The sequence below is a fragment of the Suricata suricatta genome, chromosome 3 (assembly GCF_006229205.1).
Source record: "Suricata suricatta isolate VVHF042 chromosome 3, meerkat_22Aug2017_6uvM2_HiC, whole genome shotgun sequence".
Lineage (NCBI taxonomy): Eukaryota > Metazoa > Chordata > Mammalia > Carnivora > Herpestidae > Suricata > Suricata suricatta.
Window position 1 is genome coordinate 5584196 of NC_043702.1, and position 72089 is coordinate 5656284.

At 46.5% G+C, this 72089-nt stretch overlaps 3 long non-coding RNA genes across 8 annotated transcripts; all 3 read left to right on the plus strand.

Moving 5' to 3' along the window:
• The first annotated feature begins 6796 nt into the window (after positions 1–6796).
• On the plus strand, positions 6797–14266 carry LOC115287300. 6 transcript variants are annotated; one of them, XR_003906391.1, is made up of 5 exons: positions 7362–8689; positions 9098–9246; positions 10556–10912; positions 13271–13389; positions 13564–14266. It is a non-coding gene; the product is annotated as an uncharacterized LOC115287300 (long non-coding RNA). The 6 variants fall into 6 exon arrangements; XR_003906389.1 differs by lacking the exons at positions 13271–13389; positions 13564–14266 and adding an exon at positions 6797–6835 and having other exon boundaries at positions 7446–8689; positions 10556–11417; XR_003906390.1 differs by having other exon boundaries at positions 13271–14266.
• Positions 14267–14508: 242 nt separating this feature from the next.
• LOC115287301 lies at positions 14509–18894 on the plus strand. Its single transcript, XR_003906393.1, has 3 exons — positions 14509–15432; positions 16344–16556; positions 17143–18894. It is a non-coding gene; the product is annotated as an uncharacterized LOC115287301 (long non-coding RNA).
• A 17221-nt stretch (positions 18895–36115) lies between these two features.
• On the plus strand, positions 36116–43649 carry LOC115287239. Its single transcript, XR_003906360.1, has 3 exons — positions 36116–36200; positions 38759–38903; positions 43527–43649. It is a non-coding gene; the product is annotated as an uncharacterized LOC115287239 (long non-coding RNA).
• Positions 43650–72089: the final 28440 nt, after the last annotated feature.

Genomic DNA, 72089 nt, shown 5'->3' on the forward strand with positions numbered 1-72089 from the left:
TGTCTCAAAATTCTTGACATGAACTGTTTTTATTCTCATTCAGTTTTAAATTGCACCTTAATTTACTTTATACCTTCCTTCTTAACTTTACAAAGGTAAGGGATTAGAACAATTTTTTTTCTTTATTTGTTTTTGAGAAAGAAAGTGACAGAGTGCAAGTGGGGGAGGGCAGAGAGAGGGGAACACAGAGAATCCAAAGCAGGCTCCAGGCTCTGAGCTGTCAGCACAGAGCCAGACGTGGGGCTTGAACTCAGGAACTAAGAGATCATGACCTGAACCAAAGTCAGATGCTTAACTAGCTGAGCCACCCAGGCACCCTTATAAATATAAGCAATTTTAAAACTGGCCTTTTGCTCTTAATTTCTAATTGTGTTGCCTGGTGGCTGGAGAACACAGTATATAAATATTCGTTTCTTAGAATTCCCTGTATGATCAAATGTGTCATGTTTTTCTAAAGGTTTAAATGTGGTTGAAAAGGACATGGATTCTTTGTGTACATGGCACTGTAATAGTATGTAATGATGTATGTAATCATACATGTAATATTTGTTCATTATTATTACCACATATGTAATTATCACCATATATGTAATAATTCAAGCTCATTCATGGTATTGGGAAAGTCTTTAATATTTCTATTTATCATTATTATTTCTTTTATAAATGTTTTATTTATTTTTGAGAGAGCAAGAGAGACAGCATGAGCAGGGAGGGGCAGAGAAAGAGGGAGACAGAATCCAAAGACAGGCTCCAGGCTCTGAGCTAGCTGTCAGCACAGAGCCTGACGCGGGGCTCGAACCCACAAACCGCGAGATCATGACCTGGGTCGAGGTCTGATGCTTAACCGACTGAGCCACCCAGGTGCCCTTCATTATTATTTTAAAAATTTTGCCTGCCAAGCATCTCCCTTTAGGGGAAGGTGTGTTGGCCTCTCTTGTCCTCCCCTTTGCCTGTTCTCGGCCATTCCATCCACTGTCGTGCCTTGGAGGGAGACGACTTGACGCACGTGTCTCTGAGAGATAGATCTCTTTATTCTATTGTGCCTTTTCCAAATACACAAATACAAACCACCCAGCTTTGGTCATTATGATATACTTTTTGCTTTACATTTTATTTTATCAGATAACTGATGTTTCTACCTTTTGCTTTCTCCTAGTTTTGTGTAAGTGACCCATCTCTTTCCACCCTTTCCTTCTCAAGCTGTACGTGTCCTTTCCTTCCAGGAATCTCTTGCTGACAACATCCCGTTACAAATGCCAAGGGCCAGGCCCACGTGGGTGTGGACCTGATTAATTCACGGAGGGCCAGGGGCTGACTCCGGAAGGGAGGGCCCCAAGCACAGGCCATGGGACTCATGCCGACAGCCACCAGCACCTCCGTGGGCCCTCCGTTCAGGGGCAGGCAGCACCGGAAAAGGCAGCTCCTTGGGTTGAAACCCATCAGCCCTAGTGGCTTGGAGGCAGGGATGGAGACAGGATACCCCAGAGAGGAGTGTGCAGGTTCTCTGCACACCTGCTCTCATCAGCAACCCCCACCCCAAGGGCTTCCCCTCACCCATGATGCCCGATTGTACATGAGCCCGAGATGACCTCTGGGTGGTAGCCCCAAATGTGTTCATTTCTTCACTGCAGGTGGAGACACTGTGCTTCAAAAGCTCACTGCTGCCAGACTCAAAATTTTACACCCCAATTATTTACACAGTAGCCCAAAGAAGCCAATTCAGAACCTGCCTCCTTTGCATGTGAATCCTCACCGGACAGCTGAGATAGAGCCCCGTCATTAGACCTTCAGTGTTCTCTGACCTAGACCCTGTGAGCCCGCTCCCTCGACTCCCCAGCCCTCCCTCCCTTCTGAGAAGCCACCCCAAGGGGACTTTCCTCCCCTGCACGCCTTTTTCCTGGCACAGCCCCCAAAGCCCTCCACCCCTACCTAGGCCCCCAACACCAGCACACACTGGAACTGGTGGTCAAGGCAGGGCCTGCCGATTTCTGCAGCAAAGGGGCAGGCAGTGACCGTGAAGGCAGAACGCAAGGCGCTGTCCTCCGTCTGTGCCTCTGACCACCTTCTGCCCCAGCCTGACACTTAGGCGTAGTCCCCAGAACGAGCTCAAGGCGACATCTGTCCCCCAGCCGCTCCTCTGACTTTCCGTGGTGGCGGTGCAAACAGGGTTCACTTCTTTGCTTATTCTCCTGCTTTTGCCAATGAAATAATTTTTTTTCTATCATCAGAGTAATGCTCAAGGGTCTTTTTTTTTCAGGCCCACCGTTACGCGTGTGAAAGATGTAGAAGTTGAGTTTTCGGCCCTGAAGATGGTCATTAGGCTGTTCTTTTCTTCTCTGCTCAGTGTGGAGAGAGGAGGAAAAGGCTTATGTTCTGCTGTTGTCACCCCGCGACCACACAGAGCCTAGCTGTTATTTGCAAGCGCCACAGCAGAATGGCAAAGGATTCCCTCTGAGCGTTTCCACCAGTCAGGAAGAACGAGGGTCCGGCCAGGAACCATTAAAATTATAAAACACCCCCTCGTCTGCAGGGAGAGTCATGCCCGCTACGAATGTACAAGCTGCCTGGAATTTTGTGAGACCCTGGGGTGCCCGCGCCTCTCCTGAGATGGGGTCGGAGGTGGTGTACAGGTTTATGGGACCCGATGGTGCAGAACTCTTACCAGCTCCGTATTCAGCGAATTCACGTCGGTAGCTTGAAATTGGCTACCGCGGTAGTATTTATTTCCTTTGCCCAAAATCTGACACATGCTACAAATCAGAGATTCCTCCCCCCTCCCCACCTCTCCAAAAAGCTGACTGTGAATCATTTATAAGCACAGCACCCTCTTTGAGATTCTGAAACAACAGAACAAATCATGTGCGTAGGACCAATAGTCCCATGTCTCAAACGTACGGGCTCTAACTTTTGAGGTGCATCTGCCATGAAGGCCCCGCCCCACTTCCTGCTCTGTGGTTTTCTGGTGTGGGGTGGCGAGAGAGAGATCGGGGAGGAAGGAGCAGGCTGACTTCCTCAGCCACTGGCTCCATGCAGTAAAATGTTGCCAAATTACCTTCTTGGTAGAGGAAGTCATTTCTCTCTTCTTTGCTGTATCTCTTACATATTTTCATCAATTTGTGTAGCTTTGGCACCTGCCATGGACCAATCCCTGTTCTCTGTACCTGGGATGGGGCGGTAGACCAGACGGACAAGGTCCCCGCCTTCCCACAGCTCGTGTCCTGCAGAGAGGAGCCGTCAGGAGACACACACGTAAGTAAGCAGGAAAATGGAAGTCAGCACAACTGCTCTGCTCAAAATAAAACCAAGTGAGATATCAGAGAGAGAGAGAGAGAGAGAAAGAGAGAGAGCAGCTCAGCTCAGGAGGACCACCATGGTGTGGAAAGATGCAAGAGGTTCAGGGTAAGAACCAATAACACCTGTCACTATTCTGTTCAGGAAAATATAATAGGAAAAGCAAAAGCAAAGTTTTTTAATGATAGAAGAATCTCTTACTGAAAACAGGAAACATAAGTACAGAACACTTCGAAGAGCTACTGACAAATCATGGCGATTTTCTGAGCCTGCTAGAAATATCCCTGGGACCACGGAGGGCAAGGATGTGTTTCTAGAAAGGCCACACTGGGACCATGAGCGTGTGTGGCTGAAGTGATTTAACCACTTCCCTGCCAGTGTACCCTCGTTCAGGAACCAGCAAGGCACAGTCCTCTGCTGTTAGTTAGTTTCAGGGGTGAATGAATGACTCAAGTCAGTCCCTTAAAAGGGAAGGCGGGTCTTGTATTCCATGGCTGAGGAAAGAGAAAACTTTGCCTGTCCCTGATTGTTCTTCATTTTGGTTTGGGTTGGTTTTTCAGTAACATTTTTAATTTTTTTAAATACACATTCATGGGGCGCTTGGATGGCTTAGTTCCTTAAGTATCTGACTCTTGATTTCAGCTCCAGTCATGATCTCACAGTTTTTGAGTTCGAGCCCCACATTGGGCTCTGCACTGACAGTGAGGCACCTGCTTGGGATTCTGTGTGTGTCTCTCTCTCCCCCTCGTCTTCTACCTCCCAAAATAAATAAACATTAACAAAATAAAATGAATAAAATACACATTTGTTGTAGAAAATATAGGAAAGTACCAGAAATTAGAAATTACTCGTGGAAGCAACCAACACTCTTTCTTTCATGACATCTACACATGATGCGTTTTTTCAGCTTTATTGATATATAAGTGATGTATAATATTGTGTAAGTTTAAGGTGTACGTGGTATAGTATTTTTTCAAATATTTGAATAAAGTACAAATGTATGTGGGCTCATATAAAATGTTCTGAAACAGTACACATTTACTAATCTCTGGAGAAAGGAGCTGAAGTTTGCATGTTATGATAATGTAACAATATACTACTGGGTTGGTTTTTTAAAAATAATTTCAGAAAAGCAAGAAAGATAGAAGCAAAATTGAACAGGTAAATTATAAGGTAAATGTAATATTTGGAGCGTATTCACAAGGTCATTCCTCAATGTCTATCTTCTAAATGCCTCATCTGCTTGACTTTTTTTTGACTTATTGGACAAATCTATTCTTTTTTAAAATTTATTTATTTATTTTGAGGAAGAGAGAGAGACAGCATGAGCAAGAGAGGAGCTGGGAGAGAGGAGAGAAACAGTACAACTGCTGGAGGGGCAGAGAGAGAGAGGGAGAGAGAATCCCAAGCAGGCTCTGCACTGTCAGCACAGAGCCTGATGGGGGCTTGATCCCACAAACCGTGAGATCATGACCTGAGCCAAGGTCAAGAGTCAGACGCTTAACCAACGGAGCCACCCAGATGCCCGGGACCAAATCTCTCCTTGTTCTCCTTCAAAGCCCACAGTGCAGCTCTTTCCCCCAGGCTCTTGCCCCGTTCTGCCTTAGTTACACTCTCGCTGGTATCTCCTTCGCCAGAATGCCAGTGTCTCAATGAAAGCCTGTTTCATGCCCGACTTATTCGGGGCATCACAGAGCTCACACCCAAGCACAACACCTGCACACAGAGGAAGCGACTTCATTATTTATTGCATTGGGTTTTGAAGTAGTCCTGCATGGAATCCACTAATCATTATTGATTTTCTCCTTTTCATAAATACCCCTTTCGTACCAGGACTATAAGCAATACCATTTTCCAGGGCAAAATGGTATGTGTCTGACTGATGCACTCAGCAGTTTAGAACTCCATGTTGACAAGGCCACGATGCTGGTTACGCACACCCTCCCTCCGTTCCCCGGCCTCACACGGCACCCTGAATTCCAGCCAAAATGCCATTGTGTGCGAAAAGCAAGTATCCGGTGGGAAAGCTGGGGAGATGCGCCTACACGTGTCACCATTGCTCCGAGTAAAGTAAAGCGTTATCTTTACAGACGTGCTCCGCTGGGACTATTTCTGCTCTCGCCTGCTTTTCTCATTTGACTGCAACCCTCACTCATCCTGTGTCTGCCTCAGTGCCCAGTGCTACCTAGTGCATGTGTTCGATAAGTGATCATTGAACTGAATTTACCAAGAAGGTGTAACTACATAATTTACCTTTTGCACTAAATAGAGGCCATGGGGAAAAGCATCCAGGGAACGCATGTTTGGCTGAATTACAGGGGCTTTTAGGAGGCTTTTGAATCTTTACTCTCTTTAGCCTGACGATGGCCTGGCAAATGGTTCCATCACTGAGTCATAAAAAGGAAGGATGAGGCAAACAAAGGGTAAGTTCAAGGACACCTACATAACAAAAGGTTGAAGTGATATTTAAGCTAACTTGGAATCTAAGCCTATAAAAGCTATAGTTATGATCTAAAAACAACATAGATTTCAAAATCCAGCCAATCTTAGCTTATAGTAACGTATTTCCACAGTCAGTGGCCCAAAATACCATAGTGGAGTCAATGCCCCATGTGCAAGTCTTAAACACCATAAACTGCCTATGAGGCTGTTGGATCTGAATTGTGTTGTAATTCACTGTGGGTCTGCTTAACTATTGCCTGAAATTACAAGACTATAAAATTGAGAGGGTCTGTATCAGTAAGATAGAACAGGCAGGCCCAAGGAGGAACAGGGCTATCTTCAAGACCATCTTAATTAAGTAGTATTGAAACATGGATTGCTTCCTTCATGAAACTTCACAAAACCAAATACAAAAGGATGAGTTATGTTTGACTTTACATTGGTTTCAATATAGGACTGTGATAGGATCCTGTAGAGGGAAGATGTTGAAAACTAAACTGACCTCCAGATCCAGATATCCAACAACTCACTTAGTATTCCTTCCAGTCCCCTCCAATTGCCACAGACATCTTAGATCGATATGTACCACCTTTCCTCACAAATCTGGCCTCGTAGGCAGAATAAAGCATTCCCAAAAGATGTCCACAGCTTAATGCAAACCTGTGAATTTTAGCCTACACAGCGACAGGAGCTCTGCAGATGTAATTCTGTTGAGGATCATGAGATGGAGAGATTGTCCTGGGTTATTGGGGTGGGTCAGGCATAGTCACAAGGGTCCTTTTAAGAGGGGAGCAGGGGGGTCAGAGCCAGAGAGGAAGACGGGACAGCAGAAGCAGAAGATAGACTGAGGCAGAGTCACCGGCTAGGGTGTGGCGGTCCTAGAGGCTGCAAGGGGCTGAGACACGTTCTCCTCTCCCACCCCTCAGAACCGCTAACATCCGCAGCTCAGACAACAGCAGATTTGGCGAGCATTTGGAGAAAGAGGATCTCTTGCACTGCTGGTAGGAATTCAAACTGCTGCAGCCGCTCTGGAAAACAGTATGGAGGGTCCTCAAAAAATTAAAAACAGAACTACCCTACAACCCAGCAATTGCACTACTAGGTATTTATCCAAGGGATACAGCTGTGCTGTTTTGAAGGGACACCTGCAACCCAATGTTCATAGCAGCGCTATTGATAATAGCAGAGGTATGGAAAGAGCCCAAATGTCCATATATATATGTGTCCATATATATATATATTTTATATATGTATAAAATGGAATACAACACAATGGAGTATTACTCGGCGATCAAAAAGAATGAAATCTTGCGATTTGCAACTATGTGGATGGAACTGGAGGGTATTAGGCAGAAAAAGACAAATATCATATGACTTCACTCACATGAGGACTTTAAGATACAAAACAGATGAACATAAGGGAAGGGAAGCAAAAATAATATTAAAAACAGGGAGGGGGACAAAACCTAACAGACACTTAAATATGGAGAACAAACAGAGGGTTACTGGACGGGTTGTGGGAGGGGGGTGGGCTAAATAGGTGAGGGGCATTAAGGAATGTATTCCTGAAATCACTGCTGCACTATATGCTAACTAACTTGAGTGGTAAATTAAAAATTAATTAATTAATTAATTAATTAATTAAAAAAGGAACAAGTGCATTCTCCTCTAGAGCCTCCAGAAGGCACCACAGCCCTAGCTTCCTATTTTAGACTTCTGACCTTCAGGACTCCAGGAGAATACATTTGTGCTGCTTTCCGTCACTCAGTGTGTGGTACTTCATTTCGGCGGCCACAGGAAACTAACACATCTGTCATCTCTTTAAATGAATCCGAAGACCTGCAGGTAACAGGTGACATATTCAAGACGGGTAAATGAGGGCAGTTTAATAAAGGAACCGATTTGAAGGTGTGGGCACAGTTGAAGAAAAACAAGGAAGGAAGGCGATGTGTCTGTGCATGGGTGACGTGAGGCAGCCAACACTCCGCGGGACAAGAGGGGCGCCCAGAGAGGGTGGCGCGGAGGGCTTGCAGGCTGGGACAGGGGGTGCCGGTGAATAAACGTCCTTACCGCTCCCTCCTCCAGGCTCCCCCGATCTCTGCTGAGGCTGCCCAAAGACCAAGCCCAGCTGCAAGCCACAGGGTGAGGGAACCCAACTGGTTCATCCTTAGAGATGGGTCTCACTGGGCACAGAATGGAAAGGGTAGTCACCCAGCCTTCTCCTACATCCTGGATCTTGGGGGCTGGGGGGTGGAGCCATTCTCCAGCAAACTGCAGTCACCTTGGCCTCTCCCTCATGCCCCCCCATCTCCGCCCAGATTCAACTCTGGGGCGGCAGAAACGCTCCCGACTTCTCCTGAGTCCCCACTGCACCCCCGTGCAGCCAGCCACCAGCGTGAGTGCCCAGTCGTCATTCTGCTCCTGTGCTTCTGTATATCACTCCTGCATTATCCCTTTAACCTTTATAAAGGTTTTTTTTATTTTTAAAAAGTGATAAAATAATAAAAATAGTATCTTACGGTGAATTCAGTAATTGGCTTATTTTGCCTCAGTTTCTGTTTTATATCCTGCATGAGTTGTATTTAGGAAGCTTATCATAAATGTATGAATGTACGTGCACAGATTCATAGGAACATACCCATACGCGGCAGATCTAGTTACTTTATTTTCACTCTGTACAGAATCTCGCTGTGAATTGTGAGGAGTGGTGTGCACCGAGATGTCCTTGGAGGAGAGCGGTCTGACATCTCAAAGCATTAAAAAAAGAAAAAGAAAAAGAAAAGCCGAGCGTCTCTGTAGTCTATTGCAGCCAGACGCAGGAGGAAGAAGAAAACCGCTAGCCAGCAGGAGACGGAGCCCTCTGGCCACCGCACATCTTCACTTTGCTCTGCGCCCGATGCCTGGGCTTCTAAGATTTTACTTTGTCACTGAAGACGCGTCATCATTCTTCACTTGAGTAAATACACATTTATCCCCACTGTTTGGGAGCTTTATGGGGTGATGAATTTGAGATATGGAAGCATGATACAGCAGTAAATGAACTAGTTATGTTGCCGGAATTCAGAGAACTTTGAACACAGCAAAGGCAAGGAAGCTAATTCTATGAGGAAACTAAGCAGAATTTATCGGCTTCTTGCCTCACTTTCTCAAGAGCACCATAGTTTAAAATGATGTACGCTTCTTTTTCCTGATTATAAAACAATATAGTGCATGGTAGGGATTTGAGAAAATATATAAACACATTAAAGTAAAAAATGCCCTCAAAAAAACCAGTATTATAGAATCCCTTCCAAATTTTTTTTGATAAACACATCTAGTGGGGGAAGGGGGCTCATTCTATCTGTTACACTTTTGTTTCATTCAGGTCTTTCCATACAGCATCATGATGAGTATGTTCCCCTGTCAACAAAAGCATGCATAATTTAAAGTCAATGGGGATATGAGAAACGGCTTCTTAAATTGGGACAGTTTAGTAACCAGTTGGAAAAGAAAGAAGATCCGAACAATTCCTGAGTGAGTTTGACTTTAATTACTCCAAAATAAATTCCAGGCCATTAAAATGTTCAGTATTAAAATTTTAAGTGTAAAAACACCAGGATACAGCTTTGGGGAAGATACGTAATTTTGAAGTGGGGAAGCATTTTCCAAGCAGAAGACCAAGACCCTCATCTTTTAAAAACATTTATTTATTTTGAGAGAGAACATGAGCAGGGGAGGGGAGAGAGAGGGAGAGGGAATCCCAAGCAGACTCAGCACTGTCAGTGTAGAGCCCAACATGAGGCTCGATCTCACACCATGAGATCCTGATCTGAGCTGAAATCAAGAGTTGGACACTTACCCTACTGGGCCACCCAGGCGCCCCAAGACCAAAACCTTTCAATGAAGGATGAAATGTGACCGTAGAAACATTACCTTCTTTGTTAGAAGAAAACATGAACAAAGTTGGAAAAACAGGTCAAAAGAGGATAAAATGTTTGCAACCTATCTGGCAGATAATGGGTAATATGCAAAGATTATTTACAATAAAAATCAGTCGCAAAAGGATGACTCCAAATGTTCAATATTTTCACATCCGTACCTGTAGCACTTTATTTTTATGATTAGCACATATCTTTTAAAAGCTCGGGGCGTCTGAGTGGCTCAGTTGGTTGAGCAACTGCCTTGGGCTCAGGTCATGATCTCGTGGTCCGTGAGTTCAAGTCCCACGTCAGGCTCTGTGCTGATGGCTCAGAGCCTGGAGCCTGAGTCAGATTCTGTGTCTCCCTCTCTCTCTGCCCCTTCCCTGTTCATACTCTGTCTCTCTCTCTCAAAATTAAATAAACAAAATTTAAAAACTTTTTCTTAACAGCTCATAAAATACTCTCAAAATACATAAATAAACTTAAAAAATTTAAAGGGGTGCCTGGTGGCTCAGTCAGTTAAGCATCTGACTCTTGATTTCAGCTCAGGTCATGATCTCACAGTTTGTGGGTTCCAGCCCCGTGTCAGGCTCCTATGCTGATGGTGTGGAGCGTGCTAGGGATTCTCTCTGTCTGTCTGTCTATCTGTGTCTCTCTCCCTCTGTCCCTCATCCTCTGTCTCTGCCCCTCCCTGCTCATGCACTCTGTTTCCCCCCAAAATAAATAAACTTAAAAAAGTTAAAAATAAATCATAAACGCTATTAAAATGGCAAAATAATCATACTTTAAAGTATTCTTTATAATAATCTATTGTGAGGCTGAGACATGTTTAGTAAGCCATTACCTTATCTGGAACATTTGTGTTTTTCCAAAGATTTGGCTGTTATACGTAATGCTACCATAAATATTTTACTGCAAAATAGGTCTACTCGAGCTTCATTAGGCTGGATTCCGTCAGCAGAACCAGTGGACCAGACAGCATGAACGTTTTCTGAGTCTCCTGTTTCCTCTTGCGTACAAAATGTGAACTTCGTGAAACACAACAGAAGAGAACAGAACAGCAAGAAGACTGAAATCTGGAAAACGTCCTTCCTCTCATTGGCGATTTGTTGGTTGATAGTCTTACTTTGCAAAGCCACATAGTTTACGAAATCTGTGGGCGCTTCTTTGGGAGACGAGATTAGGTTAACTGGCCTCCATCTTCAGGAGGAGATCCAAGCACCCACGTGGGAATCAGGCCACCCTGAGCCCCCATTTCCAGCTCACCACTTCTGGAGAAAGTACGTAACCTCAGGCCATTTATTTAACCTCCCAAGCCTCAGTTTATTGACTGCAAAGAGAGGTTAAAATGCCCCCCAAAGAGTGATGTGAAGTAAATATTTTGGAGTGGGCTGTTAACATGTATGAAGGGCCTGCTGGCCATCTGGCAGATGCTGCTCCTTTGCTGTTATTGGTAATTGAATAACATTGGCCCAGGAAACTGTGGCCAAAGAGGGAGAGTGAAGGGGTTGGGAGCTCTGCAGGACAGAAAAAGGATCAATAAATAGATTATACAACATTACTGTGTGCTTTTCAGAGCAAGCTCCATCCGCTGGTCCCCTCTCTAAAGGCCACGGGAGAGAGCCCCTGCTGGAGAAAGGCTATTGGAGGGGATAAAGAAGGTGGCTTTGAGGCCTGCAGGTGGTCAGCCTCATGCTTGAGCAAGGCCGGAAGTCCCAGTCTTGGGGCGCCTGGGTGGCTCCGTCGGTTAAGTGACCGGCTTCGGCTCAGGTCATGATCTCACGGTTCATGGGTTCAAGCCCTGCATCGGGCTTTGTGCTGACAGCTAGCTCAGACCTGGAGCCTGCTTCAGATTCTGTATCTCCCTCTCTCTCTCTGACCCTCCCTTGCTCACACTGTCACTGTCTCTCAAAAAAAATAAGTAAAAAACATTAAAAAAAAAAAGTTAAAAAAAAAAAAAAGAAGAAGTCCCAGTCTCTAACTCAGCGGTTTTCAGCTGTGGCGATTTTACCCCCCAGATGGCAATGTTGGTGGCCACCAATGCCTGGTGGTGAGGATACTGATCCTGGCGTCTGGAGGGGAGGCCAGGGTACCGTCATTCACCCCACCCCCGCACAGGGCAGCCCTCAACCAACTTGCCCAATTGCCAGTAGCATCAAGGCTGAGAAGCTTTGCTCTAAACTGGTGTATCCTAACATTTAATTCTATCTCTATCTACCAGCATCTCTTTAACCTCCAGATTTAGACACCCGTACTAACAACTTTACCATTTTGATTACATGTCAAGATTGACCGCATTTTTCCCAGTTGGTTAGGACACTTCAGGTCTTCACTGAAGCTGATTTTTTTTTTATTTATAGGTTAAAGAAAAACCAAGTGAAAAAAAATTTTACATGTTGCTTTGGTTAAAAAAAGGAATCTGCTTGCAGATACAATCAGTACATAAATACTGCTAATCAAAAAACCACAGAATTTGGACAAAGTCATCCCTAGATGAAAAGGCTATGTCTTGAAAGTTTCTGTTACTTAACAGAAAGGAAAAAACTGTCAATAAACCGAAAATTTATCCTAAGAATCTACAAAAGGAGTAGGGGAAGCAAAACCCCAAGGGGATAAAAATGAAGACAGAACCAAAAATTCATGGATTATAAAACGACAACAACAATGAAAGCGTTAAATTAATCCAAAAATGAATTATTTGAAAAGGCCATGGTACATACCAGTTTCTCACACTGGGGTGATCCCAAAAGCCTCCAGTGCTTGATAAAATGAAATTTCCAGGTTCTTCTATCTCCCCAAATTTAAAACCAGGATTTTGGAGGAGAGACCCTGAAATCTGTGTTTCAAACACACTTTCCAGGAGATTCTTATAAACAGGCAACTTCAGGAAACCCTGACGGTAGCCAGTAGCTAATCAAAGTGCAGGGGCAGTCATTAGATAGAGAAACTTATGAATGTGAGCCTGACCCACATTTATGGAAAAGATTTAAAAAGTATGAACGAAGGTAATGTCCCTGCTAGTGGAGAATCCTTCCATCCTGGCTCTGTCCTTCATGGGCATTTCCATTCTGCTGACAGATATCCTAAACTCCTGAGTTTGTCCTCTGTGTCACTCACTTATCTCTACGAGTTCTCTCGAGAACTCTGCTCCTCTCGTTTCTCTCTGCAAACGTTTCCTCTGAGAATCTCAGAGCATCTGCTCAGGACTTCTCTGCCTCCACCGACTTCTTTCCTGTTGCTTCAAGAGTTGTGCTTTTTCAGGTGCAAGCCTTCTTCCCTGCCCACACATCATGCTCTGGTCAGACGTGCTCCCCACTGAGAACACAGATGGGAGAATCTCCAAGGCCTATCTTTCTGATCAGCAGCCTGTTCCATCCCCAGGAATTTGGGGTCCCAGTGAGGATGAGGTGGTGCTTCCCTCTGTCCCTAGATGGATCCCCTTTGGAGCCATCACCTCTTTCCAAGGATCCACTTGCTTTTCCCCCACTTGCTCATCATGCAGAGGGGTTCTGACTATACCTGGGGCATCGGGCAGCAGAGAAGTTTCTAGAAGCAATGAGGAAGCCATGCAGTACCCTGGTGGTCTAAGCCCGGATGAGGGATAGCGGAAAACCATGACATGGCTTTTACTTTCATAGGTCAGAGGTCACGTCGTCTATAGGAGCTTCCTGGTTGGCGGAAGACTTTCTTTGCTGAAGATGGCTGGGTTCCTGGTCACGTCTCCAGCGGCGGTGGTGTCTCTTGTTAGCAGCCAGCGGTAACAGTGCCCGTGGTGTCAGGGGGTCTCTCCCTGTGTATGGGGACATTGTTGTGATGCTGTTGTAATGATGGCCGCCAGCGGTTGTCTCTCTGTCAGCTCCAGGACACCCCCCAGGAGGGAGGGTGGCTCCCCATCCCTGCCCAAGTGCCTGTCTGCCTCTCATCTCTGCAGCACGGCCATCAGGTGTAGAAGGGGTCCTGAGGCGGCTCTTCCCAGGACGGGTGGGACACACAGGTGCTTCATCTGATTTCCTGCTGCATGACATTCTGCAGAGAGCTCATGAAGTTTCCGGCATGCTTCCGAAACACGCCATTCCTGGTTTCCAGCGCAAATGTATTTTCTTCGCTTTTGGATTACTTTCTTGATTGAAAATTGGGAATGTGGTTGGGGAGGATGCACATTTTCCTTTCACCGTTTTAACTGAAAATCTCGTAGTGTTCACCTAAAAGGGAGACTTCTTCTTTCTTGATAAACATAGAACAAAACAACAAAAGGGAGGCAGGGTCCCAACGGCTTCCTAAGGTGAGGGGCAGCAGATATCAAGGAAGCCTGTTCTGAAAGGCCCTGAGCCTCCACCCAGGGAAGCAGTGTCTAGAGCTGTTGGGAGCCCAGGACCAACACAGCGCTGACCCCAGGGACATCAGGCCCCTTGTCACCCTCTCCCAGCCACCTTCCCACCTTTTTCACAGCAATAGGAAGACCATCTTTTCACAGTTAGCTTCTAGAATCCAGATGACAGCTTCGGACCACTGTTTCATTTCAGAAGGTTGAGATCCGATTTTCACAGGAAACTCATTCCAGAGTCTCTCCCTTTCAATTCAGATCCAATTATTGGAAACAAAGATGCACATGGCACCTCCTAAAAAAAAAAGCCTGAAAATAGTTCAAACTAAGGAGCAGGAGAAAATGAAGCCTCAGCCATTTGTCAAAAGCCCCATTAAGCCCATTGTTTTCTGAAAGGAAATCTTTCGGCAGCGTTTTGTCAGTTCCAAATTTAGAGGTGCTCATTCGGGATGTGGAAGTGGGAATGAGGAGGCTAATAGAGGCTCCACTCATGCTATTTTTAGGCCGGTCCATGTGTCCTCATCCGCGGGGGGGGGGGGGGGATGCAAAATTCATTAGGAGAGGAAGTCTCGTCGGCGGACAGCTCCCCTTCTGTTGCCATTAGCGTCGGGACCTCTCAGGACCACTCAGTGACCCAGCAGCCCCAGATCGCCTCCTAGCTCCACAGCTGGGTCTTGAGCACATGATGGGGCCATCCCTGGCCTTCCCAGCTGGGGCTCCAAGGAATCCCTGACCAGTGCACGTCTCTTCCCTCACCAACCCTAGGCTCTCTTTTCATTTCCTGAAAGGGAGAGATAAGGAGTGAGGCCTTTGGAAATCCACAGCCTTGGTATTCATCATCCTCCTGACTTGGACAAGCCCTTCCCTTCCGATCCTTTTAACCCCCTTGGCCTCTGATACAAATAGCCCCTCCAGCAATGTTGCTGGAGTTTGCAAGCAAGGAGCCTTGAAGTCAGAGCATCTGGCTTTGAGGACCTGCTCCAATGACTCTGTCATTGTATGACCCTAGAAAAGATCCTTGACTTCTCCAAACCTCAGAATGATCAACACTCTTACCCAACAGAGGGATTGTGAGGACCAGAAAGTATGATATTCATGGAACATTGTACGGGTTGAATAGTTTCCTCCGAAACTCTACGTCTACCTTGAGTCTATGACTGTCACCTTATCTGGAGATAGGGTCTTCACAGGTGTAATTAAGTAAAGATGAGGTCACACTGCTTTCAGGTGCCCCCTAAGCAGATGAATGGTGTCCTTATAAGATGAGGAACATTGGGACATAAACACACAGAGGGAAGAAGACCATGTGATGACCCAGACAGACTGGTGTGATGCAGCTATGAGTCATTGTCACTTAGGATCAAGCCAAAGGATGCCACAAATTGCCAGGAACCATCAGAAGCTGGAAGAGGCAAAGGAGGATTCTTCCCTAGATATTTCAGAGGGAGCCTGGCCCTGGCAACACTGTGATTTCAGGTCTGTAGCCTCCTGCAAGAGAATCAGTTTCTGATGTTTAATTTGATTTATGGTAATTTATAGTAGCTCTAGCAAATGAATACAGGTGCCTTAGCATAATATCTAGCAATTATTAAGCACATGATCAATATAGAGGTGTATTTTATTAGCCAAGTATACGTCTGAAATATAGTAGGTGCTTAATAAATGTTTGTGGAATAAAATGAGTACACATTAAACATCACTTTGAAGTGTATCTTAACAACATATTTCTAAACAAAGAAAGCCTTTATGCATAAAAATATTTATATGGGTGGCAGAATTATATTTGGCCATTAAAACATTTGCAAAGGCATTAATAGTTTTATTGGATACCATTATAACATAAAATACTTTGATCTCATAATTCTTTAGTGTCTTTGAAAATAAGTTATGCAACTTATTCATTATGAAACTAAGTGAGTTAATGTGACAACAGTATGTTAATTTATATTAAAATACATTAAAATTTATTTAATGTTTTATTTATTTTTGATACAGAGATTGACAGAGCATGAGAGGGGGAGGGGCAGAGAGAGAAGGAGATACAGAACCGAAAGCAGGCTCCAGGCTCTGAGCTGTCAGCACAGAGCCTGACGCGGGGCTGGAACCCACCAATGTGAGATCTGACCTGAGTCGAAGCCGGAGGCTTAACTGACTGAGCCACCCAGGCGCCCCTATTAAAATACATTTTAAATGCTAGAGTAGTTGTCTATGGGTCATGGTGATTGTTTTTCTTTTTTGTGTGGTTCTTTTCCATAGCATGTGCCACAGTGGGTGCATATTACATTTAAAACAAACAGAAAGTTTACCTTTAAAAAACGACTCAGGTAGCAAAATCAACATACACGTCAGTTGCAGTATGTACCTCCCCACTGTTTCTTCTATTATAGCGACGAGTTTGGAAACCAGAGTCATGGGAACAACTGTCTGGTAACGGCATGTACAAAATGAATTAGGAGTTACTGGGGGCCACGTTGCTCTCTGCAGCGTGAGGAGTAATCATTCATTGGCCTGAGAAGGTATTGTGTCTGGCGGAGAGCGATGTTCCTGTGAAATGACTGACCGAGGCTGGAAGGAAGAAGACGTGTGAAGTCAGTCAGTCAGTAAGTCCCATTTTAATGCTCGTGGCGTGTTCGTTGTTGTACTAGGGAAAGGGAGGCTGAAAAGAAATTGAACCAGAACACTCCAGAGTTCAAAGAGGAATCGCTGGTCATCCAATGTAACAGCGACGCAGAGAATAAATCTTCTTAATAAAATAAAGCTAGGGGCGCCTGGGTGGCTCAATCGGTTGAGTCCCTGGCTTCGGCTCAGGTCAGATCTCACGTTCATGGGTTCGAGCCCCACGTCAGGCTCTGTGCAGACAGCGAGCTCAGAGCCTGGAGCCTGCTTCTGGTTCTGTGTCTCATTCTCTCTCTGCCCCTCCCCCTCTCATGCTCTCTCTCTCTGTATCAAAAATAAATAAAAACATTAAAAAAATTTAAAAAAAATAAAGCTAGGTGGGCTCTAGGATAGAACACGGCTATGGTGGCCTCCAAGAAACTTGGTGTATTCATGTCCTCATGCAGTCCCCTCTCCTTGAATTTGCTCAGGCCCAGGGACCTGACTCAAGGGCTAGAAGGTGGAGGAAGTGATCTCTTGCTGGTTCTAGGCCTAAACCTCAGTGGGATCTAGTGACTTCTCCTGGTCTAGGTGGAAGAAGCCGGACTGCCCATGACCGCCATGCGGTGCGAAGCCAGCCCAGCCGGGTGTGGAGGCCACTCGGAGGAGGACAAGGCTTCCAGCCTGCACCCTCAGGGGAACTCCCAGGTGACCACCAGCACCGGCCTATGAGCCCTGAGTGAGGCCATCTCCAGTTGGATCCTCCCAACCAGCCACACGACGGGCCTCGTGAACTGTCCTTACTGAGCCCTGCCCAGACTGCAGAACCTCGAGCGAATCAATGATAGGGTGGTTGTTAACGCCACTGAGATGTGGATGGGTCGTGGTGCCCCAAGAAGTAACCAAACGGACATCTGGTCTCAGCCCAAACCTTCTAGAAACAGGGGACTCTGTGCTTCATAAAGTAATCCATTCCATTTTTAATAGCAGCAATTGCTAGAATATTCTTTTCTATATTTAACAAAATCTGCCTTTCTGTCTCTCACAACCTCACAGCCTGTCTCTGGGTAAAATAAGTCTATGGCAGCTCTTCTAGAATCTTCAGACAATCGTGAGCTTCATTTCCTACCCCTCCCACCCTCACCTCCACCCGAGAGGCGCACACACGTCACCTTTTCTTGGAGGTAAACAATTCCAGCTCCTTCAAGTCCTGATTCTTTCCTTCAAAAGCTCAAACTCCTGTTGGTAAACCACCGGGAGGCACAGGGGAGCCATGCACTGGAGGGGAAACCACTGCCCCCTGAAGGGAGGCCAGCGCCGAGCCAAACACATTTCCTCTACCCCTCCGGCCAGTCGTGTCGGGGCACGTATATGTGCACAGACACAGAAATTGTTTTTGCCCTGGCCCTGAAATCTTTCTGATAGCACAGGAAATGCAATGGCTGGATAGCACCGTAAGCCGGATAACCAGACGGGAAAGAGCTATGGGACAGCACGCATGTGGCGGAGGAAGGCTGGAGGGCTTAGTGGGGTCTCCCCCGGGCTACCGGTTTCACGTCCCTTCTTCACCTTTAAAGGAGCACCAGTATTTCCGAGCATGGTGGCCAGAAATACTTTTCTGAGAAAAATCACTGGTTAGAAAAAAGATGTATGAATGAACCTCTGCGTCTCAGCCGCACGTGCAACCACAGAGGAGCGAGGCCGTTGGCCCTTCCAAGCAGAGAACGGTCTTCCAGTCACGCGTGTGGCTCCTCAAAAGCTTCGCGACCAGACTGTTCAGACGCAGACGAGAATTTCCCGACGACGGCGCAGTCTGTTCCTAAGCTACTGCCGGAGCAGCCCGTGGCGCTGGGAATTCAAGCACTGATCCAACTTCAGGATGGATGCTGGCCACCGCGCCACGACAGACAGGTGCGGGGAGACGGCCAGGGGATAGGACGGGGCTGTGTCCTCCAGCCTCCGAGACTGTGCCTGATAACAGGACGCCACCTCAGCCGTTTGTACGTTATTTTGGGATGGCGTTTGGGGCCGAAGTGAATGCATATCATTGCTCCAGACATTTTCTTCTCCCCAAACATTGCGGAATTGTGGTTGCGTGCAGAAGGGTCGACACGCGGAGGAACGCATGCGTCACAAGGCTGGCTCGGTCTCTCTGACTCTCCTCCCCCGCCCCCCGGCCCTGGCTTTCTTATAATGAACTGAGTTACTAGATCTCTCTGTGAATGAATCTCATCATTTATGAAATTGAAATAAATACTTTACGCAATGGGTGGATGCACCAGCAAGTTCCCTGTGAGACATTCTAGGGGGGCCCGGGGGGCTCAGTTGGTTAAGCATCTGACTGTTGGTTTCAGAATGATCTCACGGACCTTGAGTTCGAACCCCACATCAGGCTTTGGGCTGGCTCTCTCCCTCCCTCTCTGACCCTCTCTTGCTCCTCGAACCCTCTAAATAAATAAATAAATAAATAAATAAGCATTTTAACAAAATTAAATATTCTGTAAATAATACAGTGTCATCCGGATCGATGGGCCACAGGGTCACGTGAGCACACTTTAATACATTAGACTCTGCACATTCCAAGGACCTTCACCTATGCTCCACTTTCTCACTATTAAGAATAGCCCTAGGGCTCCTGGGTGGCTCAGTCGGTTAAATATCCGACTCTTGGTTTCAGCTCAGGTCCTGATCTCACGGTTGGTGAGTTTGAGCCCCACGTCGGGCTCTGTGCTGCCAGCCAGAGCTTGCTTGGGCTTCTCTGTCTCCCTCTCCTCTGCCCCTCCCCTGCTGGTGCTCTGTCTCTTTCTCTCAGAATAAATAAACATGAAAATATAAAATAAAATATAAAAGAACCGCCCTAAGAAAGCTGTAATCCTCGCACAGTCAGAATTTTCTGGACTGGCTTGTCCATAGGGAGCATTCACATTCGCCTCCAGCACTGGGTTTTCCATCATGCACCACACGCATCGACACCAGGGGCCTCATTTACGCTCTCTGCTCTGATGAACTCCACACTGTTTAACCTTTCCTGGCTGAGCTCCAGCCCCGCACGTCTGACTGGCCACACGTCATCTCTACCGGGATGGCTGGGCCCACAGGCATCTCAGACTCAGCATGGACTCGAACTCAAGACACCTGGTCTTCTCCTCCAGTCAGTATCGCCAAGAAAACTCAAGGATGCTCGGTTACATTGAACTTCATACAAGCCACAGTGAATATGTTTTTAGTATATGTAAGTCCCATGTGATACGTGCGGCATTCTGACACTAAAAAATTATTTGTTGTGTATTTGATTGCACTAATGCAGCAGATACTGTTGTTAGTATGAGAATGTCCCAAATACCATAGAAAATATACTTTTAAAAAGCGCTTACTGGGGCGCTTGGGTGGCTCAGTCGGTTAGGCGTCCGACTTCGGCTCAGGTCATGATCTCACGGTTCGTGGGTTCAAGCCCCGCATCAGGCTCCGTGTTGACAGCTCGCTTAGAGCCTGGAGCCTGCTTCGGATTCTGTGTCTCCCTCTTTCTCTGACCCTCCCCTGCTCTCACTGTTTCTATCTCTCAAACAATAAATTAAAAATTTTTTAAATAATAAATCAATAGATAAATAAAAATCATGTACTGGGGCGCCTGGGTGGCTCAGTCGGTTAAGCGTCTGACTTCAGCTCAGGTCATGATCTCACGGTTCGTGGGTTCGAGCCCCGCATCAGGCTCTGTGCTGACAGCTCAGAACCTGAAGCCTGCTTTAGATTCTGTGTCTCCCTCTCTTTCTGACCCACCCCCACTCACACTCTGTGTCTTTCTCTCTCAAAAATAAATAAATGCTAAAAAAATTTTTTAAAAAAGAATTGGAAATTTAAACAAAAAATCATATACTGTTTGTATAAAATTCACATCTCACTGGGTGTCCTGTAGTTTTATTCGCTAAATCCAACAAGCCTCCGTCAGCATTGTAAGTCACATGGACGCCACTCTCTGTACTCTAAGTATTGCACTGGCTCCCCCTGGCCCTCAGGACAAACTTTCAGGCTGAGCTAAGGTCCCCATGATCTGTTTCCTTCTGTCACTTCTCGATGCTCCCTCCACACCCTGTCCCAATGCACGCATCCCCCAACCCCACCGGACCCTGTCTCCCAGGCACTGAATCCTTCACAGGCTTTCTGCAGAGTGCACGATGTCACCTCCAGATCTGCACTGGGAAAGTGTTTACCCATCCCAGATCTTCCCTTAACGATCCTAGACAGTGAGAGGTCTCGGGGCCCCAGGGCAGGGACCTCAGCAGGGCTTCCTGTGTGACTTTGTCCCAAGTCTGCTCTCTGTGATCTCTCCTGTGATTCTGAGTGTCTATGTCTTTATCGGGGTTTAGGGAGGCATGAGGCCCTCGTGGGAGTGTGTGGCTGTGCAGCCGGGTCTCTGGCTGATAATGGCCTGTGACCATTCCTTCCTGACGCATGGATTGTGGCCATGCGACATCGCCCAGGACGGGATGACCGTGCGGTGGTGACATGCAGCAAGAGGCAGCTAACGGGCAGGATTCTCGAGTCCTGACTGTGTCTCATACTTGCTGTGTGATGGCGGGCAAGTCCCTTGACATCTTTGTGCCTTGGTGCTCTCTTCTCTAAAGTTGGAAATGTTCATAGCCTCCATCTCTCTGTTGGAAAGATTTCAGGAGCTTATGTCTGTGGAGCCGCGGTGGTGACTCTTGTGATTATATCACCTGTTTTCCTCCCTGATCACACTGTATTTTACTTGGCTATTCGCTTGCTGTGTCTCCCCTCATTGGAAAGATTCTGGTGGACAGAGACTTTCTTATCCACCTTTGTATCCTGGGGTCTGGGGAATAGAGCACATAGAAGGTGCTGGTAAATATTTACCCGAGCCCCCAAGGTGGCTAGGCTGAGAATGAACTCTGGCTTTTCAGAGATGGTGACATTTCAGCTGCATCTTGAGGGATGAAAGGAGCTTTCTCGCAGATGGGGGTGACCAGACATCTAGGCAGAGGAAATTTCAGAGAGCAGGGTCATCGGGAAAGCCCAGCAGGCATTGCTGTGCTTTGGGATCTCTGGAAAGTTGGCGCAGAAAGCACTGAGGTGGTCATCTGGGAGCTCGGGTGTCACCTGCCAGGAGCAACCAGGGCTGTGCTGCCACCAGCATCAGCCTGTCCCTGGGGGATTTGAGGCAAGTGTGTCAGGGAGGTCATCTTGGAGGGTGAAGACGTGGGACTGAGGGAAGCAGGTGTGGAAATGCAGAGGCGGCTGCAGAAGAGGTGTCAGGAATGGGTCACCTGGCAAAGGGCAGGGACAGCCTGACGGTGCTACGTGCACAGGGGCTGCTGGGGCGGTGCCACAGACCCAGGGGCTGGAGGGCCAGCGATGGGGTGTGATGGATCTCCAGAGGGATCCCGGGAAGGGCGCACAGCCTCTGGCCCGTGACCTCCGTGGGTCTCAGAGCCCCGTGCATTTACCCGTCAATGCAGAGCCGACCGTCAGGTGTATATAGCCTTCCTCCCAGATTCTTCTTAGCTCCTGGCTTATGGGTTCTGGTTCAAGGGACCACGAGAATTGTCACAAGAGCAAAATGGGTGACGTTTGAAGAGCAAGAAGGAGGTGAGATAAATCTCAAGGGAGACGTCACATTTCCTCCTTCTCTTATATCCAAACTGTGCAAGATAGCCATCCCTTGGAAACTGCCAGGGGCCTCGAAGAAAGAAGGGATCCCCATCCTGTTGGGTGTGGAGACTGTTGTGTCAATATTTTGGATGCTCCCGCAACTCAGTGTCTCCTTTATCCCAGTATCAGCCTCTGCGCTGACTGGCATCAGCCCAGTTGACAGATGGGAAGGCAAAGGCTTGGAAGGGCCATGAGGCTTGCCTAAGGCCCCGGTGTTCGTAAGCAGCAGAGCCAGGATTCACGATCAGGGCAATGGCTGTACTATCCCACAAGGCAGACACCTACCTTGGCGACCCTCTGCTCAGGGATTCAGAAGCTAGAAGTTTCGCTCAAGGCCCTCCTTGGACAGTCTTTCCCTCAATTAATAAAAGCCCCAAGAAGCCTTCAAGGACTGTAGGTTCTTTTGCCATTTAAAGTCACCTTCATGGAGAAACTTTCACAGACATGGCCGAGGACATAGCCAAGGTCATAAGAAGGTCACCTTGTGCGGTGTTCATGCATTCCTCACTGGTGACCAAGATCTGGTCCATAGCTGATCTCGTTCCGGGGTAGAGGTGGGTGCGTACCCCTGTGGTGGGCAGCCTTGGCCCCCTAAGCTTTTATTCTGGACTCTGCCTGCACTGTCCTGTCTTCTTTAGTTCTCTCCCCTTCCCTCCTGAGACTCCAGGGCTTCCGGGGTGACTTCCACTTGCGGAGCACTGTGAGCAGAAGGTAGGGGTTGTAAATGAAAGAAGAAGAGAAACGGGCCTCACACAGCAGCCTTTAGCCCTCGGCACCTGCATTATTTATGTGAAACCCATGAACGTTTCTTCCTCCCTCCTAACGAAACCCAGTTTTAGTAAGAACCTTGGGATTCACAAATACAGCTGCCGAACAGAATTCATAATAGAGCCAAACGAGAGTGCAAGGTCAGGCGTTCCTTCCGGGTGTGTGGCTGTCCTCTGAGAGACAGAGAGCTCGAGACATCAAGGAAAAAGAGGAAGAAGCTAGAGAGAATCAGAAGCAAACGTAGTTACCGAAGACTAATGCAGATGCCAGACCAGAAGGCATAGTGGGCTTCGTGGGGGAAATCATTGCTCAGATCTGAATTAGATAAGTTATATGCTGGGCACATGACTGTTTTCTATCCGAATCCCCCCCCCCCCCCCCCCCCCCCCCCCCCCCCCCCGACAGAGGCAGGGAAGGCTGGACTTCCTGTCTCCTTCCCTGGTCTTTGGTTTTCTTTCAGCCAACCTGTTTTGAGTTATTCTATGTTGATCTCGAAATAACTGTCCACTTTTCAGTCCTGCCAGGAGTCTAGCTGTAGTGGCCCTCACCTGCACAGGTGTGGCCCGTCCTCTGGAACTCAGCTGTTCACCTCAAGCTTCCTCCTGGGCCCCCACAGGGCCGCTTAGCCAGACATGCATCACCCCACCCCCACCCCCACCGCTCTGGACCACCTGTCTTCCTGACTTTGAGTTTGGTTTGCTAGAGCTGCTTCCACTCTCTCCTGACACTAGACAGAAGTGTCTGCATGCACACCCACCCTCAACATACACAACACATGCACACAAGTAACACATATGGGACACACATAAACACATTACCCATAAACATGCAAAACATACACAATGCACATGCACAACACATACATAGAGTGACCATAATACACACTGTCACAACACATACACTGCACACACGCACACACACACACACACACCATCTTCTTTGTGCACTCTCAGATGGTAAGCTGATCTGACATCTCATTTCTCCCTTTGCCCAGTTATGACCCTGGAGCCTCGGTGACTCACCCAGACTTGTAGAGCAGCGGAAATTCCTCACACCGCGGGGTTGGCTCGTCACACAGCCGTAAACTTGGTCCTGTCTACCACTGCTGGTGTGGAAGGCTTGTGTTCAGGCTCAGTGTGCCGAATGGTCGAGTCGTTCGTCCATAGTGATTAGATCGTGTGGACAGAGACCTCCCTCCTCCCTGACTACGACTCACCCAGAGCTTGTCACCGTGTCTGGATTTGTGCCACCAACAAGCCACCACACCGACAGAGCAGCTCCACATGCACATGAGATAAAGTATGTAAAGGAAACTTCAACATTTATGTCTTGGACTTACCGCAACATGCTCTAGATGGTTCCTTAGGATCCATTCTTTCCATAATGTGGCCGGCTATCCACACCTGTTTGTTTGGGTGGGTGCTGGTGGCGTGTCCGTGGGGACAGACAGAGGAGGACACCAACGTGAGTGCAGTTTACTGAACACAGAAGGCAGTGCACTTTCCTGGCTTCAAAGAGTTTTAAGTTTCTAGAAACTTCAGTCTCTCAAGGCAACAACTGAATACATATGTAGAAACAAGCAACGTCAAAAGGTCTTTTTCATGATACGTGCCTACTTGTTTGCAAGAGACATTCCTGGGGTTCCAGAGAGCACCGGGTGATCCTCAGACATGTCACCAGGGCTGGGGAAAGATGTGGGTCCCCACACCATCAGAATAGGAGAGGGCACAGAACACAGGATTGGGGGCCAGAGGAAACGGGGTTTGAATTCCTTCAGCCTCTCAGGGCTGTGCAATCTTGAACAAGTGACTTCACCTCTGAACAGATTCGGTTTTCTTGCCTGGAGATAGAATGGAGATAATGGAGATGATAACAGGCCACGTCACTGAGTCATCCTGCTAACTGACTGCATGGGACCTGGTGTCGGCAGTGTGCAGGAATTGGGCCTTTCTGTCACCTGCAGAGGCGGTTGGCCACCATTTCTACTTCAGTCAGTAAGTTTTTGGAATTATTTTAATTACAAACTCTCCCTGGCCGGATCATCTTAAGGAACAGATGTCTTTCTGTGGGTGGTTGGGTGAGCTGGCAGGTCCCAGAGATGCCACAGCAGGTCTCCTGTCAGGCCGGTGTCTGCCAGGCTCCCCTACGCGGTGGCCTCAAAGCCCGTCTGCATGGTCTCTCTGGGATGATTCTTGGGTCTTCTGACCTGGTGACTTGGACTCCAAGAACAAGTAGCTCCAAGACAGGAGCTGAAGCTGCCCTTAACCAGGAAAGCGGGACCAAGTCCCTTCCTTTGTGTTCTATCAGTCAAAGCACTCACAAAACACACACAGGCCCCCAGGGCTAGAGAATTGGAGGCCATCTTTCATCCATCACCCTTCCACACCTCCCTCAGGCATCTTGGCTAAATATCGCCTCTTCCCTGAGCTCTCCTCCCCACTTCAACCCCCTTTTCCATGCTCCATACTCCATAATAAACCCTTCCGGGGTCCATGAGGTGGTAACCCGCTAATATAGTGGACCTCACGCATTTATGTGTTTATTGTCCATCTTTCCGCACTGAAATATAGGCTGCTTATGGTCATCTATTTTTGCCCATGTTGTTCCATACCGTAGCCCACGTCATGCCTGGCTCACAGACGACATTCAGTGAACAGCTGTGGGAAAGATCACGGCCCTGTGGTAACCAGCTGCTTTCAGTCCGTCATCCGATGCCCTCTGTCTCTATGTAGACATCTGCTAGAAAGATCTCAGACCCTGGGGAAGTTTTCCAATGCAGCCACAAGCTCTTTGGCGTCCCTTTCATCAAGAGGTAGGGTTACAGCCCTTGGCTCTGGGCATGCTGTGACAACAGAGTGTGGTAGGAGTGACACTGTGTAGCTTTTGAGGCTGGATGGGAAAGCTGAGGCAGCCTTCACTTGTTCTCCAGGGACTTTTGCTCTCAGAAAGTTCTGCCATCAAACCGCCACTGTGCTGAGAAGCCAAAGCCACCTGGAGGCATTTTGGTCAAGAGACCCAGCCGAACCCAGGCCCTGGTGGTCACAGCCCAGGGCCATGAGTGATGGAGCCTCTCAAGACCACAGCCATTCTGCCCTTAACACCTTCCCGGTGTGTGTTGGGGGGTTAGATCCCATGGAGCAGAGATGAGCCCTCCCTAACCAAACAAGGAAGTCACAGGGCTTTTGAGTGTGTCAAGAAGGTGGCTGCTGTAGTGACACTAAGTTTGGGGGTGATCTTTGACATGGCAACAGGCAACCGGAACTCTTATCTTTATTTTTTTTTTATGTTTTTATTTATTTTTGAGAGAAAGAGAAAGAATGTGAACAGGGGAGGATCAGAGAGAGAGGGAGACACAGAATCCGAAGCAGGCTCCAGGCTCTGAGCTGTCAGCACAGAGCCCGATGCGGGGCTAGAACCCATGAACTGTGAGATCATGACCTGAGCCAAAGTCAGACGCTTAACCAACTGAGCCACCCAGGTGCCCCTCTTATCTTGATTTTCTTAAATCAAATACATTTGGTCAGATCCCCACCCACTGAGGTTTTCAGGATGTCCCGTGTCAGTCGGCATTTGGGAGGTCTTTTCCTCACCGTCTCCTTGGGTGCGGACCAAGAATATGAAGGAATTTTCTGTCCTGATTATGTTTCAAATCATCTGTCCCCAGCAGGAAGCCCATCTTTTCAGGCTAGATGGAGGGGGTGGGGGGTGGGGAGTATTATGCACAGCTGTTTACTGAACTAGGCTCTGACCCGGGCTCAGGGACCAAACAGCACAAGCCCCAGAGTTACATGTCAGTGCACAGGCCAACGGCAAACAAGGCAGCCCCTGATGGAGGTCTCAACCTTTGCACGCAGTGGGATGGTTTTGTTGATGCAATCACTTCACTGCAGGCTGATTGTGCAGCCACGGGCATCCCTCCATGTGCACATCACCTCCCAAAGCAGGCCTGGAAGGAAAATGCGTGAGATCATCAAATTCTCATAAACGGGGGCACATGAGCACCTGGACTTATGTTTTCTGTTCAGTGAAGCCTTGCACTCACGCTCACTCTGGGACTGGTCGTTTACTTCCCTGATGCGTGCATTCGAAGTTTGTCCGACCCGCCGCCTCTCTGTGGATTGGTTAATGATCTGGACACAATCAGGACTGGAAATGCAGACAGCCCTGGTATAATTTAGAGACCCATCACTAATGGGCTCTTAAAAAAAATTTCAGGCTTTCGTTGCCCATATAATTATTTTTTAATGTACTGGCAATGAGAGATGCAGACAATAAAATTTGAGTCAATCTTAAACGAGTAGATGTGGACGAAATGAAAATTCTTAAATTTGGTCTTTCTCTCCCCTTTCATCTCCAGCCCAAATATCCAAAGTTTCCTCCATTGTATATTCTAGAAGCCAGGCTTCTCCAGTGTTCATCCTGCCCATTCTCCTGAGCCCTTCCCTCTCACATTTACCATCCAAGCACCACTTAGAAGATTTTCCATTTTAACAAGGAAAATCGCCATTAGAATATGAGGTGTGGAGAGGCCATTAGCAAAACTTGCCTCAGCCCCTCATTTTGCAGCTGGGGAGCCAGGGGACAAGAGTGGGGTGACTTGTCCAAGGTCAGCAGAATCTTGGAACCTGGACAGAATGCCCTAGGGAGGGGGTTGAGGAAGGTGGGGAGAAACTCACACACCTCTCACAGCCCGGAAGATTTATGTTTTAGCAAAAGGGCCTCAAATCATACTCTGGAGACAGTTCTAATCAAAAGGCAGACTCCAAATATAATTCATGTGACGTGTGTTTTGGAAATCCTTTTTGCTTGATATGCCTTCAATTATTAAGAATCTTTTGTTGAGACGTATGTTCTTCCTAAATCAAGAATGGCCATTTCTCAAAAGCAGAAATGTGGGTGACCATTCTCTTTAACTTCCCTCTTTGAACTCTTTTCACTCTGCTTGAATTCTTTCAATAAGTATATGTGATTTTTACAAAAACAAAATAGTCTTTTTTTTTTAAAAAAGGAGTATTTTAAGGATATATTTTATCTTAATTACACAGGTAATTATAGTTTTGCAGGTCTGACCTTACAGAATTGGGTTAAAAGCTAAATATGCAAATGATAAAAGAGAGTTTTTTTTAAAAATTCTTAATAAGCTCATGATTAATGTGAATGCCCTTTACAACAATTATAAATGTCCACAGGTACATTTTCACCTGAACATATGCTGGAGTGCTCAGTCCTCAAATCACTCCAGAATGGAAAGAGTTCTTTCAGAAAACAAAAGCACAGATCTGCCATAGATTGATATATCATTGAACTGTAATTTTCAAGGACTTCTAGATTTATCCAGAAAGATACATAGAAATTGTTTGGAATTTGGGGAGTGAAGAAGAACGGGTCCAGATAACTCACAAGAGTATAGCAATAAAAATTAAAAGGAGTTACTGCTGAAAAGTGGAGATTTGATAGAATTTTCCTGAGTAATTTATGCTAAGTACTGAATTCAATGCCTGATGCACTCCATTGATATTGGCAATCATTGTTACTATTGTACATTCCTGGGGACTACAACTCCCAAAATGCACTACTCCTTTTGCTTCCAGCCTACCTCTCCCCAAATGCACCACTCTTCTTTCTGTTCAGCCTCCTTTCCTATTCTCATCACCCTTCTGGGAAGAGTAGACAGGAAAGTGGGTGTGAGAGGAAAATGCAGCCCAAGGAGGAGAAGCAGCTGACCACGCAATTCCCTTGATGGTGCAGGCCCCAGCTCCCTAAATTCACAGATAAACTGACTTTCCTCCAAGATTATGGCCTTAACATGCCTGCCAGTTATCAGCACTTCCTGAGTTTAAGTATTTTGTTCCTTTTATGGCCACGTTGGTGAGAACTTAGAAGAGGTCCTGCATGACTTTAGATTGGAATTTTGATAAAATTTCTGGGTGATTCTTTGAGTTATTTTGGATGTTAGAACAAGAAAGACATCAAGCATTGCATCAAAAGATATTACACAGTTTATTAAAATATATATTCGGACACTCTTTCTCATACCTTAGCATTATACAAAGCATAGAGTATTTAGAAAAAGAATGAAATAGTTGTGACTCCATAGAGACCACGTCCAAAATTGTTAGGGGAACATATTTTATCATAGGAAATGTTTTGAAAGCTGATAAGAATAATATATATTATACCTTTGATGAGATGGAAATCACTGCCTCTATAAATTAAGTTGGGCCCTATGAAACCGTCATTTTTGTAGGTTAAAAAAATAGTTGCATATTAGCAATTTCATATGGTTCATCCTAGAAGTTGGGTTTCTCACCAAGCATTTCTTGAATACCTACTATGTGGAGGACTCTACACTTCCACCTACTGTGTGGGGCTCATATGATTGACTAAGACCTAGCCCTTGCTCTCCAAGGAGGGGTGGGCATGGTCTTTAAGGAAGGTAAAGAGCAAGGTGGCCTCTCTCAGAGGAAGCTCATCAGAGATCTCCTCCAGGCTGCTCAAGAGAGGCGAGCCTGACAGATCAACAGGTGACATGTGGAGACAGGGGAAGCTTTTGTGCTGGTTGTTGAAGTAGAGATGCACTACTGAAGTTCAAGGACCCTACAAAAGGTGTGGAGGTGACAGCTAGCATAGACCACTGGGAACCAGCCATGATTGCTAGAGGGATTGCTTTGCTAGCACTTGTTTACTCTCATATGTCAAAGCCACTGGATAGGGGCTGCTGGCCAAGCAGCTGTTAACGAAGTGCCAGGAGGATTCGCCATTGATTGACAGCAGGTTGGCTTTGAAATCCGCACCATGAGCGGATGACATCAAGGAGTACTGGGAAAAGCAACCATCATTGGCCATCAGCCATCATCAACCAAAGGAAACCAGCACCAGGAGAAGGGAGAGAATCCAGCTGGGGAGACAGGGCCCCCCGCCCTCCTAGTGAAACCCATCCATGGCATGCAGAGGAACCAAGAAAATATTGTTGTTCCATTAAAATTCTCACTCTGGGGGGAGGGGGGATGATGGACCATTTGCCAAGGAAATCTATTGAGGTCGAAGACCTAAGATTTCAGGGGAAAAGCTCAGATCAGCTACCAATTTTTATCAAAATTCCAGTCTAAAGTCATGCAGGACCTCTTCTAAGTTCTCACCAACATGGCCATGAACTTCAGCCAATCATAGGATTTCCAGTGAAGACTTTTTAATGCTCAGAGCACATAAAGCAAAGGGTCATTCATTTATGGGAAGCTTGCATCTGATATCAATCCACTTAAAGAAAAGACGGGCATTTGGAATTGCTTCCATTTTCTCAGTAAGTGTATTCATTTTAATTTACCCTTAACTGTGTTAAATGTGCGGCCAAGGGAAGTCCTCAGGAGAGTCAACAAACATCAGAAACTTTAAAAATGTTGAAATATCAAAGTGAGGATGAGTAACCAATTGTGGTACAATTAGGCATAAAACAGAATAACTAAACACAATTATAGAAAATATATGGTAATTTAAGCTAACTAAAAGGGAAGAGAAGATTCTCTTTATTCAACCATAAAATTATCAAGACAGGAAGTTTCATGGGCACCATCTGTTGAGATATTTAATATTAAACTAGATAAATAAATTTAAAATACTCCCACACTTAGAGGAAGATCCCAGGCAGAGTCACAGAAGATCCTGAGATAACACCATTATTACTTTTTTTCACTAGGGAACATGAGATCTTGTAGGAATTGTAATCAGTTCAGGAATAGCCACTATTAGGCCCTCTTCATAATTTGAGGGCAAGGTAAGAGAATTGTTGTCTCAGTGATACTGATATTTCTCAAATATAACCAAAGAAACTAGTGTGCTTCCAAAATCTCTCAAAAAAAAATTCTAAGAAACCTCATTGAAATTGAGCATGGAATTGATCATGAAAAGGTAGCTATAATATAGATATATACATATACATATACATCCAGATACCTACACACACAAACTATAGCTGTATCTATCTATCATCTATCATCTGTCACCTATATATCTATCATCTACCCATCTATCTATCTCTTGTCTATTATCTCTCATCTATCTATCATCTATTTATCTATCATCTATCAATCATCTATCTATAATCTATTATCTCTTATCTATCTATCTATCTCTATCTATCGATCTATCTATCTATCTATCTATCTATCTATCTATCTATCTATCTATCCAGATATGAAATACAGAGACAAAGGAATAAGTGAACTGACTACAAAATGTTTGCCACATAGTAACATGCTTCCAGTAAGGTGCACAAAGTGAATAGATACAGAAAACCCTCTTTCTCATGGCCACAAATAATCTAACCTTCAAACTGAATTAATAGAAGAGCAAAGAAGTCCCATCAGACTCATCATAACAGTCAACATTGCATGTCCTGGGATGTGACGTAGGAGGTAGGCATTGTTTATTGTACAAACAATGGCATGTCCAGTTCCTCTTGTGCAGTGTATGCCCGCTGGCTTCTACCTGGTGCCTTCATCTCGTAGGGGCTCTGCTCTCTGGAGGGAGCACAGACATGGGGGCTCCAGCTGTTAGAAAGGTGCACCCCTCTGCAGACATCAATGTGCCTCTCCAATATTTCCAGTTCTTTTTCTTCTGAACACTCCGGGAATTGTTCTCTTCTCCTTGGAGATCAGATGTGATTGCATAACTTGCCTTGGCGGAGTTGTGAGTGGAGGCGGCACATGGGGCGGAGGTATTTAAGTAGCAGCTGGGAGACCTACCAGCTTGTCTTTGCCTGCCTCACCAGTCCTAGCCATACGGTCACTGTTGAGGTGCAGCCCAAGCCACCACAAGGAAGACCCCTGTCCTGGAGACTTCTGGGACCTGCAGTGACCTTTGCACCATCAAGAGCAGCAGCCTTGTTGCCTGACGGCCCTGCATGTGGGAGCCATCATGGCGGCAGTGTCATGCTTATTCTTATGGATACGAACTCCAACACTAAATGAACCAAATTACAAACAGATTTGCCAATCAATCTCTTCTGAGTGTACTCAGTTCAAATCAGGTTTCTGAGGCCTCATTGATCTCGGGGTAGTTGAAAACATGAAATGTCTAAATCCCTGAAGTTAAAGAACTTGGGTAGACTCACTGACTACAAATCCAGGAAGAGTCAGCCCTGTCTTGTCACCATCCTTCAAAAAGGAGGATCAGGAAGGGGGCTGCAGACCTCAGCACAGGGAAGGCTCCTGACCACGATTGGAGGGGAGTCCACGTTCCCTGTGTCAGCACATAACACAAACTGATATCACCCCAACCCCAGGCAGAGGTCCTCCAGGCAGAGTGTAACTCCCTGCTTAGGAAACAGGTCAATGTCTAGGGTGCCCTTGGCACCCCTTCAATAGTCCAGAAAGTACAGGAGACCCAGCTTTCCGAATACAGCCCTGTATACTAATTGTCATGCACTTGAAAGTATGAAACGCTGAGCCAGACCATAGGGGGAAAAATGGGAACACTTGTGTGCAAATGTCTGGCTAGTAAATCATTTGCCTTCAAAAGGCTGTCAACTATCTATCTGGGGGAGGGGACAGGGGTCATGAGCATCTGCCAGTAGCTGTGTTTGTTTTTGTGAGTGCGAGGGTGGGTGACACCCAACGTGCTCAACCCAAGGCCTGACAAGGCTACAACATGGATGCCCTTGAAAATGTTATGCTAAGTGAGGAAGCCAGGCTTAAAAGGCCACCCGGGGTATGGCTCCATTCACATGAAACACCCAGCATAAAAAAATGCATAGAGGAGAAAGCAGGTGCATGGCTTACAGGGACAACCAGAGCTTGCTGGACTGGAGTCTCGGCCTGACCCACACACCTGGACCTTCCGTCCCTCCAAGGTGGCATTTTCTGTTGTGGTCCCAGGGGTCACCTCTCCCTCCCAGGCCTCTGGCCACTGCGCCCACAAATGTGGCAGCTGGAGAGTCACGTGACATGAAGGTGAGCATCTGAGTCCAGGCAGAAGCAAACAACCATGGAGCGAGTGTGCAGTTTTCCATCTCCCCACTCTGGGGATTCGGGCTCCGAATGAGAGGAGGGAACATTTGGCCTCATTCTTGGCCTGAATTTTCTTCTTTCATGGAGCCGATCCTGCCAGCCCCATGAATCTGTTCTTCTGCCATGCGTTGGCCCACAGACAATGCTCATCTATCCTCACCCATGACACACAGCTCCTTCCTTTATTAGAATTAATATACTAATTGCAACAGGACTCTGGCTGGAAGCTCTTCCAATAGCCCAGAGGCTCTGCTTGCATTCTTAACGAGCAGGAACTTTGACCACAAACTTTCTTGGTGCTTCAGGGAAGCTGAGCCAGTCTAACTGAGCCAGCAGAAAGGGATCCTGTTCTAAATAAGCCACGGGAAAGCCCCCCATGCAGACGTGATTCTGGCCCCTCCCCAGCTTTGAGGGAGGCTGTTTGCCCAATGCAAGTGAAGTCTGTGGCCAGTATATTCGGCTAGAGCAAGGCTGGCTGAGATTCGTTGCCTGCAAGCTCTGAAAATCAGCTTCAGGCTGTGAGTGGATGCCACCTGTCCTGGGCCAGCCAGGTCTTGCTCAATTCTTATCCACGTCTGCAGAATAGCATGGCCACCCGCTGAGGGCAGGCAGAGGAGCAGAGGAAGGCCTGCCTCACTTGTGCCCAGCCTGCTGGGGCTTGGGATGGGCAGGGAGCAGGTTGCCCCTTATTGTCTTGTAGCTATGTGTCTTCATCCCCCAGCAAGTTACCCTGGACCCCTAGCGACAGCAGGGAGGGGACAATTGCAGGCTGTGAAGACTACATGAGCCCTACCTATGTCGAGAGTCTGGGGACAGGGTCACATGGATACTACTGCTTATCTGAAGGCAAGAAAATACTCCGATGCTGAAAGAAAGTCATGAGCAAACAAATGTCCTTGAGTTAGGGTAGCTTTGCATCTCCGCCCATGTCCCATACAGGAAGCCCAGAAGTGTTCTAAGCAGGCTTTGGTAAGACTAGATCTGGCAGGAATCACAGGAAGAAACACATTCTCCTCTCTTTCTTCCCATCAGCTCACCCTTGTGGGGGGTCCGGTGGGCAATAGGCTCCCGTGGGGTAGAATCTTTGTGCCTGGGACCCTGAAGAGACCACTCTAAATCTACACAGAGAGAAAGAGGGGATTTGGGGAATCCACTGCTATCAAATAATTCAAGGAAGTTGGGCTTAAGTGGAGGATTGGAAATTCATCTGAAATGGCTTGGCTTAATGATTAATCTGGAATCAGAGTTGTGCCTCAGTTCACAGAGAGAGAATAACCAGTCTTGATCTAAACAAATATTCATCATACATAATTTTCCAAGCTTGGTGATGGAGGGCAGGCTCTACCCTCATGCCGGCCTTCTATAATTAATCGTTCTCTCCCTGTCAGGGCAGAACGAGAACAGAAAGCATTTCTGAAGAGTAACACTCTATTCTACCTTGACTTGTTTGAAAAGCAGTACTGGGAGTTGTGACTTCCTGTCCCTTTGATCTCATTATCAGAGTCTATAATCTACAGGCGCTGATTAACATTTACTGTTAGTGATCGGATGCCCTGGAAATGCTTCACCGAGCATCTCCGTGAGCCCATGTTAATCATTTACTAGTCTTAATAGGCTCTTCTTTAACAGTTTTCTTGATAGAAGTTCTTGCCAACTGGGAGCCCCTGGGTCTGGGTTAAGTCCCTTGTTCCCACAGAGCTAAGTGGGAAGAAGGAATCACGAATGCTCTGCCAACCAGTCCGGAAAGCCTCTGGCCTCGTGGAGTCTGTTTGGTCACTGAGCCCCGGCTGCAGGCTCCCTCACACCTCCCCCAGCCAGTGGTGAAAGTTGACCCCCAAGTCTTCACAACGACATCAGCCCCCTCTGCTGGTGGGACCCTGCAACAGCCAATCAGACTCCACCCATCTTCTGTGGTGGCCAGCAGGCCTGAGGACGAGCCCCCACAGGAAATCAGAGAAAACATGCTAGAACATGAAAACACAACATTATTAGTAACAAGCACGCTACATGATATTTCATAAGAGCATTGTCTCCCAAGATGCCTCCTTCCTCCCAGCAGTTCAAAATCCAGCACAGCCCCCGGAGGCTGAGTGAGGACACCCACCACACATTGGCTCTGGGAAAGACAAAGGTCCATGATTCCATCTGTGTCCAGGCTGACACTGAGGCCAGCTTGTGACTCCACGCTCTAGGCAGCCTGGTTGTCTCTTCCTTTAACATTGATGTTCTGGGCGACCTTCACTGACCTTGGAGGTGGCATATACTCTTCAATGTAAGAAAGTCTCCCTCGATGTCTGTGGGTGTGATTAATGTCCGCAGAACTCTTTGAACACACACAGTCTCCCGTTAATGAGAAGCAGAAACAGGAGGCAGGATGTGGTCTTCCCTCTCCTGAGTTAGTCAAGTTCCGGGCCTGGTGCCTCACCCTGAGTCACCGGCTGCTTCCCACTGCTCTCCGATCAGCTTTGGGACGTGGAAAATACATCGACAGCTCTTTCCATAGTTCAGCAAAGGGCCTAGCATCCATCTTTACAGTTTAGAGGTAAAGAGTTTGATGTTTGTTGAAGGAGTTTTGTGGATAAAACTTCTCTTTAAAATAGACTTGGCAAACAGTAAGATCTCTTAAGGAGCAAGTCAAGCAAGAATTGTGGTGACATGCTTTGTGGATTCTGTGTCTTCTTTGGAGCCTCGGGCGACGGGGGAGTTAACAGGAGAAGATAGAGATGCCGCCAGCAGATGCATGAGCGCCCTTGCTGGAGTCAGCTGAGTCATTCCGGAATTTCTGCAGACAGCCCAGATACGATCCTTTTTATGCTCCTCCTTGCAGAAAATCCATTTACTCTGCCATCTTGAGGGCTGCGTGATGGCTTGTATGGACCCTTTTACCTTTGTGGGTCCCTCCCATCGTAATAGACTTTTGTGGGGTCTGTGATGGCCCAGTAGTATCCCCTTGGAAATTAATATCTTGAAGCCCTAACACCCAGGACCTCAGAATGTGACCGTATTTGGAGATGGGAACTTCAAAGAGGTAATGAAGTTAGAACGAGGCCATGAGGATGAGCCCTGCTCCAGGAGGACTGGTGTTCTTGTAAGAGATTAGGGTGCACCAGGCCCCCAGGGACGGGCGTGCACACACAAGGAAAGACCACATGGAGAGGCAGCAAGGAGAAGGTCCCGGAGGAACTCAACCCCGACGGCGCCTTGACCTTGGTGAGAAATAAATTTCCACCGTTTAAGCCCTTCCCCCTCCCAGTCTACAGCATCTTGTTCTGCTCTCCCTAGTAAACAAAGGCCCGAAAAATTTTTTCATTTCTTTCTGATGTAAGAAGGTTTACTTTCTTCTTCTGATTTTAAAAGAAATGGATACAGTTTTGGGGGCCCCTCACCGTATGTGGGCTTTGAGCACCATCCTCCCTGTGCTGATGGAGAAATCAGCCCCGGTGGCCCTTGAGAGCCCTTGGATGGTGCTCCACTGAGGCAGGTCCTCCCCCACTCCCCACCCCCGTTCCTCTGGGGGTCTTCATGCAGCGGCTCACAGTTTATTAAGGCCTAACACTAGACCACTGCAATAAACCAGCTTTGCCGTTTCACCACCCAGCCTCCTCTGAGAACCTTTGAGGGACGAGGCAATTTAGAAATGCCTTGATAAACGCCAACTTAATCATCAGCAACGTTGGTATCAGATAACCACTCATGGGCAGAACAGGGTCGCCTGCAGGTGTCAGTGGCCCAGCAGCAAGCGGGCAAGCCCCCCAGCCCCTTTATTAAACTCGTTTATGTATCTGAAATTGAAATAGGAGGTGAGGAGTAGAAATGGCTAGTAAGAGGTCACAGATAGTGTATTATTTAGCATGAAACAATTATACAAATTTTATGTGGGACTTTGATGAGACAGAGGGATTATTAATTAGATCCAGAAGCCCCTGGGACTCTCCTTTTTGCGATGACATTGGCTTCCCACTTGGCAGGGTCTGGGTAGAGCTGGGGTCCAAAGCCAGAAGGTTCTGCAGTGGAGTGTGTGTCCACCAGTGGAGAGGGATGTGGGGGTGTCCGACAGGAGGAAGGGCATCTACAAGGGCACAGAGGCATGGAACAGGCTGGTGCTACCAAGGCAGGCAGGTGGGCTGGGGCTGAGTCAGGGCACGAGAGGAGAGAAGACTCAAAGGTACAGGGGCTGGACTGGTGGCGGGGGGGGGGGTGCCGTATATGTCCCTCTTCACTGAGCTTCATGGAGCCACACTCCCAGGAGATCCTGATGCTTCCCAGAACACAAGACGTGCACCACTGGGCTGAGCGATGCCCCCTTCCAAAAAATTTGCACATGTGTCCTGTGCGAATCTCCAAACCCTGTGAATACACTCCCTTAAATGGCAAAAGAGGACTCTGTAGATGTGATTAAGTCAAGGATCCTGAGCCTAACCTGGATTGTTAGAGTGAGAGCATGATAATCATGAGGACGTGATTGTGAGACGAAGGCAGGAGCGCCAGAGTCTGAGAAGAAGACAGGGAGGGAGGAACATGCAATCACGGAGAAAGGGTTCATGAGCCAAGCAATGCAAATGGCCTCTAGAAGCTGAAGCTAGGCGCCAGATTCTCTTCCAGAGCCTTCAAAAGGAACATAGCTCTGTGAACCTATTGTAGACTTCTGTCCTCCAGAACCATGCTAGAATACATTTGTGTTGTTTTAAGCCACTCAGTCTGTAGTCATGTGCTCTAAAAGCCACAGGTAACTCATAACACTATGTAAGAAGGCATTTCGTCCATTCCCAGGAAGACACAGTGGTCGGTCTCTCCTGGTGGTACGACGAATCTGCCCAGGCGTTCCCATATCCAGCCGGCTCACGGTCCAAGAACTGTATGCATCATTTCTTCATCTTGAACAGGAATTTCAGTAGTAAGTTGGGAGAGGTTGCCTCCGGGGCTGCTAGTCCAAGGCAGTTTTAAACCAGAAGTCCACCAGTTTGGAAGATCTTTAATGATACTCAAAACAAGAGTAGTTGCCATGGTGACACCGTAAATTTCACGTAAGCAACTCTCAGAGATGTTATTGCTTGAATAATTCAGGCAGTCTTGTTGTTTCAGCTGCCCTGTAGGTAAACACTGGCAGCGTATGAGCTTTCATAAAATGGTTAAATCTACATAAATAGATCCTAGTCATGTGTACTTCCAATTCTTTACATACAATATATTGGAAGGAACCAAGGAAATGCTTTTGGTCTGGAGTGAATTCTGAGTCTTTGACTTAATCAAACAACTCATGTTGCCCCAGAGTCACTAGTGAGAAATTAAAAGATGGCCGTCTTCAGTTCTACTCATGGAAGGACTTTCTGTGAAGTAGATCAGGAAAATGGGATCAGGAGAGGCAACCCCTCTATGAATTAAGCAGGATGGCATGAAATGCTGGCGAGATCTTTCCTTGCCCTCAGAAGGCAGATTCGTCAAGAACACTGCCTTTGCCGTCAAGAGAGTGCCCACCGTGAATGGTTACAACCCTCCAGGGCTGCACTCAGAGAAACCTTGATGCTTAGCATGACTCTCCCTATGCCCCACGGGATAGAGAGGCCAAACCACCCCTGGAAGAGGTCCTACCCACCGAAGCAGGACTGGAAGAGCCAAGGTCGAGTGTCTTTTGGGCAGAAAACCCTGAGTTTGAGGAGCCAAACACATGTTTTCCCTCATCGCTCCATGGGGCCTCCTTACTGGTGTGGATATGTTTTCCTTCTTTAATTGAATGTCTCATTTGCTTTTATTCTTTTTTTTTTTTTCAGTGACTCAAGTGCTTGGTGATTTGAGGTTCAACAGCATTCCCTGGCGGCTCTGGTCATCAAAACCGAGCCTGGGTTGAGTCGGGAGCATCCACAGAGGAATAGTCACACACGTCGGTGCACGATGACAAACTGAGATGCAGTTAAAGTAAGGGACCACGGTGCTGGGAGGGGCTCACAGAAGAGCTCGCCCGAGTGACGGAGGGGCTGGCTGGTGGGGTCAGAGGTTACTTCCCTAAGAATGTGACATTTTAGCTTAAGCCTCTCAGATCACTGGCCTTGCATCATCTTGCCACGAGTTTAAAGTTTGATGCTCACAAAACTTAGTTTGAAAGAAAATATTTTGAATCACAGCGGCAACAGCAAAAGCAACATGATTTTCAATTCTGCTTTCCAGTCCAAGGGTCCTGGTGGAGGCTGGTCATGGGAGGGTGTCCTCATGCTGCCCTGTCCCCTGTCTGCCCTCCCCAGAGAGGACCATGGGGGCAGAATTCTATCCAGGCCAGCCAAGGGCTTTTGGGGTGAGGAACACGACTGAGCCCAACAAGTCCCAGGTGGTGGCCCAGTGCCTCTGGGTGGTGTGTGGCCGTCATGGAGCTGGTCCCCAGAAGCTGGCTGTTCACAGTCATCATGTCACCTGGTGAAGGTTTCCCCGGGCTAAAGGGCTTTGTAAAGCTTGACCTAATTGCACTGGGCTGTGGAATTCTTTGTGGCTCCTGTTCAGTGTTCTCACCAAGATCCTAGTGTCCAAAACTTGACATCATTATAGAAAAAAGAACTCATTTCAGTGAAATGAATCACAAGTTGCAAACATAACCCCAGGCATTTGGGGCTGAGGTAGTTCTACTCCTCAAAGAACAAAGGCATGGCAATTTGACAGCTTTTGTCGAATGTCATAGAAATTTTCCGTGCGAGGGAGTCTGTTGCTTCATGGCTTGGAGGTCCCAGGAAGCTTTATCCTGGCCTGAGAAAGGATGTAGCAAACAAAAAGTCCTTCTTGACGGCAATTCTGCTCTCGCCTCCACGCTCACCACAAAAGATACATCTTGCTGATCGTAAGGCAGCTCAGAAAAGGCACCTGGTACTGTCATTGAGCAGACTCACACAAGAATCTTCTGGAAAGCGCTCTGCCGAGCTGATGTCAGAGCCTGGAGAAGGAGCTGAGTGAGTCCCACTGGGTGAGCAAGTCAGCAGCTCACCTCCAGGTCGGGGTCCCCTCCCTCCCAGGTAGGACCATTCTGACGCTGTGCCTTCAATCATGGTAAGAGCCCTCGGGTCCGTAAAGGAACTGAGCTGAATAAATCTGTCCATACCAGTCATTTCAAAAGCAACACAAAGCAATATAAAGACTCTGGGTCAGGAGCCCTGGGCTTGAATCCCAGCTCTGTCATCCACCAGCAGCATGATTTGCTGCTGGGGCAAACTCCTGAATCTCTCTGCCTCCACTGTTGCACCTGCAAAATGACAATACGGAGAGTGCCTGCCCCAAGTGTTAGTGTGAGGGTTAAATACGTTGATATATGGAAAGTGCTCAACACAGCGCTTGGCCAATACCAAGAGATGAATAGCTATGGCTACTAAGAACCGTCTGGGTCGGGGGGCGCCCGGGTGGTTCAGTCGGTCAAGCGTCCAATTTTGGCTCAGGCTGACCTCACGGTGTGAGTTCAAGTTCCAAATCAGGCTCCGAGTTGACCGTGCGGAACCTGCTTGGGATTCTCTCTCTCCCTCTCAGCCCTTCCCCACTAATAAATAAACAAACTTAAAATAAATAAAGAAAGAGCCATTTGGGAGGTTGTAGGGCAGCCCCGTGCAGCAGGCTTGGGGCATAGCACCGAATGAGGCTTCGAACACCCTCTGCAGCTACAGAAGCCTGCTGCTCCGTTCCTGGCTACATGGCACCTGGACCAGTCTGCCCCCTGGCCTGGCTCGCTGGCTGTGCCCCACAGCCTCAGCGGCGGCCAGAAGAGCACAGGGAGCTGGCTTCGTCGGGCTACTCAGCTACTCAGTTTAAGAACCAACAGAGTGATCCCCAGACAACATCCTTGGCCTCGCTGAGCCTCTCTGGTCTCCTGCCCACGGGCAGGATGACAACGACCTCTCGGGGCCACCAGCCCAAACCAGGTCCTCAACTCCCAGGTCCAGCAGGTGTCTGGCTACCGTGTAGTGCCCAGGGGAGAGTAAGTGAGCCTCTCCGTGGACAAAGGGCCACAGGAGCAATGTGTGAAGAGAGCCCAGACACTGTACCATGCTGAGGACCCACCTACTTTAGGAATCCCTTCTGAAAAATCCCAAAACTGGGCTTTTGCTGAACGTCCCCCCATCTGGGGACTCCCTATTGCATTTTCAGGCAACTCTAAATGCAATAGCCCCAGTCCTCAGCTGGAGTTCCGATTCTTAAATTTCTAACATGCATCTTGACGCCAGAGTTCCATGCGTGAATCGCAGGAGGAAGTAGGGAGGGGTGGCAGGGGAAGGGCGTGTAGATCGCTGGCACAGAATTGCTGTTCGCAAGCTTCGACTTCAGTGTCTTCTGTTTCCCTGCTTGTGGAGCACCCACCTTGGTCCCTCCACCAAGATGTGGGACTAGAGAACTGTAGCAAAACACAGAGCCTTCCCCTCGAGGGTGGGGGCAAAGGGAGAGCTGCTGTCACCTGGACGGGAAGGAGGGGGACTAGCCCCAGGTTCTCATCCCTGCAGCATATCATGGCCACCGGGAGCCCTTGGAAGCCACGGCCAGCTGCCTCACAGAAGATCACACCTGACTCTCCTGGCCCACCAGGGAGCTTTACAGCTCCCACTCTGTGGTTGCCTCCCAGAGAGTGGGATTGACCCCACCCCAAAATGGTTAGGACACTGATATAGGGCCCCGGGGGGACATGTAAAGGGATGTCACTCATGCAGTGGACTGCTGGGGAGACCAGCTAGCCCAAGAAATTGAGAGAAGGTGACACTGGCAGTAGTGGCTTTGGTTTTCCTCGTGGTTAGGAGTGCACCAGGTTGGGGACTCCATGAATGGGCCAGGGTTGGAGCCTCCCACGTGCCAAAGAAGCGGCCATGGGCATCCCTGTCAGAGTTCCCAGATGTGGGGCAGCTGGGGAGCCTAATGAGTGGGGCCTGAAAGCTGTCAATGGTCAAACATCATAAATGGGGTCTTTCTCTTGACCACCCCCAGATAGTCTCAGCTCAGAACCACTGGATGAGACCACTGTTTCCCCCCAAACCCCTGAAAGAGAAGGGTTATCAGAGGGAACTTGCTAAAATGCAGATTCCTAGGCCCCCGCCCACACCACCACCCCCTGCGCGGGGGTGAGAATTTCCAGGGAAGAGGCTGGTTATCTGCGCATCTGTTCGGGGGTGCTCATCCTCTGGGAGGGCTGAGTGAGATGCAGATGAGGTGGATGCAGAGAGAGGCATGGCTGTGGCCACTTCCCCCATGAGCCCCTTTACAGTTCATGCGGGGCTTTCACAGTCCTATCACTTGACCTCCACATCAGCTATGGGGCAGGGAGGGGGATGTCCATGTTCGCATAGACTGAGAGAAGACAACACAGAAGGCACAACACTGTCGAAGGCCTGGGGACATGGCTTCTAAGTCATACTCCTCCACGGACCTCAGCAGCCCTATCCAGAAGGAGGTCCTAGAACCAAGTCCCTTTAGCCTTCTGAGCCCATGCCTCATGGGGGGACCACATTCTCTGCATCTCTGATCTCACTGTTTCCAAGCTGATAGACATGGCTGCAAAAAATCAGTAGAGTCTCCTATTGTAGGGAATACGGGAGGTGAAAGCTTGCCTAGTGGGCCTCCCAGCCACAATGGTGTCCTGTGGTCACCAGTCCCCTCGTGGGAAGGATCAGGAGATCTGGAGAGTTAATGTTAGTCATTCAGCCACTCTTGAAACAGAATGTACCTGGCACTAAATCAGTTACTACACAGGCACCCTCTTGCAGACCCAGCACCTCTGACAGGACCACACTTGCTCCACCAGGCAGCAAGCTACATGTTTCTAAGGAGTTCACTCGTCTGGCTGGTGGACAGGTCCGTGAGTTCCTGCTGGCCTGTTCCACCGTCTCAAGGAAGGAGGGGGGTGATGGCAGTGGGGGCTGGGTGTTGAACAGCCACAGCTCAGTGTGTGTTTGAAAGGAATTAAAGTCTACTTGGGGGGGTATGGCCACTTCTGAAAAGAGTGTGTCAGTCTCTTAAGAAGTTAAGCACACACTTAGCCCATGACCCAGCAATTCCTCTCTTACATACATGTCCGAGGGAAATGAGAACCTGTCCACACAAAGACGGGAATGTGAGTGTTCACAGCAGCATTACTCATGACAGCCAACAAGCAGAAAACAGCTCACAAGTTTTCCAACGGATGAGTGGATAACAAAATGGCGTTCATCCACAGAACGGGAAATGACTTGACAACGCAAAGGAACATACTACCGATACAGGCGATAACACGGATGAGCTCCCCAAACATTGTGCCCAAGGGGAAGTAGCCAGATGCAAAAGACTGCGTATTGCGTGCTCTCACTTATGTGAAATCTCTAGAAAAGGCAGAACTATGGCAGCAGTTGGTGTTCTTAAAGTCAACTGTGAAGGTGGTTACACAGTTATATGCATTGACAAAGCTATTGGGTTAATTTCACTTCAATAAACTGTGGTAAAAGTCTAGTTGACTAAAAGGAAGTACAAATTACAAAGCAACTGGTGACAACATGGATGGCCTCATGTTTTCAGGGTCATTGCTTGATTGTGATCCATCTTTGTCTTCCCCAGAGTAGATTACACGGTGTCTGTGCCCAGGAGGACATCAACGACGTGCAGACCAGTGAAGAGATGTATTGGAAAACCTGCTTACTCGGGGCCGGGCACCGATCTACCTGCCCCACGTGTTACCATCCCAAGGTAATCCTGGGAGGGCACCGTTTTAGCATTATTGTCCCATTTTAGAGTTGGGGACAGAGAAGTTGTGTAGCTTGTCTGAGGCCATAGCTGGTAAGCAGTGGGTTGGAGCGGCCACCCAGAACCACCTTCCAAGTCACCCCTATACACAGTGTGTCCAGTTACCAAAGGCATCAGCCATTGCCAGTTTTCCCATTTCCCCCAGCCTCTGCCCTATTGGGTAGACATCATTGCACATGAGTTTCATTTCCCATGGAGCCATGTCCAGAGTCTCTTTGTGGCCCCGAGTCAGCCCTTCTGGCCACAGCCTGGCTCCTCACAGTACAACAGCCAAAGCCCAGTACTAACACCCTGCTAACAGTTTACCCTTGTGGGGACCAAAATCAAGCTTCTGGCCTCCTTATGCGTTCCTCCTCCAGTGTCTGGTATGCTTAGGCCGCCATAGCAAAGGACCACAGCCTGGGGGCCTAAAGAACAGACATTTATTTTCTCACACTTCTGGAAGTTGGAAGTCCAAGTTCAAGGTATCTGCAAGGTAGATTTCTTCTGAAGCCTCTCTCCTGGATGCCATCTTTCTGCTTTGTTTTCACATGGCCATCCCTCAGTCTATGTGTTTCTACATCCTAATCTCTTTTTCTTAGAAGGACATTGGTAGTAATGGATGAGGGGACACCCTAATGACCTCAATCTAACTTAATAACCTGTTCAAAGACAAATCTGCAAATACAGTCCATTTCTGGTGTACTGCGGGTTAGCACTTTAGCATATGAATTCTGGAAGGGACACTATTCAGCCCCTAACACCGTGCTTCAGATGACAGCATGGCCTTCCTCTCCCTCCAGAGTAGAGGCCTTGGGCACCACCTCTCACCCTCCTCCTTCTCTAATGTGCCCACAGCCACCCCACCTCTCTGTTTGGACCACCAACTCCTTGATCTAGACTCACTTCCCCTCTTCCTAGATGATGACCGCAGCCATCCCAACCCACCGACGGTCTGTCTCTGAACAACCCCTCTGCCACACAGTGTAAGTCACTTTATCTGTCTACCCCTGTGGCAAGTCTCCACACATCCCTCCCTACCCCTGATCCTGCTCGCCATCCCCCTCCACAAGCGTCAGTTTTATATTTTCACTCATTCAACCAATGTTTGTTGAATCCACTCTTCATGTAGATGTTGTCAGGCCCAGGAGGGAGACAAGATCTCCGATTCAGGGTTTCAGCTGATGGGACAGGAACAGAAAACCAGCAAGTGAGGTAGTTCCCAGTGATGGATAACACCATCAGAAGTGGCTTAGGGAAGCCCCTCAGAGACACATGAGTGGCAGAAGTCTGACAGAGGCAAAGGGAGGATTCCAGCTTTGGTTTCAATTCTGGATTCCTTTTCTAGAAATTGCTTTGCTTCCATCTTGCTTTTGCTGCTCCCAGAACTCATACACTGCCCCCAAACTCCACCTCATGCACGGTCTCTCTTCTCAACACTGCTCACATGCGCTTCCCTTCGTGACTGTAGATCAGATCACCTCACGTCTTGGGCAGGAGCCTTGTCTCGCCTGTGCTCCCAAAGCCACAGGATCCCATGTGTCCCACCTCCTCCCTTCTGCTGCCCTGCCGAGCTCTGAGTACCCCTTCCACCTCAGACAATCAGGGCGACCAAAGCCACCTGAAGTGGTTTCACGGGGGCGCCTGGGTGGCTCAAGCGATTAAACGTCTGACTCTTGATTTTGACTCAGGCTATGATCTCACAGTTGGTGAGATCGAGCCCTGTGCTAGGCTCTGAGTTGACATTGCAGAGCCTGTTTGGGGGGATTCTTTGTCTCTCTGTCTACCACTTCCCTCCTTATTCTCTCTCTCTCTCTCTCTCTCTCTCTCTCTCTCTCTCTCTCTCTCTTTCTCTTCTCTCTCTCTCTCAAAATAGATAAATAAACATTTTAAAAAGAGAAGATTGGTGAATGGCCATTAAAGATAAGAAGGGACATGAAGGCAGTTGAAAGCAAATAAGAGCTATCCAAAGGGAAAGAGGCAATGAATTATGAGGAAAGATGTTGCCAAGAAGGACCAGAGGGTGTCTGTGTGGTCTGGCCGAGGCTGATGAGGCTGCAGCCTGTGGGCAAGTGCCGTGCATCCGAAGCTCACTTGAATGCTGTGCTCAGCAGGGTGAAGAACTGCCCTTGGTCTTGGGAGTAACCAGTTCCCTGAAGATGAGCAAAGAAGAGAAGGCGACCTGCAGAGCCTTCCAAAGTTTCCAGAAATCCAAGGTTCACGAGGGATCCTTGGGAGCCTTGGCAAAGGCTGTGACCGCAGAAGAGATGTTTAAGGACACTTTTGGAAACAGAGACAATCAGGAAGAAAAGGAAGAAGTGGCAGAAATGGAAACTGACCAAAATTCTTGTTTGAAATTGTGGGAGGGCTTTGGGCAAAACACAGTCCATGGACTGACGCCTGTCCAGGGCCCAGCCCTCCAGGAGTGATGGCCGCCTGGGAAGAGGAGTGGGAGGAGGGGAAGGAGGTCCTGGCGGCCATGCACTGCAGCCAGCAAGCACAGAGCCGTCCTCACCCCCAGGCTCCCCACCCACCATCTGCCCTCTGCAGCCGCCGCCATTTTCTGTGTCTCTTGTTCTGCATCGTTGCCTGGAGAAGGTTCTCTGTTAATATCTCCTCACTCTTTGCAGAAGTTTGGGGCTGTCTTAGATCCCAAAGGGGTGTTTCTTATGAGAGGCGGTATAATTAAAAGCATTATTTTCAGGAGTAAAAACGGAATTATTTTGCTTAAGGGAGGGCAAAGAATTCTGCCTTATCACAAAGTACTTCTGAGAACAGCTTTGATTGCCTGAATGCTGGGACCTCTGCACATTGTTTTACATTGTTAAACACCATATAAACAGATTTTAATGTATTTCTGCTTTGCAAAGAGGGAATGGTACCCAGGAGTTGGGCCGTACCTGAATGCTGGTTGTACCTTGAATATTCCAAGTACCCAGCATATAGTAAATACTAATACTAATACTAATGTTAATACAAATCCAATATTACTACTACTAATAATAAAAGTTTTAGAAGTTAACTATGAAACAATGATGATGACGTTAGTCGTGATGCAGAGTTGAGGCAGTTCTTGGTCTAGCGTCACCTCCAGTCCAAGCCTGTTCTGATCCCTTTGGCCTCCTTGTGTTCTCAATTCAGGATGCCCTTTGCCTGCTTGAGTCTCCCCTTCCCGTTTCGATCTCCATCTGACTTGTTATGCCACTGCAGTTGATGGACATCTGGATTCCCTTCCTAAGAAATTCTATTCCTTTTTTCACTTCCTGCCTTCTGTCCTTGCCCTGCATTGGGGGTAGGGGGGACAGGTATCAATTCCCCCATGAATTTCTTTTCTATCTTCCCAAATCCTCATCTTGAAACTTTTGGGTTAAGAGTTCATGAATCCTAGGTCATTCACATGAGGCATAAATAGGAAAAAAAAGGGAGCAGGGGGACTGAAAACTGAGACTGAGAAATACAGTGGAGTTAATGGCCAAGACATGGCAGGAATGTTCACAAAATGTCTTGGAGAAGATGAAGAAAACAAACCACGCCTTGGGCATGGACCTGGGTAGTCTGTAAGAGGGGCCCGTGGCCGGGCTTTGGCATGAAGCCCTCTCATGGGCAGAGAGGGTGCATATTAGCCTATGTCTGCTGGTCAGGAAGACGAGAAATAACACCTGGAAACCAGATCAACTCATTGCTGAGCTTCTCATCTAGACAAGCACGCTTACATCTACCGTTGTCTAATTACCCTGGAATTCTTGCAATTAACAAAGCCCCTGTGGTCTGCACCCCTCCCCTGGCTGCCACTTGAGCCAGCAGCAGCCATGGTCACTCCATTCTACCACAGTCTCATTCCCATATTGTCTGTTCTTCTTCTATCATTCAACTCTTCACTCTGTCTCTGTCCCCAAAACAAATAATTTTCATAGTCAATACACCAGCTTATGCCATGAAATGCTTCACCAAGTGTTCCTTCTCCATCTTGCCCTGACAGAAGTCTGGCTGCACCCTGGGGACAGAGCTTCCCAGCAGTCCTTTAGTGGGGACAGATAGTTCTCCTACACCCTCATACTCTCCCCTTCATCACTACATGGAGGCCATTCTTCTTTCCTCTTCATAGCACCTTCCCACCAAACATCTCGACCCAGATGTCCTATGTCCATTCACAAGGGCCAACCTTAACTCACATTCTCACTCCCAAACCTGCCTCTTCCACCATGTCCCCATCTCATTGAATGACGCATCATCAATTCAGTTTGCCAAACATGGTACCTATGGCCCCATTCCTGATTCTTCTCCACTTGCAATTATTAAATCCCTTGGCTCTGCTCTCCAGATATCTGTAGCATCTTCTCTGCTTCTCTGTACACATCCCTATTAGCACTGCACTCATTCAGGGTCCCGCTACCTTTCTTCTGGGCAACTGCAACAGCCTGGTAATCATTCTACCTGCCATCCACTCTCCACACAGCTACAGATTTCTAAAACGCCAACCTGATCATGCCATTTCTCTGCTTAAAACATTTTAATGATTCCCCACTGCCTAGAGTAAAATTCAAATTCTTCAACATGGATTATAAGGTCATTCATAATGGAATAGGGACAAAATAAAATCTACTAGGTAAGTATTTACATTCCTTCTCCCCTGTGAGCCCGCCTGCTGCCCTCCACACACATGCACACCTTCTAATGAAGGAGGCAACCGTGATCTGAGCTTAAATTCACTGCTCAGGGCAATGAGTGAGCCACAGAACTGGAAGAAATCCAGACGCCTGGATTGATTAGCTTCAAAGACAAACTAGAGCAAGTTACTAAAGAATTCAAAGACCCGAGTCCAGGTCCCCAAAGGGAAGGTGGGCTCAGATCTCTGCCTTTAAGCTGCCTGGAAACTACAGCCAGCCTTGTCACAGGGGCCTGAGGTCCAGGGGCCATGCCTGAAAGAGGCAGTGGGATCCTCTACCACAGATCTCAAAAACCAAATCAAAGCTGCTGCCTGGAGAACTTGCATAATTAGTTTAGATGTGAAGAAAAGCATATGTGTGGAGCCTAAAACGTTAATAAACATATTTCCTTGAAAATGAAAGTGTCTATAGACCCACGTTTTTTGGAAATCATCATCATAATAAACATCTCAGACACTTACTCTATGATGTGCATTTTATACATATTCTCTCTACTCCTTTACCCTTTTTATGTCCATTTTTCTGGTAGGAAAACAGACTTATAGAGGCTCCGCAACAAGGATACATAGCCAGTATGTGGCAAAGCCAGAAAACAAATTTTGACTCATCTGGTGCCAAAACCTGGGCAGGTCACGGCTGTGCTGGAGCACAGACAGACAGCTCGGGTCCAATTCCCTACAAGCAGACCCCGAGTCAGAGACTCAGGTACGGCCAGTGTATTGAGAAGGTGCTCTTTAGGCAACTTCTAGAAGGGAGAGAGAAAGCAGGAGAGGGAAGGAACAAAGCAAGAATGTGGCCTCAGATAAAATCTAGCCTTGGATTAGTCAACGTAATGGAAGGGAGGGGTGTCTCCATAAAACTGTCCCACCTGGAGGCAAGGGGAGCAGGCTGGATTAGTCAGCATGCTGGAGGATGAGTGCCCAGTAGGTAAAGAGTTTCTAGAAGATTCTATACTCTAAAAATAAATGAACAAGTAAGCAAATAAGCAGTGAAATTTCTCAAATTCTCTAAGTCTAAGTTGGGAATAAGAATGCCATTCTTCCCTGTCCATCAAAACAAGTTTATAACCCCCATAGATACTCCTAAGTACTGGGCTGGAGTCACAGAGAAATGGCCAATAGTAGACAGAACCCTAAAGTGGCCCCATCATCCCCAACCCTGCATTGATGCCCTGAGTAATCCCCTCCCCTTGTGTGCTGCAGGGAGATGCAGACAGCTCTGCTGTGAATTGGCTATGGGAGACCTGGGGCGGGGGGTGGGGAAGAGGGCCATGGGAGGCATCTGAAAGCCACCAAGAGCAGTCCCCTGCTGATGGCCAGCAAGAAAATAGGAGCCTCCATCCCACTGTCCGAAGATCAGTCTTGCCAACAGCAAGAGGGAGTTTGGAAGAAGATTCTTCCCCATTTGAGCCTCCAGATGGGAATGCAGCCTGACCAACATGTAGACTGTAGCTTTGTGAAACCCCAAGAAGAGAACTCAGCTATGCCACGTCCAGACTCCTGGCCCTTGGCAACTGTGAGGTGATAGAAATGTGATGCTTTAAGCTGCTGGGTCTGTGATGAGTCGATAGGTGCCAACAGAACACGAATATAGGGCAACACTGAGTAATGGGCCAGATTTGTGATTCATGTGAAGATGCACACTTACGCATGTGTTAGTATATTGCAGAAGTGCAAGGGCTATGATTATACCTGTAGGAAGAGGACTCAGAAAACTACTGTGGAGTGGAGTGTGATGTGTTCACTGAACAACATGTTATTAAGTGCAGCAAAGTTCATTTTGGAACTCCCTGCAAGACTTCCTACCTATAATTTCAAGCACATTAGCACACAACAAATCATAACTTAGCAGCACCAGGGACATTTTGATTCCCTCATTTGTTAATAAAACCCGATATTTCATATCTCAAATAATTGCTCTATATTGTTTATAATATAATCATATGCTCTATATTGTACCAGGAGAAAATTTCTCATTTTATTTTCCTTTTAAGAAACAACACTTAAACCTCAGGGTTAGAATAATAAAGGTGGACTAGCGTTATTTTAAATGGCTTCATCCTACTTCTCATTTTAAAAATCATAAAGATTGACAAATGGAGAAGAAAAGCCAGGGGTCATTTTCCAGGTAAAATTTCTTTCTTTCTTTAATGTTTATTTATTCGTGAGAGAAAGAGATAGAGTGCACAAGAGTGGGGGAGGGACAGAGAGAAGGGAGTCAGAGGATGCAAAGCAGGCTCCACGCTGACAGCAGAGAGCCTGATGTGAGACCTGAACTCACGAACTGTGAGATCATGACCTGAACTGAAGTTGGACACTTCCGGAGGACGGGGGAGCCAGCCCACGTACCCCCAGCCGAATGGTCCCTGAGTAGGTGGTTGGTGTCGGCGAACTATCTATAGGAAAGAAAGAAGACAGACAATGTGAATGGTGGTAAAGCCACACTTTACTAAGAAAGTCAGTGTCTTTTATGCCATAGGGGTTTACACATTTTTTTTTCTCTTTAATGATTACAAAGCTTATGGTCCTTGAGAGAGTAAAAACATGCTCTGGGAAGGATCATTTTTTTATCACAGAAGAGAGAACAGCCATGAGAACAGAAGTAAAAAAACAGGAATGAGGGAGTCTGTCTTTCAAAGAATTTTTTTTTCCCAAGGTCCTTTAGCAGTTATGTCTGGGCAAGATGCTTATCATTCAAAGGGTTAATTTTAGCCAGAGGATTGTGTTTGCCCCAACAGCAGGCAATGAGCTGGGAACAGAAATGATGTAAGGGAAAGCAGGTGCCACTAACTGACCCAAGTTGATTCAAAACTTAAAGGTATATGCCTTCATTGCTTTTGCAAAGCAATGGGGAAAATCCCAAATTTTTTCTCCTGCACCCTGGAGGCATAGCATCCATGGTTGCTTATGTAGATTCTCCTGTGCCGCGGAGGCCTGGCCATCAAAGGTCGCTCTGCGGGAGGTTTTTTGGCCTGCTGGGCCCCAACAGACACTTAACCAATTGAGCCACCCAGACACCCCTAAGAGGTAAAATTTTGTAAAATTTCTGCCACCATATAGACTATGTACCTAGATTGAGTAATACCTGCTCCATCTTCTGAACTTAAAAAATACATATGTAATTGATTTTCTACAATTTCCTGCTGTCTTTTTTTTTTTTTCTTCATTGGGAAAACAAACAAAAGAAAAAGCCAGGAAGCCATCAGTCTGCTTCGTGGACACTTTCTTCTGAATGAGGCAGGTCAGCCTCCCATCCCACCCCTGACCCATGACCGTCCCTCCTGGATCCCCCCCACAGACTGTAACCCTCTGCTGGCAGCAGAGGGCAATGGGGGATATGCAGAGGCCACTGCTTTCTGGGATGCTCCCTAAGGGTGAGGAGGGTAGGGGAAGGCGGCCTGACAGCCTGACACTGGTCACAGAACCAAGCCATACCTTGCACATCCCACCAATTTAGTTAAGGAAATAAAGTGCCCGACGGAGCAGGACGTGAGTCCATACCAGTCATGCACTAGAAGTAGTTCCCGTTGTCTTGCTGTAGCCCTGCAGCTGTGCTCATCTGCTTGGGTTAGGATCTAACCCCACGGCCTGGGCCCCTTGCCACTGGGCCACTCGGCCACTCCGATCCACAAACCAGCCACGGGCCTGGAGAGAAGTAGATGATAGAGAGATAGGTAGATAGACAGACGCACAGACACAGTTATAGATAGATGCCATAGGTATAGGCACAGGCACGTGTATAGGTTTAAATGTGGGTACAGGTGTGGGTACAGGGGTGGGTACAGGTACAGGTGTGGGTACAGGTATGGGTACAGGTGTGGGTATAGGTATAGGTGTGGGTACAGGTGTGGGTACAGGTACAGGTGTGGGTACTGGTGTGGGTACAGGTGTGGGTACAGGTGTAGGTACAGGTGTGGGTACAGGTACAGGTGTGGGTACAGGTATGGGTACAGGTGTGGGTATAGGTACAGGTGTGGGTACAGGTGTGGGTACAGATGCAGGTGTGGGTACAGGTGTGGGTACAGATGCAGGTATACATGTAGGTACGAATTAAGTTGTACTTATGTTGAGGTTTGATTGCTGGAAGCCCCCAGAGAACACAGAGGGAGCAAATCCCGCCCCAGCCAGACTGTCTATTGGCAAAATGCTCAGCCCAGGTGGAAGTCTCCACATTCCTGAATGAATAGGAGGAAAAAAAAAACAACAGCCTTGGCCCTCTGTAGCTTCTCCCTCATAACAGTATGCAAATGATGATGCCAGTAATTAGCATTAGCAATTAGAAAATGTGTTGGAGCTACCTGACGACCTCTCCCAGAGATGCTGTTTGCATCCTGAGCAGAGGAAAGATTTTTTTCGCAAATTACTTCCCACCCAGTCTATTAGAATTTCATTTCTGGGCTCTTTATTTATTTATTTATTTATTTATTTATTTATTTATGCTGCTCACGACATTCAGGAATCAATTTATTGCTACCTGGAGATGACGTTCACTGATGAGGACAAAGACATTTTCCTGTCACCCTTAATGCCACCATTAGCATGGGGCCCCATGGCCTCTCGGGCTCCTCAGGAGCTGCCGTTCCGATGCCCCGTTGCGTGATTTGCAAATTCAACCTTTGCTATCCTGGCTCTCACGGCTCCCCACGCAGGACGTGGGTGTGCACCAGGAGAGCCCCAGGACCCGTGAAACCCTGCACTCACCCCCACCGCCTCTGCCTCAGGACAACCTTGACCCCGTCCGAGGGCCACCAGGCCCCTCTGTTCTGGGGCCACCTGGCAGACAGCTCTGGGTATTCGGACAATTTCCTCTCCTTGATTCCCAGCCTGCGTCCCCCCGATTCTCACCCTGCGACCCTCCCTCTGGGGCCTCGCTGAGCACAGAGTGTGCCCAGGTGCACCCAGAGCTGTGACAAGGGAACACAGCGCCCATTCCAAAGCCAGCTGACTTACTTGGCACCCCAAGAAAATGTAATTGGGCAAGAAAACAGCAGGAAGGGCCGGCTCTGCCTGTAACCAAGCAGAGATGTGACCTTCCCATACAGCGATACTGTTATAATCATTGATGGGAGCAGCTGGAAGATGGGAGCACTCCCCGTGAGTGCGCGGTCTCATTTTCAAAAAGATGGCCTTCCAAGCACGGAAAAGTTCGTCCTGATACTTGCACCATTGTGTTACGTAACGGTCTAAGTCGGGCGCCATTAGTTAAAGCCATGTAAATTTATTATTATCAATTTTCCTTCCTCCTGCTAAGTGAATCACAAAAGGCTCTCTATGCCTCACCCAAGAGGAGTCTGGATCCTTGGCAAATATCTGTTTAATGGATCAGAGGTACTTAATAAAACTCCAGGCTTGCAAATAAAAATATAAAATCCCTTTAGTTCAATTTATCTCTTTGAAGCCCTTTGACTTCATCAGATTTGGCTCTAGAAATCTGCATACTCTGTCAGGAGACTAAAGAAATAAAATCAGAATAGGGCTCAGAGGGGTGCTTTGGATGTTTCTTCTTCTTCTTTTCTGCTTCAAGCTTTTCCCAGACTCCTGCTGTTTATTGGGGTGTTTTCGGTGGTCGGATACAATCCACCAAACCGCCCCGGGACTCAACGCCCTGGAAGAAGGACGGGCAGTCACACGCGGTGTTCCGTCACTATGCAGAGATGAGGCTTCTCCAGCTACAGGCTGCTTCGTTTTCCTGTTTTTCAACTACCTGGTTTCTCATCTCGCCTTTCCTCCAGGGATTCCTCAGAGATCATTTATATGACGCCATGATATCTTGGCAATATTCACATTACTGAACATCACAGGGAGCGGTCTCTGAGGAGTAGCTGCAGTCAGAGCTATGAATTTTGATCTTTTGTTTCATGGCTCGTAAATCGTGGATTTGCATTGCTGGGGATGTATATCTGCGTCTTTGACTGCTTACAGTGATGCTGCAGATTGTAATTCATTACAGGGTCATTTCATACCGATGTTACAGGACGGAATTCGTATCCCCATCTTTTCAATATTCAAAACAAGCTCAACAAGGACACTTATCCACTTTTATTCATTTATTTTTAATGTTTGTTTATTTATTTTGAAAAGAAGAGAGAGAAAGAGAGAGCACGAGCAGGGCAGGGGCGGGACCCACCACGTTCAATGTCAGCCTTCTGCGTCGCTCTGTCCGCACACATGGTTTGTGGGTCAGGCTGTCTCTTACACAATCCTCTCCAGATTATCTGTGGGAAGGGGCGGAGTGTGAGGGGGGAGGAGAGGGAGGAAGTTACAGAGACGTCAAGATCACCCCAGGTCATTCCAGAAGGTTTGAGCCCGATGAACCTTTTTTAAAACACGGGGGGAAGGGGCGGGCTCACCGCCCCACTGGACTGTGTAATCAGGCCCCGCCTGCCAAGCACTGATGTCTTAGAATCAAGCACTCGAGGTAAAGGAGTGGCCAGGCTGGTGGGGTCACGTTCAACCCAAGCAGTTGCAAAACAGGATCCGGATCACTCAGAAACACGGTCGAAAACGAGGGTCCCGCTTGGGCGTGCATGAGTACGTCATGCATATTACCAGTAGTGCCTGAAGCCAGCGGAAGCGATGTTGTTGAATTAGGAGAAAAGCAGTCATTCTTGAATAAACACAGCAGCTGCTGGATGTTCTGAAATTAAAATAATGAAAAATGACAATAGCCTCCATTTCTAACTCCTGTCCTAGTTCTGGGCGCTGAGCTAAGTGCCTTGTGGATAGTCACCTGCTTTATCCTTAGATCAAGTCCGCACGTGGGCACGTATACTCCGTGCGACTGAGGAGGAAGCAGTGACCCAAGGAAGCCACTCAGCTCTGCTGAGGTCCCCCGGACACCCAGCACCACCCGCGTGTAGGAGCCAGCCCAGCCTGCTAGGGTCTCACATCAGGGCCCCCCCTCACCCCCGGGAAGGCAGACCCAGGCAGAGCCCCTGCTCAAAGGAGGGCCCCCTCCAGGCCACCCACCCCAGTGGAGGAGAGAGTCACGGACACTTAACTCTGAAGAAAACCAAAGTTCTTCAACCTAAAGAATTCTCTTTTGCTTTAATATTGCCCTTCTGAAGTTTTCCCTTATGTTAGAATGCCCACTCTTTCGTAAACTGATAGTGCTGAGGGAAGGTAGTTTTTTGGTCGTTGTTTTTAATATCACTTTTTAAAAATGGAAATCTGCTGGGGTGCCTGGGTGGCTCAGTTGGTTGAGCGTCCAGCTTTGGCTCAGGTCATGATCTCACAGTTAGTGGGTTCGAGCCCTGCTTAGGGTGCTGTGTTGATAGCTCAGAGCCTGGAGCCTGTCTTCAAGATTCTGTGTCTCCCTCTGTCTCTGACCCTCCCCTGCTCATGATGTCTCTCTCTCTCTCTCTCTCTCAAAAATAAGTAAAACAATAAAAATTTAAAAATAAATAAATTAAATTAAAAAATAAATAAAAATAGAAATCTGCCAACATCTAGGGTCCCCAAAATACGTATCTACACCATGTAAGTCACGTCATTTGAGGGTCTGGAGTGATTCATCGGCATCTGCATCTGTTGCATGTGTCAGCAAAGGAGGGATAGTGAAGGGGTTTGGGGGAGGTGTCCACCATTGTCTTGGCCTCAGAACCATCCTGAGGACATCCCACTGTCACCTGGTCAGAGGGGAAGGCTCTGCTTCACCTCCATTCCTGGGACCCGGGTGCCCAGGTCCACCCCCTACACAGAGTAGAGGTTACAAGTAACCTTGCTGGTTAGACTGCTAGTGTGCCCAGAAGATGCGTCACTGGCGTCCAAACTCAGGGACACTAAGTGGTCATTATGTCCCGTCCACTCTGCCCTCAAGACAGCCTGTGGGTCCTTCTTCCTCTGTTTACCAGTGACCTCTTTCCAGCAGTCTTCCTCTCCCCCCAGTTACCCTCTCTAGTCCTTGGGAGTGGAAAAACTGGTTCTCCACGACTCCTGTGGCTTCCTCTTACCTTTCTTCAGAGGTTCCTCTGAGTCTTTCTCTCAACTGTGGTGCAGGCTGGAGTGGGCTAGACGCTGGGTAAGAAGAGAGGAGAGGATTAATATTCCAGCTGTGCTGTGGACTCAATGTGTGTGTCTCCCCCCCTCAAAGCGTACACTGAAGCCTAAATCCCCAGGTGATCATGTGGTGAGGGTGGAGCCCTCAGGAATGGAATCAACACTCTTGTCAAAAGAGGTGGAGAATCAGCATCACCTTGTCTCTGCTCTCGGCCACTGAGGACACAATAAAAGGCCATCTGCAGACCGGAACCAGGTCCTCACCAGATACCGCCCCGCAGTCACCTTGATCTTGGACTTATTTTCTATTTTTAAATTTATTTTTAAATTTTTATTTATTTGTGTTTATTTTAGAGAGAGTGTGTGAGCAGGGGAGAGGGGCAGAGGGAGAGAGACAATCTTAAGTAGACTCCATGCACAGCCCAGAGCCCGATGTGGTGCTCGATCCCATGACTCTGAGATCATAACCGGAGCTGAAATCAAGAGCAGGACGTTCAACCGACTGAGCCACCAGGGCAACCCCCGAATTAAGAATTTTTACATGGTCCTACAGCTAATAAATTACCATCTACTCAAAACAAATTGAGAAAAATAAAATGAAATATACCTGAAACTTACAGTTGAAAATATCTATTTCTTGGAGTACTTGGGTGGCTCAGTCAGCTACTTGTCTGCCTTCAGCTCAGGTTATGATCTTGCAGTTTGTGGGTTCAAGCCTCGTGCCAGGCTCTGTGCTGACAGCTCAGAGCCTGGAGCCTGCTTCAGATTCTGTGTCTCCTCTCTCTGCCCCTCCCCTGCTCTCTCGCTCTCTCTCTCTCTCCCCTTTGAAAATAAATAAACATCAAAAAAATTTTTAAAGAAAATACCTATTTCCTGGAAACCTATGTTTGCCATTACTGAGTTTTTGTTTTTCTGGGGAACAAAGGGAGGGGGCTTTTGCAAATTATTAGAAATTGACCAAAGGATAAATGAGAAGAAAGAACTCACATGATAAATTCAGTTTGATTCCTATAAAATATCCAAAATTCTAATATATATCATTAGCATACCTACCATTTCTTATTGCTATATAACAAATCATCATAAAACATAGTGGCTTACAACAACCATAATTATATTTTACCTGTCAGGGATTCGGTGGGTAAGGAATTCAAGAGCAGCTTGGCTCTGAGTTTCTCAACAAGTTGAGGTAAAAGGATGGCTGCAATCATCTGAAGGCTTGCCTGAGGCTGGAGAACCCAGCCCTCATGTGGCTGCCAAGTTCATGTGATAAGTTATTTCCTCTCAACGTGAACCTCAACATGGTTATAGCTTCCCCCAGAGTAAGTGATCCAAGGGACCAAAGTGGAAACTGAAATCCCTCTCATGACCTAGCCTCACAAATCACATGTGGTAACTTCCACCATATTCTACTGGGTTCCCAGGGCCGGCTCTGATTCAGTGTAGATGGGGAGGATGTTCATATACGAGATGGGAATCATTGAGGGCCATCTTGGAGGCTGGCTGTTACAGAATAATAAATACTGAAATGTATGGGTGGGGTCAAGATTATAAGATACGTTAACATATAATAAACATAATATATGTTTTTCAAGTGCAATGAAAGAGTAATAGCCAATTGATGAGTCATATTTTCCTTGGCATTGTAATAAATGTTGTTATTGTTTTTATTAATAAAGAGGTAACTAGGATTGACACACATGAATTATAAAAGTATTTCTACAAAAAAATCAAAATTGACTTTTTTAATGTTTATCTTTATTTTTTGATAAAGAGCATGATTAGGGGAGAGGCAGAAAGAGGGAGACAGAGGATCTGAAGCTGGCTCTGCACTGACAGCAGTGAGTCTGATGTGGGGCTGGAACTAAAATTGCGAGATCATAACCTGGGCCGAAGTTGGAGGCTCAACCAACTGAGCCAGCCAGGTATCCTGAGACATTGATTTTGATGATGGTCTGTGATGGCATTGCCCATAAGAGGCAGGGCCACTGTCCTAGGAAGGAATATTAACAAACTTCCTGAAGGGAATGCTGATCACATAATCACCATGTATGTATAAGTGCTATCTATTTGTATTTCATACATATACATAGATCTCTTTCCTTTCCATTAACATAATTTGAGCTTTTATGGGAAATTGAATAATTTTCAAAATGATATTAACATTGTTGTATTAGTAGTAGTTTACGTTCTATGTAACAGAATACATAAAGTGGCTGAAACAGAAGAGAAAATTCTCTCTCTTCTTAATAAGAAGACCAGAGAGGGGCACCTGGGTGGCCCAGTCGGTTAAGCATCTGACTCTTGACTTCTGTTCAGGTCATGACCTCATGGTTGGTGAGTTTGAGCCCTGCACAAGGCTCCATGCTGACATGGTTGGTGGAGCCTGCTTGGGATTCTCTCCCTCCCTCAGTCTCTGTCCCTCCCCCACTTGTATTCTCTCTCTCCCAAAGTAAATAAATAAACTTTTAAAAATGTTTTAAGAAACAAAGAAGACCAGAGATCGGTGGTCCAGGGTTGATATAGCAAGTCCGTGATCATCAAAATCCTTCTCTCTTCTGCTCTACTCTCCAGATGCCTGGTCTCCATTTTTACGTTTGCTTCATAGTCCAAGATGGATGACAGCTGGAGCTCCATCAGTCCGACGGTTATAAAGCAGAAGGAGCCAGAAAGGGGGTATACCTCCCAGTGCAGCCCGTTGACTTTAAGGAACTTCTTAGAAGTCTCCCCCCCACTCCCAATGCTTCTGCTCACACTACATTGATCAGGCATAATCACAGAGCCAAATCTGCCTGCAAGCAGAGGTGAGAAATGTAATCTTTGTCCCAAGTGGCTAAAATCAGGGCTATTTCTCTGAATTTTCTAAAGAAAGGCAGTAGAATCGATATTGCTTGGGAAAATAGCAATTTCTACCACAATTGTCCATTTTTATATGACACAATTTATGCATTTACAAAAAATTGCAAATTTATGCATTTACAAAAAATTGGCAAATTAAGAATACTGACAAGGGAAAGTAAAACTATATCACACCGGAAGCTACCTAATAGTTCCAAACATGTTGAGTTGTTAGCTGTTACAATACGGATTGAAGAAATATTTAAATAGTGGAAATATTGAGAGTTCACTAAACAAGTCCTTAGTGAGACCAGGGGCCAGTGAGCCAAGTGGCTTGTGAACATTGGGTATAAACTTAGACTGTCATGTCTTTACCAAATGCTGAGTGTTACAGACTTTTAAAAATATGCTATAAAGAGGAATGAGAGATTGTTTTCTTTTTTTAGGAAAGGAAAAGAAATACTGTATTTGTGATTTGAGAGACATGATTAAAGCTTCAAAGTAAGTTGGAGAGAATAAAGGAGTTCTGTCAAGACTGATTTCTGGAGATTTTGAAGTCATGAACTCCTTCTCTTTAGAAGGATGAAATATTTGGGAAACAAGGGAGATGTGGGTAAGAATAAGGATTGTGGATTATGAGACAGTATGAATCTTTGTATATTACATAGCTATATCATTGTATATATGATTGTATATATGATTGTCTAACTAGTAAATATTACCAGTGTTTGGACAGTTACCATAAAAAACATTTTTCTTTTATTATTATTTTTAGTGTTTTTTTATTTATATTTGAGAGACAGAGAGAGATAGCGTGAGCAGGGGAGGGTCAGAGAGAGAGGGAGACACAGAATCTGAAGCAGGCTCCAGGCTCTGAACTGTCAGCACAGAGCCCTATGCAGGGCTCGAACCCACGAACTCTAAGATCAGGATCTGAGCTGAGGTTGGATGCTTAACCAGCTGAGCCACCGGGGAGCCCCCAAAACATTTTTAGTTTAAAACATTTTTTAAGGTTTTAGTTGAAGTAGAGTTGACACTACAATGTTATGTCAGTTTCAGGTGTACAGAACAGTTATTTTTTAAGTCTACACGTTGTTATTCTCACAGCAAATGCAGAGGCCATGTGTCACCACACAATGCTGTTACAATACCACTGACTGTGTTTCTTACGCTGAGCCCTTGATCTCCACAATGTACTCATTCCATAACCGGAAGTCCATATCTGCCACTCCCCTTCACCCATTTGCCCCCACTAGTCCCCCAACTTCATGGCTCCTCTCCCCTCTGGTGCTACATTTTCATTTTTAAGCTCATTTCATTAACTGAAAAATGAAATCAGAATTATATTTCAGTGAAAAGAGTCCCTATATGAGGTATAAATAAAAAATCACGGGGCGCCTGGGTGGCTCAGTCGGTTAAGCGTCTGACTTCAGCTCAGGTTGTGATCTCATGGTTTGTGATTTCGAGCCCCACATCAGGCTCAGTGCCAGCAGCTCAGAGCCTGGAGCCTATTTCAGATTCTGTGTCTCCCTCTCTATCTCTGCCCCTTCTCCTCTCATGTTCTGTCTCTGTCTCAAAAAGAAAGAAACACTAAATAAATTTTTTAAAAAATCACATGTGAGTACACACTTTACGGATGCCTTGCAAAACCCAATCGCAGAAGCGCAGTATGCCTGACGTCTTTGTTGCAGGCTATCTAAGTCATCTTCTCTGTTTGGGATGCGGTCTTCAAAACAAAGTTACCAGGGTATCAGCACTACTAGAGTTTGAGTTGACCTAGCCAATCTCTACAGTGGGGGCCGAGGGCTCATTTTCAGTTCTAGGTTGCCACAAATATACGTACACAGCTCAAGGGAGAATGGAAGCTAGAGGTTCAGAGAGCAGACACGGATTCCTACTGAGTGGAAACTGGAGCCAAGTTCATGAGCCTGAAGGACTGAGGGCCAGTGTAGGAAACCTGGCTGCTAAACCTGACAAAAGGTAACGGCTTATTCACTTAATTTCACCGTGAGAATTTCACACTTCAGTTACTGTTAGTTAAAGTTAGGAATGCAAAATAGAACTCCCAACTTGCTCTTGTGGTTATAATTGTCTCTTTTTCCTTCTTTCTAAGAGGTTAAATTTTAATAATTAAGAGCCCATTGCATGAAAATATTTAATATCATGCCAAAAAAAAAAAAAACCCTAGGTATTTCTGGCCAAGATGGATTAACAGGGAATGTTTTTTTTTAAGTAAATAACTAGGGGCACTTGGGTGGCTCAGCCAGTTCAGCATCTGACTTTAGCTCAGGTCATGATCTCATGGTTTGTGAGTTCAAGCCCCGCTTGGAGCCTGGAGCCTGGAGCCTGCTTCGGATTCTGTCTCTGTCTCTGTCTCTGTCTACCCCTCCCCCACTCATGCTCTGTCTCTCTTTCTCTCTCTCTCTCAAAAATAAATAAACTTTAAAAATAAATAGATAGATAGATAGATAGATAGATAGATGATAGATAGATAGATAGATAGATAGATAGATAGATAGATAGATAGATAGAAAGTGAAATCTGAAAGCACAGATTCCAATGTAAGGACACAGGCTGGATTCAGGCTTCCCCTGTACTTAAAGGCCAAGGTGCTGGCTTCTCCGTATCATTGGCCAATGGAAGGGTACACATTGCCCAGGGAAGGAGGGACAACTCCTGTGGCACCCAATCAGGAGAGGCCAGCTAACACCTTTGACCTTTCTAGGGGCAGGCCTAAAGATGGAGGCTATAAAGTAATCACCTATTGCTTAGTCACACTACCGAAGGGTCCTGGGCCCACTCTGTGATTGGTCGATGCTCTAAATGTTGTGATTGGCTCCCCCTACTGCCAGTATTGATAGCGGGTAGGGAATGGATCGCTGTGCCTGTGTCATCATTTCCTGTAACGCCCCCTTCCTAAAAGAAGCCCCTACACCACCATGTTCGGGGCTCTCTCTCTCCACGTGGCCAGTGCTTTGGTGGAGTCTGTGAGCCCGAGCTTAAGCCCGTAATAAAGCCTTTTGCTTTTGCATATGTGACTCGGTCTCCCTGGTAGTCTCTGGTTTCTTTTGGGGTGATATTGGAAACTTGGGCATAACACCAATACCCAGTCAAACAGTAATCTATTAGGGTTGTATTTTGTAGATGTCGTCAGAGTCCATAATCGGCTGACTGTCAGTAAATAAGATTATTCTAGAAAATCTGAGTGGGCCAGATTCCATCAATTTAAGGGTTGGCACAGAGCTGAGATTTCCGGATGAAGAAATTCCTCCTTTGACCTGCAGTTTCAGCTTGTACCTGAGAACTCTGTCTGCTTTTCCTGCTGACCTCCTCTCCGGCTGCAGGTTTGTCCAGCCTGTCCACACACTCACGGAAGCCAAGCCTTTCAATAAGCTTCTGCATGTATATTTCCTACTAGTTCCTTGACTCTAGCTGAACCCTGACTGATAGGTTCACCAGTTAAAGGGCAGAGATTTTCCAAGCAGATAAGACAGCAAAACTCAACCATATGCTGTCTGCAAGAAATTCACTTTAAAGATAAGGTCACAGGTTAAAAGTAAGAGAAAAGACACATACTGATCAAAAGAAAGCTGGCGTCATTGTATTAATATCACACAAAGTAAATTCCGGAAGAAACCATATTAAAAGGGATAAAGAGAAACATTTCACAATGATAAAGAAGTCAGTTCATCAGGAGGGCATAGCAATTTTACATGAGTATCCATCTTAACAAAGCTTTAAAATACAAAAGCTGATAGAAATTTTTAAAAAATGATAAATTGACAATTGCTGTTTGATTTCAATGCTCCATTCAGCAAAAGATAGAAAAAATAGGAGCGCCTGGGTGGCTCAGGCGGGTAAGCGTCCGACTTTGGCTCAGGTCATGATCTTGAGGTCCATGGGTTGGAGCCCTGCATCAGGCTCTGCTGACAGCTCAGAGCGTGAAGCCATTTCACATTCTGTGTTTCCCTCTCTCTCTGCTCCTCCTCACCTCTAACTCTGTCTTTCTCTCTCTCTCAAAAATAAATAAACATTTTTTAAAAGGTAGAACAAATAGATCAAAAGATCAACTCAGGGGTGTGTGGGTGGCTCAGTCAGTTAAGAGTCTGACTTTTGGTTTCAGCTCAGTCATGATCTCATGATTCGTGGGATTGAACCCCACATTGGGCTCTGTGCTGAGCCAGCAAGAGATTCTCTCTCTTTCCTCTCTCTCTGTCCCTCCCCCACTCTGCCCTCTCTCCCTTCCTCTCTCTCTCTCTCTCTCTCTCAAAATAAACATTAAAAAATCAGTTTAGGGGCACCTGGGGGGCTCAGTCAGTTAAGCAGCTGATTTCAGCTCACAGCATGATCTCACAGTTCATGGGTTTGAGCCCCGTATCAGGCTCTGTGCTGACAGCTCAGAGCCTGGAGCCTGTTTCAGATTCTGTGTCTCCTCTCTCTGCCCATTCCCCACTCATGCTTTATTTCTTTCTGTCTCAATAATAAATAAAACATTTAAAAAAACAGTTCAAAGTAGAAATTAAAGTATCTTTTATGACTAAGCCTCAAAAGTCACACACTGTCACTTCTATGTTCTATTGGAAGGCAGCCATGCTCACTAGTATACCACGAATGCTGTATTCTATGGGGTCCACAGAGCTAGCACCGATCCAATGTGCAGGCTAGTATCCAGGGTATAAGCACCAGGAGATGAGAATCATTTGTAGGCACCGTAGACACTGCCTGCTACAGAGTAATGACAGGTAACATATCATGGGTAAGATCATCATTATCTAAGATGATAAAGTATTACATAGTGATATACTTGCTAACATAATAAAAACAATAGCCCATCTAATAGATGATATGTTCCATGGGGATTTTAATCAAAGCAATGTTGTTGTTGCTTTTTTCTCACTAACAAAGAGATAACTAGAATCAACGCACACCTGTTATAAAGACACTTCTACAACAAATCAAAACTGGTCTTGATAAAATAATGGCATGGGATGGCACTGCCAACAGAAGGTGAGACCATACAGCTGGGAAGGGATCTTGATGAACTCACTGAAGTGTATATTTATCGCTATATATGTATAATCACTGTAAGTATATACTTGGTCATTCACACCATTTGAGATTTTTTGTTAAAAATCCCAGCACGAGTTAGTGAGGCAACCCAGAAGTTAGCAACAGTGGAACCAGATGCCATTGCCAGCTGGAGGAACAAAGGGAGAAAATGGTGCCACCAAAGCCCAGAGATGGCCCATGTGTTAGAAGCTGGGTATGTCTGGTCTAAACTGGATCCAAGGAGACACAGCCCCTGTTTGTGGTATCTCCAAAACAGGAAGAGAAGAGATGCTTTGGCTTCTCCTTGCCCTCACTCAACCTTTCAACAATGCCTCCCTTTGGCCAAATCTCTTTGGAAGCCAGTTGATAACTGTATTCGTTTCTTATTGCTGCTGTAACAATCAGCATAAAATGTCAATACACAGTACCACAAATTTATTATCTTACAATTCTAAAGATGAGAAATCCAGAACCAGTCTCACTGGGCTAAATCAAAGTGTTGACATGATTCCTTCTGGAGACTCTATCAGGGAATCTTTTCCTAGCTTTCTCCAGCTCTAGAGCTAATTCCTTGCATCTCTTGCCTCATAGCCCCTTCCTCCATCTTCAAAGCCTGCAGCTTAGCATCTTCAAATTTCTCTCTCCCACTCTGCTTCTATTGTCACAGCTCCTTCTCTGACTCCACTGATTACATGGACCCACCTAGATCATCTTTCCGTCTCGAGATCTCTACTTTAATCACATCAGCAAAGTCCTCTTTGCCATGTAAAGAAGTACATTCACAGGTTCTGGAAGTTAGGACATGGATATCTTTGAAGGGCCGTTATTTTATCACAATAAGGGAGACTGGGAAGAGTCATTTGTAGGGTCAAGAGTACGGACATAGAAGGGGCTGGGAAAGGAATGGATCTCAAGGAAAGAGATCCAACATGCCTTCATCTTTTTCTCTAAATTTTCACAGTGGCAATATTACACAAAAGACCTCATTTCTTTGTCTTTCTTTCTCTAAGCACCATCTAGTAATGAATTCTTGTCTTAATCACATCCCTTTCCCAGAACAGAATAGAAAGGGGAGGTGATGCTGCTGAACTAGAAACAATTCACCAGCAGACAATGATAACACAACTGGCAACTTTTTCCTCTGGTTTTGAGCTTATAGAGACTGAGTGGCTTCATTAACAATTATTTCAGATCTTAATCTTTCACTTATTCCTTCCCTTCCAAACTATACAGGTTTGCTTTTCCCATTTGGGATTTACTAAAGAGAAAAAGGAGCAATCGCCAAATACTGTCTTTAATCAAAAGACATGTTATCATAGCAAGAACACTGGTCTTCATAAAACAAGTGGATCCCAAATTGTGACCTGTGCAAAACCTCAGCATCTCACTGTGCATCACCCTCTTGCCTCCATATCTGGGCATCCATGGTCCTGCACTACACCTCCCCCACTCTCAACCCACCATCTCCCACAAAGCACTGCCCTGATATGCAACACTGGAGGCTGGCCCCTTGAGGAAAAAGGAGAAAGGGAGGCTGGCAACTCCCATGGTCAGTTCTATTGTTGATGCACCCCTGAGAGGCCATAACCCAAAATGATCACTGGCATCTTACTGCACTGGCAAAAAATGCCAGGTAATGGCTGGTCTTTAGAGGAAATCTGTGATTGGTCACTGCCACTTGCATCATTCATTGATAGCCAGAGTGGCCAGGAGAAGCCAAAATGTAAGACTGCCAATGAATTGTAGAAAATGTATTAAAAAAATACTAGAATGTAAGCTCCATAAGGGCAGGAATTCTGATGGTGTTGTTTGCCATGAAATCCTCAGCACCTAGGACAGTGCCTGATTCACCTGAATACTGGCTCAATACTCACTGAATGAATGCATCACTTAATCTCACTGTAAAAGTACCATTTGTTATGACATTATTCCACAGCCAATGACTCATTCTTTCTTTCCCAAATCATATGTATACAAAAGTTCAGACCCACAAAAAGTTGAAAGAATAGTAAAACAAATAATTATGCACCTGCCATCTAGTTCAGTAGTTAACAGTTTATTGTATTTGATTTCTTTCAACATTACTTTTATTTATATTTGTAGACAGGCACATGTGCCGATTAAAGTTCAGAGATGTGGAACCCTTACACGTCTTTAATCTTCATATCTGTATATGTTTTCATATAAGTGTAAGGCCATTATCTTCACTTCTGATGCTGGAGCTTGAAGTTCGCAGGGCAGGAGTCAGAAGAGAAGATCGATGTAAAACGAAGAGATGAAAGTGGGAACCCCACCAGCACGGACAGATGGCTAGTCCTCAGAGGACAGCAGAAGGCCGCAGTTGGCAGACCCGAGCCGTTCTTGCCGCCTCCAACCCTGATGAGGCAGGACACCTGGCAAAAGCCAGGCCATTCCTCATGGAGCTGAACACACACACCGGGCCCGAGAGTCAAACAAACCAAAGGGAAATCGCAGGGAAGGTGGGCTGGTGGCAGGGCCCAGATGCTCATTCACGCCAGTGAGGTGAGAGATGGGCCAGCTCCTCGGGAATCTGCGAGACCCACAGGATGCCTTCTGTGTCCCTGTGCCTTCAGCATCTCCTACAAATGTCCTTTGTGGCCCACAAGACCAGAAACATACAAGCAAGGCAATTCTGGAAAACAGGTCAGCATAGCCGAGCAAACACATTAGAAAGCCACCATCTCAAATTAAGCTTCCAAAATGCTGCCATTCCACGTCTAAACTGTTCGACTTTCCCCCCAAGTTTCCCTTCTGAAATGGCAGAAGAGAAGAGCCATCTGAGGGACTCACAATGGCAAGTGTTCAGCTCTCCTGAGTGGTATGGAGTAAGTGCTTTAAACAAGCCCGGCGCACTGCTAGAGTTCAATTTTACTCTCATTTCATGCGGTATCTTCTGTTTTGGAAAGATTCCATTAAATTCACCTGGCCTGGTTTAGCATCGATTTTTACTCTGTTCCACCAAATGATGGAATAAGATCATCAGAACCATTTTGACAAACGCTAAAACTTTTCGTTTTCTTCAGGGAGCACAAGTTAGCATGAAACTCCTGAAGGGAGCCCGCCTCCCAAACTCACAGTCTGAGTTTTAAAATGAATCTTTTGACAAATGGCTTTCCTCTCCTTCTCAAGCTGCTGTGACAAAATTTCCATTCTGAAAAAAGAAAACGGTCCAAGTGTATCTTCTCGAAGCTCTGTATTGTAGCTCTTATGAAGTGTCACTCTCTCCTGTTTTGTTTTTGAAGGGGTTCAGAAGTCTCCCTGCAATCCACCACTTTGGAACGTGGACGGCATTAAACTGAAGGCAACTGCAACCCAGCAGACTCAGGAAAAGCTTTTGTCCCTCCTGTAAACTACCTAAAAGAACTTGGACAGGGGGCTTAGCCCAGAAAGAGAGCTACTACCAAGAGATCACTTTTTTATCCTAATGACCTATTCACATGGCAGGAGAAACATTTGATTACCAAACACTTGATCTTCTCAGCTTCCTGTGAATTGCCCTCCCCTTTAGAGCCCCAGGCTCCACCCCTTTCCTTCGCTCAAGATGACAGATAAGCCTCCACTGTCCACCAGCTTGCGTTAGGGTCTCATCTTCAATTACATAATTAAATGTACTTTTCTCCTGTTATTATTCCTTATGTTAATACGACTTATTAGACCCGTCCAAAAACCTAGAAGGGTAGAAGGAAAAAATTTTCCTCCCCAGCATTTTCTTTCCTTGGCACTCCTTGGGTAGGTATTGCTGGCGTGAAGACCAAAACTGTTGAAAAATGTATGTATTGTCTCTTGTAAGAATCAGAATATCCCTTCGGTTGCTGAAACTTGAGTTGAATTGGGAACAGCAGATGAAGAATTTGTAACCAAGCAAAACTCCATAGCAACAAGTAATTAAAGTTGATTATAATTGTAAGACATTTACTCAGGATATTTTTTTTTAGATTCTTAAGAAAAATGCAATGTGAGAGAACATCTCAGAATTTCAAGACATGTACGTTGGCAACAAGTAAAAACCATTCATGTTAGGTTCAGTCATTCAAAAAATGAGTACATATTTTAAGCTTGATGTAAAGCTTTGCTTTGAGAATTCCAGCAAAGTCAGCTCCCCAGTGAAGCCTGGGATGAATTCCACATGTATGTTTCTAATCTGCTTGTAGCCCCAAGTGGGTTCTTCTCTAGTGACAGCTCTATCCCTGGTCTGGTTTCCAGGCGAGTCCACAAAAGCGTGTTTTACCCGCATACACCCAAATTACAGCTCTAAGCATCCGATTTCAGCTACATCTAGCTGCATTGTTTCATGGAAAATGAATCTTGAATTCCAAGTTGCAATGCCAAGAACACATCTTCCCTGAACCCAAGAGCCAGAACAAGCAAATGTAGTGGCTTTAAATTTTAATTAGTAAAATGTAACTCTAGATTAGCACTTCCCAAAGCATCCCTTGGAAAGTTCCCCAAAACAGCAAGAAAGGGAATGTCCTATTAAATAAGCTTAGGAAATTGTAGGGGAAGAAAAATCATTTTCCCTCTACCTTTCTGAGTTCTTAATTGAGACCCCTAAATAGAAGACAGATGAACAGGAGAAAAACAAACTGAAGCTCATCAACATGTATACCTCATCCATACACAGGAGATATCCAGGGAAAAACGAGTAACTGTTTGGGTAGCCTACACCACCAGCCTTAGATACCATCTATAGCTAAAGACAAAAGAAAAGAAGATGTGGGTTGGGATAGGAGAAGCCCGTCAAAGAAAGGTTGCGAGGAAAGCCATGGTAAACAAGGGCAAGGTTGTTAGACAGATTTGCGTGCTGACTTCTCCACTGATAGAAGTTTCTTGTGATTTAGAGCCACCCTCCTTTTCCTGGTACCAAGAAAGAGACACCAGTACAAATGGAGATTTCCTTTATATATGTTGATTTCCCTTTGAAAAGGGTAATTTCAATTCCATATTCAGAGCTTTTCCTGTGCCTGTGGTTTCTCAAAATAATCAGCTCAAAATAATCCTTATGTCAAAGAAACATATTTTGGAGCAGCATATTCAGCTAGCTCTCTTCAAAATGCTGCACACCCTCTCTGTGTCTTCAAAGGCTGCAGTTCACAGCAGTGCATGTTAAGGAATGATTACTGAGGACAATTTAGGTCATCCAAACAAATTTTATTTGACACTCCATGGTGTGAGCGGTCTCCATTGCCCAGAACTGCAAAATGCGCCAGAAGGCAGGAATCTTTCATAGGACAAAGAACAGGGAAGTCAGGCCTCCCATGTCGCCTTTCAGCTGAGACCAGGCACCACCATCAGTTCATGACGGACCCCACCCCAGTCGAGCCTTCAGATGAGCCCCCAGCCCTGGCCGACATCTAAGTGTTGGAAGCAGAAGGCCCCACTAAGCCATGCTCTGGTTCTTGACCCACAGGAACTGTGAGATAACATACTGGGTTGTTTTAAGCTGCAACACTGAGGTGATTTGTTACACACAAACAGATAAGCAATACAACAGCATTTGGAGATGCTTCTCAAACTTCTTTTTTTTAATGTTTATTTATTTATTTTGAGAGAGAGGTGGGAGTGGGCAGGAAGAGGGAGAGAGTGAATCCCAAGCAGTGACAGAACTGATGGCATGGAGTCCTACACAAGGCTCAAACTCATGAACCATGAGATCATGACCTGAGCCAAAACCAAGAGCCAAATGCTTAACCAAGTGAGCCATCCAGACACCCCATACATGATGCTATTTTATGAATTAAACAAGCTTAATCTGACCACAACCTTTGTTATTCCTGCTCCATGTGTGACTGGTTAAATACAAAACAAAGAGTGAGAATTATCAGGGACATCAATCACTTGTAATATTTAGCCAACACTCTAAAAACCCAATGATGTACAAAGTAGAATAAATGCCCCAGCCAGATGACCTTTATAATATTTCCAGTTGATACAATTATCTCTCAGTGGAAGGCATGAAAAGGATGGCATTTTGTTTTTACCACAGACATGAGTAATAGGACAGCTGGGAAGTTTATGAGTGTGGATGATGAAAGTAGTTGAAGAAGAAATAAAAATGTTTGATACAGTTTCCAGACGAAGCTTTTTGTAATGGTAACAAGATACACTTAGATAATGCTCCACAATCTATTTTTATAGTTCCTTCCTGGCAATGTGCCTTGTACATAGTGAGCACCCAACATGTGTCAGTGAACTAATGGATCAGCTTAACAAGACTGGGGGTTGCAGGCCAATGTGGGCAAGAAATGTGTTTGGAGGGTGTTGTGCTCATTTTCAGATGGGCAAGGAGAGCCCTGGGAACACAAAGTGTTTCAGAGTGTCATGGAAATGACCTGCCTGTGGTCATTTCCAGGTGCAAAAACTACATGGTCTGATTCATGGTCTTGTGCCTCTGTCATATAACATAACAACCACAACAACAACCACAACCGGTGCGTTTTGGGGACGGGGTGGGATCAGAAATAAGAGAAAGATAAGCCACAAGGAAGAGAGAGACAAAGAAGAGAGTCCACACTTCTCTGAAAAAGTCCAGGTGCTGTCTGCAGCCCCTCTTTGCCTCCTCTTCTTTTCTAGAAGGCAAAGACTTGAATAGGTATGTGTGCGAGATGTCCCCAAGACTCAGAGGCCTTTTCTGAGCATTTGCAACAGCAAAAAGCAGAATCATTCTAACCAAAAGGCTAGAACTAATTGGAGAACAGAAATCTCCATTAGCCTACCCATCAGTATCAAAACTCTAAAACGTTATTCATCAGGCAAGCACCTGGGTGCGTGAGCAAGGATCAAGAAGAATCTCAGTAAACTGGGTCATCAAGATAACTATCTCTCAGACAAACACAGCTCCCTTGACTTTATCTAGTTTCTATGCTCATTAAAGGCCTTCACCAGAGAAGCCCATTGATCTACCCAAGCATAATATTGGAAAAAGCATGTACAAAATCTGCTCAAGCTTCTACAGACTGGGTGTGGTATGGTCATCAGGATACTGGGTCCTGGTTGCTGGTGTTTGTGGGATTAGGTGATGATCTTGGGCAAGCCCTGTAGCGAGGGCTTAAGAGACTCTGGTTTCTTCTATAGAATGAGATGAACTGAACGTGATAGTATATCATGCTCAACCCCTGCCTAACAGCCAGCCCAAAATGACTTGAATGGTAAAGAATGGGTCGGTATCGGAAAGGCAGGTATAGGATGGGTTTGGGGCTTAACTGAACTCCCCAGCTCTGGCCCCATGCCTCAGCTTCTCTTAGCCCTGCCTCCTGCCCTGTGTCAGCGTCATCTCTGCAGAAGAAAGGTAGATCCATAACCCATGTAAATGTATCCAGCAGCGTCTGCACACTCTTCCTTGCTTGTCCCTGGCTGCAGTGGATTCACATGCCCATTTCTGGAATGGTCACTGGGTGGAGCTGGCCCTCCATGGCCACGGTCACCCTGCCTCCAGCTTCCAGGGGACCTGAGACTTCCAGACTTCTGCCACAGGTGTGTTCTGAGGCTCACCCAACTCCGGAGACTCAGCAAGTTTTATGAAAGGACATAAACAAATGAAAACTTAGAAAAAATGAAGGAAACCAGGTAGCAGCATAACATTAAGGCAAAGTAATTCCAAAATACAGAACTAAGTTGACCCTGGGTCTTCTAGTGATACTGCATGCACCACCCATGTCTGTTGGCTACTCATTAACTTCAAAAGGCTGCTCCGTGCAAATGTCCCTCTCTATGATGGCATTGCTGTTGCAGGCCTTTCCTCATGATGCACGGTGTCATCGCCTCTTCCTAAAGAAGAGGCATTGGCATACATTGCTAGGAGGAAGGTGGAGGCTCAGATCTGCATGTGT